The sequence below is a fragment of the Vanellus vanellus genome (assembly GCF_965231255.1).
Source record: "Vanellus vanellus genome assembly, chromosome: 4".
Classification (NCBI taxonomy): domain Eukaryota; kingdom Metazoa; phylum Chordata; class Aves; order Charadriiformes; family Charadriidae; genus Vanellus; species Vanellus vanellus.
In genome coordinates, this window is record NC_138909.1 from 18504062 (window position 1) to 18576150 (window position 72089).

Consider the following 72089-nt stretch of genomic DNA (forward strand, 5'->3'; position numbering starts at 1 on the left):
TAGACATGCGCAGGATTACCTGTATCTAAAAGTCTGTGAGGTCTAAGGTTATCTCATCAGATCTGTGAAACAGATCACTTACAGAAACCTGGGGCAAGGAGGAATCACTTTTTGATTAAAAGTCAGGCTGCTGCAAGTTTGAAACTTCATCGGCAGACAAGGGTTTACCTAGTCATTCTGCTGTGAAACTGCTGCCTGTGGGACAGGTTGCACAGACAAACACAGAGGTTTGGTCTTATTTCTATTGACTGTTTTGAATTGCATGCTATAAGACTGAGTGCAATGAATCACTGGAACTAAATGTGCATATTAATTCTTCTGGTTTGTTAGTAACTCTCCCACCCCAACATAACTCTCCTGCCTTAACTCCTAAATAATCTTTCTGTCCCTTACAGAAACAGTTGTATTTCTTTTTAATCTTTTCAGCAGAAGAACGTCCTGAATATGATAAAACCTTGGCTGAGAAGTTAGCAGAAACATACTCCAACTCTGCCTACTACCAAGAGACAAAAGCAGTATTGGAGAATATTTCTTTGGGAGATAAAAAGAAAACAAAAGCAGTTTTCCGACAAATCACATATGCCAATTCCTTCCTTCATCAGCTGAAATGGGTGTCCAAGCGCACATTTAAAAATCTGATAGGAAACCCTCAAGCTTCCATAGCTCAGGTAACGCTATTTGAATCTATCCTTTTGTGGTATACATTGAATTTGTTCCATTCCTGTATTAGAGAAGTCGTTGGGATAGTTTTGCCTCTTGATATTTTGGCTGCACTAAACATCAGAATATAGAGTGTTCAAGGTCCGGAAATATGATTCAGTAGAAGGTGTCCTGAATGCTCCCAAATGAGCAGCATGAGGGACTGTTCAGTAATTAATTCTGGACTACTGAAAGGCTTTGGGAGACAAGATCTTTTCCAGCAGGTTATTCTGCTGCTCCCAGCCAGGAGCAGATTATCTCCCAAGTAGTTCACACATTTTCTCATGAACATTCTTCAAACTCTAATTGTCCAGGTACTATGGGCTTTGGCCTCAAATCTTCTCCCCCACCAGCGGAAGTTAACAGGCTACGCTTGCATAACTTAATTAAACTTCAGCACACAAAGAAGTGCTGGCAGTTGGCTCAAATGTAAAAATATTTTCACAGTCTTGTAATGTGTGTGTTGTTTGGTCATTTGACTGTTCATAATAGTGATAATGTCTTCTGGAGAAGATGTGATGAAGACCACAATAGGGTCTAACACCTGTCACGGAAGATCAGCATGTTCTACATGACTGACCCTGTTAGTACTGCTTTTTCAGAAGAATCAACACCAAAAGTGTTGATTTCTTCAAAGCTGCACATTGCCTTCAAAAATAAAGAATGCCTGGCTGACCTCTGCAAAACGACTAATCCTCAGGAATCCCCTAATTCATGATCCAAACTCTGCAGTTCCAGCACCAGCAAAACTCCCACTGTAATTCTCAGCAATTCTAGAGGAGCCAATGGAAAAATTGGTCCTGAGCCAGGGACAGAAATTATCTTCATCATGGTTTATATAATGAGTGAACAAATGGCCAGTGTGGAGGGGAAATGAGTCCAGAATCCCTGAGGTTAAAAGGCTTTGAGTATGTGTGTGTGTCTGTATGTTGATACTATGGAGATCCTTAATAATTGCTTTGTAAAAGCTTGACCTTGTGACAAGAATTAGACTCTCAAGGATCCCATAATACCCCAAGGTTAATGGTCCTGACTTGTTTCTCACAATCTTTTCTACCTCCCCACCCTCATTAGGGATGGATTTCACAAGCATTCTTTGAGAGGTACATGGCTCATTAAGCCTTTTTTCATTAATCTGCTCCAAATTGGTCTTGATATGATCCCTGCTTTCCACTGCAATTGGCTTAGGAGCTGAATTATCCCTGACATTTGCTCCTTTTGGCAGGATCTTAGTGATAGGGTACCGTGGATCAAGTGGTTTATAGTGTTAAGACTCATGCATTGCTGGGGCTTAAAAATGACAGAACTGCCTGATACCGTCACTTTTGCTCAAATTTTTATCAGTTGTCTTTAGCATTAAAAAAGTGTGATGTATACACTTCAGTCTTTCAAATTATATCCTTCAGGGAGCTGATATCTTTGCTATTTAAATTGTGTTACAGACTGCAAATATCAGTACACCTATAGCCCAATCGTAGTATCTTGCTCATGTTAAAAACTATCCCATGAATAAGATGTGTGATAGAGCCCAGCAATTACACACTGTGGAGCAAGAAAATAAACTGTCATCCCCAACCCAGCAGTCAGAAAAGACTGCTTTCTGTTATTGGTTGCCAAGTTCAAAGTAGCATTGAGGTGGCTTCAGAGAAACCACCACAGAAGCACTGCACTGAAATGTGGGGGTGAGCCCTAGTACTGAAATTACACTTGTCACTGACAGCAGATGGGGAGTCACCGACTGTCCCAATAAGGATTAACAGTGGAGAGTATCAGTAGATGTATGAGAAAGGAGTGATGTTGCAATACATCACCAATTAACTTCATCACAGCATCCAAGAATGGTTGAAACAGTGGTGGGGGAAAGGAGCTTGTCTGAGGTGCATTTGATCATAGAATCATAGCATTGTCTAGGTTGGAGGTGACTTTAAGATCATCAAATCCAACCATTAACTGAACACTGCCAAAACCACCACTAAACCATGTCCCTCAGCACCACATCTACCCATCTTTTAAATATCTCCACGGATGGCAATTCCACCACTTCTCTGGGCAGCCTGTTCCAGTGTTTGACAACCCTTTCTGTGAAGAAATGGGGCTCCTCTGGGGAAAGGTGTTATTCCCTCCTTCTAACCTGCCCCACCAAGCCCCTGCTATTGTTCTCCTCCCATTGCTGGTGCTAGCACCCTCCCGGCACTCCAAGAGCAGTTCCCTCAGGTCATAGATCTGGCCTGGCAGGAGGTTAGGGAAAATCTGTGATACTGCTGCAGGAATGTGCCTCCTGCCAGTGCCACCACAGAAGAGTGAGCAGCAGCTGAAGCTCCTGTATCGTCCCTTCTTTCTATCTGTCCCAGTGTCTTGCCCACGTGAGGCAGCAGCAGCTGGCCTCCGCTGAGGGAGCTGCTGTGTCTCACAGACACCTCTCCAAGAACACCGGGGTGCAAGACTCAAAGTACTGCTGTGCCGCAGGTTGCTAATCCCCCATTGACTTCCCAGCTTGGATAGCTTTTCCCCTTTCTGAAAACGCTTCCTGCCAATCTACACTCACCTGCTACATATTTAAAAAAAAAACTACTGAAGATTTGAAAGCAATGAGAATAATACTTTTCCTCTTCTTTTTTACATTTAGCTGTGTGTTACGGCTTTCCTAGGATTGGTTGTAGGCGCCATTTTCTTTGGACTTCAAGAGGACTCCGCTGGACTGCAGAACAGGTTAGTCAGTTTAGGTAATGGATATCCAAAAATTTGATAAAGCTCCCTCGTTGTTGCGATAGGATAACAAACAGCTTGGAGGCTGAGAAGGAGCCCACAAGCTCTTTATGAAATATATCTACCTCCTTAAAGCAAATGCTTCCCTTCACATCAGTAGGTAAGGCCAAGCCTACGTTAGTGACTTCGAAGTGAGGATGTTGTTCTACCTCTAGGAATGTCCCTGTAGAACCAAGAAGGTGATGAAGTTCTGCCCTGCCATGCTGTAACCTGGACAAGCAGTCCAAACGGAGTAACGCTGCTTCTGTAGGATGACATTTTTCGGTGCCAGTCAGGTTGCTGAAAATGATGACAGCAGATATCATATTAAAAAGGCTTAATTCAGCATGGCAGCATTTTAACTTCTTTCCTGCAAGGATTTCTGGAAGATAAAAAGATTAAAGATTAAAACATATGGACTTGGCTACATAAACCTGGGTAACTAAAGCTTTGATCTTGCAACTGCTTCTATATAAACACTTGAATTTACAGCAGTAAGTCAGAAGGTACATCTAAAGCTAGACTTTATTCTGGTCTACGTATCATTTTGACAGCTGTATGTACATGACTTGACAAATGGGTTTGCAACTAAGAAAGCTCTGGGTTCTTAGTCTTGAAACACTTCATAGCATTTACTTAAAAACAGCCCAGTTTTAAATTGGATATGAAAGTGGGAAAGCAAAGCCTTAAATTTTAGTGGAAAAGGTGAAAACAACTTCTCACATTGCTTACTCAGTTCCTCACAGCTTGCATCAGACAAATGCCTCACAGACTGAGAATTTTTATTGTGTCAGGAAAGTACATTAAAAAAATAAATAAGGAAAATCAGTTAATTTTCTATCCTTTGGCTGCATCAGACAGCATGCTATCCTTGCACGCAAATAACAAATACTGCCTGTACCGCATCTACTTCAGGCTTACTATGGACTCAGACTTGTAGCCAAGCCTATCCGGTGGAATTCGGGATGGGAGGTCACATCCTGCCAAGCTCCAGGCACTAAAGTTGGATTTACGTACGTTGTAGTGGGAACACTACATTTACATCACATTTTTAATAACAGCTTGCTGTTTTGCTATTTGCAGAGTGGGTGCAATGTTCTTTCTGACCACCAACCAGTGTTTCAGCAGCATCTCAGCTATTGAACTCTTCATTGTGGAAAAAAAGATATTTATGTAAGTAAAACATACAAAAAGGTTATCAAGGGACTACTGTTAGAGAGTTTGTTTGTCATACTGTAGCTAACTGTCATTTAATTACACTGTCATACACTTAATTATAACTGTCACTTAATTGCATAGTTTTCAAATTCTTTCACTGGTAGTGCTCATTGCAAATGCACTCTTCTAGTCTGCTTTCAGTTGTCTGCAAATCCCCCAAACGGTACCTATGATTGCAAATGGCTCAGAGTTTAAAATTATTCACATATGTAGGAAAAAAAACCCTGAATACTCAATTTAGGTATTGATTAATGAGTTTGTGAGGACAGTAAATATTACATAACTGGATTCTTTAAAGCTATGCAGATTACACTGTACAGCAAATGAAAATTATTTAAGCTTTACCCCCTCTCTCTGTTTTGACAACACAACATGTATGTTTACTAAAAATTATGTGGACAAGTATCCATATTAATTTGCATATCAAAATGCCACTCTTACTATAGCGTATGGCTCACTGGACATTTGCATTACAGCCTAACCATGAAAGAATTCTTTTTTTACAGTTTGAGCTAGAATTCATTTGCCTCCAGGTGAAAATAATCTTACTGGGTTTTAGTGATTACATTTGTAATAAGCTGTAAATATGTCTGTGTTTCAGACATGAATATATCAGTGGGTACTACAGAACATCTGCATATTTCATCTCAAAGTTAATGGCTGATTTAATACCCATGAGGACTATTCCAAGTATCATCTTCACCTGTATAATTTACTTCATGTTGGGCAAGTATGGTCTCCTACAGCCCCATTACAACCCTCTCAATATATCAACAAGGCCCTTGCATTTTATATATGTGCATGTATGCATGTATATTTATATAGGCTAAAGGACTACATTGGCATGGAGCTTGCTTTTAGCATACCATGCTGTTTACAGAAAAGACACACTTTCAATGATTTAAGCATTCATTTTCAGAATCTGTGACGTCTTATCTCCACTGTCCCTAGGAGGAAGCGTGCCATAACCATTACTACATAGGCTTGATTTATTTGTTTTCATTTATGGCCATCTTAGTTTCCAGTGACTTTTACAAAATACTTTTTCCATCCTTGCAAGAACACCTATCAAAGAAAAAGTTTTAACAACTTAGTATTGTGTGAATAAATAGCAGCTTGTTCTTTTTGGTGAAATGCCTTCTGATTAGTGAGCAGACTTTGAAAACTGCTGGCACCAACTTTTACAACCCTAGAACACCTTCAAATGTCGACCTCAAAACATGTCCCACTGCAATCTTGGGTCTCAGAGACGTAGCCTATGCTGTCAGACAAAATGTATGCTGTAGGCAGGATACACTATGTAAGTCAGGGTACTGTTTGGGTTATGGTGAAACTTTTGGCAGGATCATACTGAAACCCTTCTTGTTCTGATCTTTAAGGTTTGAAACCAACAGTAGAAGCCTTCTTTACAATGATGTTTACCCTTATGATGGTGTCCTACACAGCCACTTCTATGGCACTAGCCATTGCAGCAGGACAGAGCGTGGTCGCTGTAGCAAACCTGCTCATGACTATCACATTTGTTTTTATGATTGTGAGTAGCATTATTCAGTTTTCTAGACTGAATTCTGAAATCCTAGCAATGCTGAAATCTAGAAATCCTACCAGCACAGAGTTCAGCTGAATTCTGCAAAAAACCTGTGGGGTTGAGCATGTTGATTATCCTGATTTCTCTGATTTGAATATTTTGATACTGTGGGGTCAAATATTCTGATTTGTCCTTTACACTAACAAGCATGGGGGGGGTTAGGGGGGCTGGCTGTGAGGGGGAGGGAGAGTGGTTCCTTTGCCCTCTTCTCTGTGGCTCCGGCAGCCAGTGTACTGCCTGAAAAGCAGAAAAGCATCCTAGGGCTACATTTCCTTCAAGCTCCTTTAGCTTTGCCTACGACAAATTTGGCTGGCTGAGGATGCGACCTGCAGCCTCCTGCTTTCCGAGACCACTACTGTAGTTACCCTCCCCAGCTGCAGAGCCAACCACCGGGCGTTTTAGAACCAGACAACACAAAACCAGCGACAGTTAGAAGACAGGCACCATAAACAATGAGGCAGCGCTGAACCAACAGCCAAAACCCACATTGCCTCAGGCTTGGGGCACACAAGCCAAACTGAGCTACACAGATCAGTAGCTACATCAGCTACACACACGCGCGAGCAACAGCAGACACTTCACGTGAACCCATGTGGGACCCACAGTCGGGAAGAATCTGGGCTTAATGCACAGGTGAAAGCATTCCCCATTATTCATTTTGGGAGAGGGACCACATAGGGTTATGGCCCAAAGTTAGGTAGCAGACATGATTCTTTCCCTCTCCTGTGTTCTTCCACTGTAAGATTTCTTCCTCTAGAAATGCCTTCCCACTTGTTTTTAATCTGAAGAAGCAGAGTCAAGAGCTAGAGAAGAATATACGGTAACAGCATGTAATTTGTAATTTGGTTTGTTGTTGTTGGGGCTTTTTTGTAATCCTTGCCTCTAGATTTTCTCTGGGTTGCTGGTCAATCTCACAAGCCTCGCGTCCTGGCTCTCCTGGCTCAAATATTTTAGCATCCCTCGATACGGAATGACAGTAAGTGCTGTATTTTCCTGTGTACAGACCTAGAAAAGATTTGCTAGAAAGGATTGTCTTTACTCATGATAAAGAAAACTCCAAACTTTATGGGCTAATGAGCCCATAAGCTAATTAAATACAGCAATCTCAGAACGTAGTGCCGTATCTTGAAACGACAAAGGCTTCTCGTCACCCAGCACCCACTGCTGTTTAGAAGAGCTCATTTCTGTAACTGGGAAACACCTTGTGAGAGAGACACTCAACAACTACATCCACTGGAATGCAGCTGGACAAAAACAATGAGTAAAGAACAATGTTATCCCTAAAAAACCAATTCTTCGCTTTTCCATCAATCAAACAAAAACTTGTCAACCTAAAACTTTTCTCCTATTTTTTGATAATTTAAGCCAAGTTTCACAGATAAATTTGGGCTTTAGTGTGCCTGTGCAGAAACAGTGTAGCCTGGGGGAAGTGTTAAAGCCCAGTGACATGTGTGGACTGCATACATTCCTCTCTTAAAAGAAAGAACTATGCTGCTTGGTTAAAAAATGGGGATTTAGCCAACATAATAAATAGTGATACCATCACATTTTTAGAATAAATTTAAATTGAATTATGTCTCTATCTTGTTAATGTATCATTTCTTTGCCAACTAATTTCTGTTGTCGTCGTTTCTTTTATTTTAAAAGGCTTTACAAATCAATGAATTGACTGGTCTGAACTTTTGCAACAATGGTAACAACACAAGTTTCAAATTTAACCAGCCGTAAGTATTTTTCTACATTAAAATGAATCCCACTACCAGTAACTTACAAAGTCCTATTGCATTAGTGTGTTTGTGAGTTACTCACAGATGACCAGCAGAATCTGTGAATTTTTATATGTAAAATGAAGTTTTGGCTGGGTTTTTTCATTCGGTCTGCAGAGAACATTCTGCTTATTGTCCTATTTATTATTTATAACACTAGAAATATCTGGCATTATGCTTCTCACTTTTTAAACTGCGTCCACTGAAACAGACACACACTCTACAATTATACAGCCTCAGAAAATCCATTTCAGCTTCCCACAGGAAACTGATTGTAGCTATAAGACAAAGAAATTTACAAATAGAAAATAAAATAGTAACACGCAGCTGGTGTTTACCTGGCCTACTATAGACATGAAATCACACTACAACTTCTACAGATCTTCCTAGGTACTCCAAACTGACTGAGTTTATAAATGTGTGTGTATTTATCCGTAGGTGGTGCACTGGCGATGAATATCTGAAAAGTCAAGGCATTGATGCGAGTAGCTGGGGTCTGTGGCAGAATCACCTGGCTCTCGCCTGCATGACAGTAATCTTCCTTACCATTGCATACCTGAAACTGCACTTCATGAAGAAGTTCTCTTAAAGCCAGAATGAAAAACGCAATTCCCACTGTTCAGTAGCTTGACAAACTGACTTGATCAGTTTCAGAATTTCTGATTCAGATCAGAATCATTTGACTTGATTCTTTTTCAAGATCTTCCTTTGTACTTTTGTTTATGATCACACAAATGAATGCCATCCTTGTATATTTAATGCTTAGTATTAATGTGCTTTGCTGAAATGTCTAGCATGCCTCAGTTCTCTTTGCCATAAAAATTATGCCACTATTCGTTTCTTCAAGAGACTATTCAGTCTTTCTGCACATTCTAGCTATGAATTTATTAAACAATGAAACTAATATTTAATGGCTTAACCTGAAAAAAATAATGGTTCCATACTTTAATTAGCACCTACATTCACTGAAAAGTAATTCAGTCCAAAGTGATGCTTATCAGGACACCAATGCGATCTCAACAGCTAATGTTGTCACAGTCCATGTGAGACAGCAACAAAAACGTCCTCTTCATCCCAGTGCATGTCTTGCACCTTTTTCTATTTGGGAATCATTATGGCTCTAGAATGCACTTGATTAATGCCATCAAGTTTTTTCTTACCAAGCTCGAGGGGTAGAAACACTAATTTTAAATAAAGATGGCTGTGTACTTACTTATTCTGCCAGTTTGCATAATCCTTGTACTGAAATTTGCATTTTCTCCATGTGACTGCAAGACATCTTCACTGTCCTGTTATTGCTGCTACCGTGAGTTCTTAGTCTTTTTATGGCGACCAAATTGAAGTGTACAGCTAATCAGGATGGTATCACATTTGTAAGAGTCTGTAGGCTGCAGCAGCCCTTTCCTGGCAGCCCAGCTTTTCCCCTGGCCATACACAGCAATGGTAGTTCGTCTCCTTCCACTTGGTTCAGATGCAGCAGCACTTCCAACAAGGACCTCTGCCCTTATCACTCCCCATTATTATTTCATGCAATAAGATTTGCTGTATTTTAAAGATCTGTTGCTTAATTTTGGCTGTGGTCTACGGACTCCTCACCAGTCATCCCTCCTCTTGAGTTTATTGAGGAGTTGCGCGTGCACTACAGTAACATTATGTGGGAACACTTGCCTAGCTGTACTGGTGTACCTGCCACCTTCCATGAAAAATCCACACGCACAGCTTATCCTCTATCTTGTAGCTGACCCGGTTTTCTCCTATGCAGCCGGTGCGTTCCAGTAAAACTACATCAGTGGTCCCAAGCTGAGGTTTTGACATATGAGAGGAGGGGGAATGGGTGGCCACTGGCAAGCCCTGCAGAGCCGGATGGGCAAACTCTCGACGTGCTCTCCAAACACGGGTACTGGGTGTAGTGGCTTCCTGTCTGACATATTTTCAGTTGTCATCTGACATAAAATTAAACTATTTGAAAACAGAATGATTGCGATGCAAAGGATTTTACCGGCAGAATTATGCATAATGTAAATGCTGACCCAATCACTAATTATTGTATTGCCTTGATTGGCAATACGTAGTGCTGCTGGGGAAAATGAAAGCTTCAGAGTACAAAAATTGTCAGAAAGTGTTCTGTACCTTTAGTTTACTTACACATTTTTCCTTTTTAATCAGAAGCAGTGAGGAGACTTAAAACTGTAGAAATCTACAGCTCGGGTAGTTGTAGCTGCTCCTTAACATTTCAACATTTAAAGAGTTATAAATGTGATCACAGAGACTGTGTTCTGATCTGAAAATAATATAAATTTCAATACAAAACAGTGGCTTCTGAGAAAGGAAATAATCAACTTAAGGTAAACTACTCACATTTTGAACAGGCTTTGACACAGTATTGCACATATTTACCAAGAAACTCCTAAATTTTCTTGCTTTTTACTACTCATTTTAGCAGTTGGCCATCTATAAGAATGTATTTACATGAAACCGTAAATTTACTTCCTGCACTGTCCAACGGTTAAGTGTATTTCACTCTGCAGAGAATTTAACATACTGCCTGTATGATTTCATCGCCATTGAAGCAGCCCATGTGACCAGAGCAAATCCCAGAAATGCTGCTCAGGAAGAATTCCCTCCTCAATGAAAGGACAGACTCTGCTACTCTTAAGTGCATCACTTTTTAGCTTAATTGGTCCCAGTGATGTTGATGAGAATGCCCACACACTAATGAACTGACAGCAGCACAATCTAGCCATCAAACTGCTAGCTGAGCTCTGCAACTCCGTAATGAGGTTTATAAAATTCTATACCTTAGTTGCACGAGTAGAAATTACAGTAGTAGTCATGTCAGACTTCACTATCACAGTATAGGCTTTAAATTAAGATTATATTTTTCTCTTTTTATCCAGCATTCTACTTTCCGTTATTACGTATCTGGATCAGAAGAAGATAGGACTAGTAAATTGCTTGAAGTTGATCACTCATGGCAGATTATTTTCTTGTACTTTGGAAAAATTCAAATTGGCAGTGGGTGCAAAGCCAACCTATACCCATTCAAGATTAAAGTTAGAACAGCAGGGTCACTACGGCAGAGAGATGAGAATTTTCCATTCTTTCTTCGTTCCAACAGAGAGGCACACAAATCAAGCTGAGAGAAAGGCAGAAGTGAAATAATAAATAAAACCTTGGTTCTCCCCTTTTGACTGGGGACTGACTACACAATTAGATCGCTTGCACAAGCCAGGAGATACATCATCTGTATAGGTACTGTAGCATGTACCTTTATGAACAAGGAAAGCAGGAAAAAAAAAAAAAAAAGTGATTAGTAGGACAAGGGAAATGAGTCCAGAATCCCTGAGGTTAAAAGGCTTTGAGTATGTGTGTGTGTCTGTATGTTGATACTATGGAGATCCTTAATAATTGCTTTGTAAAAGCTTGACCTTGTGACAAGAATTAGACTCTCAAGGATCCCATAATACCCCAAGGTTAATGGTCCTGACTTGTTTCTCACAATCTTTTCTACCTCCCCCACCCTCATTAGGGATGGATTTCACAAGCATTCTTTGAGAGGTACATGGCTCATTAAGCCTTTTTTCATTAATCTGCTCCAAATTGGTCTTGATATGATCCCTGCTTTCCACTGCAATTGGCTTAGGAGCTGAATTATCCCTGACATTTGCTCCTTTTGGCAGGATCTTAGTGATAGGGTACCGTGGATCAAGTGGTTTATAGTGTTAAGACTCATGCATTGCTGGGGCTTAAAAATGACGGAACTGCCTGATACCGTCACTTTTGCTCAAATTTTTGTCAGTTGAACTTAGTCTTTAATTGTGATGTACAGAATTTAATAATTCTGATTACATCATTAACTTGACTGAAAATGTGGTTTTGTGTATGTGGTTCTTGTTTTGGTTTGCTTACATTTAGACAGTAAGTGATTTAATGTGGACTCTAGGAAACTTTGAAAGACTTATGTTTTGGTTTTATGTGAAATTATTCAATCTGTAGATTTTTTCTTTTAAACCCTTCATGTGAACTACTTTAAAATAATTAAAAATAAATCACAAGCTGAAGGTTCTTAATTTTTAAAGAGGTACTATAATTCATTTGAATTGATTAGTTTGGAGGAAGCTTTATGTAACAATAATCTTATAAGCTACTGCTTGAAATTTTATTGTTTTCAGCACAGAATGTAAGATTTTTATATTTTCAGTACCAATAACTGAAAGTAATTTCTTGTTCCTTGTAATGGCTAGATGAGGTGACAGCGAGGTGGATTGAGAGTTGGCTGCGGGACAGAATTCAGAGGGTTGTGATCAGTGGCACAAAGTCTAGTTGGAGGCCTGTAACCAGCGGTCCCCCCCAGGGGTCAATACTTGGTCCAATTTTGTTCAATATATTCATTAATGACCTGGATAAGGGGACAGAGTGTATCCTCAGCAAGTTTGCTGATGATACCAAACTGGGTGGGGTGGCTGACACCCCAGAGGGCCATGCTGCCATCCAGCGTGACCTGGACAGGCTGGAGAGCTGGGCAGAGAAGAACCTAATGAGGTTCAACAAAAGCAAGTGCAAGGTCCTGCACCTGGGGAGGAAGAATGCTAGGCACCAGTATAGGTTAGGGGCGGACCTGCTGGGAAGTACCTCAGAGGAGAAGGATCTGGGGGTTGTGGTAGACAGTAAATTATCCATGGCCCAGCAATGTGCCCTTGTTGCCAAAAAGGCCAATGGAGTCCTGGGCTGCATAGGGAAGAGTGTGGCCAGTAGGTCGAAGGAGGTCATTCTCCCCCTCTACTCTGCACTGGTGAGGCCACAACTGGAATACTGTGTCCAGTTTTGGGCTCCCCAGTTCAAGAGGGACAGGGAACTGCTGGAGCGAGTCCAGCGAAGGGCAACTAAGATGATTAAGGGATTGGAGCATCTCCCTTATGAGGAAAGGCTGAGAGAGCTGGGACTCTTTAGCCTGGAGAAGAGAAGGCTGAGGGGAGACCTTATTATGGCGTACAAGTATCTAAAGGGTGGGTTGAAGGAAGATGGAGCCAGGCTCTTTTCAATGGTTCCCAGTGACAGGACGAGGGGAAATGGGCACAAGTGAGAACACAGGAAGTTCCGTTCAAATACACGGAAAAACTTCTTTACGGTGAGGGTGACAGAGCACCGGAACAGGCTGCCCAGGGAGGCTGTGGAGTCCCCTTCTCTGGAGATTTTCAAGACCCTCCTGGATGCAGTCCTGAGTAATGTACTCTAGGCAATCCTGCTTTAGCAGGGGAGTTGGACTAGATGATCTCTAGAGGCCCCTTCCAACTCTGAAAACTCCATGATTCTGTGACTCCGTAATGAATGCTCCATTTGCTGTAATTAATAGCATAGCATTGCTAAATAGCAAGGCTTTTATGGTTTTACTAACCATTGCTGGTCCTCAGCAAACCAGGGATCTAGTGGAAGTTGTTTTTCCTCCCAAATACCTGCATGTCACATGAAGTACTCATTTCTGACTTGCTTGGTATAAGTATTCTTTTCATTCATTGCCTAAATCACAGGTTTTCCATCTGTTTCATCAACTGTTACAATCTCCCAGCCATAAACTCTGTTACTAGCAAGCCCCTAATATGATTGCTACGTAACAGGCAAGAACAGATATTAAACTGGCTAGATACAGCTACTGCTTCCAAGCATGCTGCCCAGTGCTGCCTGGGAAGCAACTTCCTCCTCTTTGAATTATTTTACAACAAGCAATTGACTGAAGTCTGGTTTTCAAAGTAATAAATAATTATAGGAAAGACGTCCAATTCCAATCAGGATTTTTTTTTTTAATTGAAAACTGCATCTTTTCAAGTGAATTTGAAGTACTATTTGACAAATGTATTAGATTATCAAGAAAGGTGGGTTCAAGATACTAAGAGTCCTATTAGAGCTCTCACTTCTATCGCAGGCCTTGTTGTCGTTAAAGAATAGGTGCAATTACAGCACCTACTAAATAGATTACAAGTGACAGATTTGATACACAGTTCTCAACATAATTATCATTTGATTCCATAGGAATCTAGTCTTGCCACTCACACATCAGAAGGTGCAAACGGCCTTAATAATCCTTAAGACCCTTTACAGAAGAAATTTACTGTGAATCTACTTTTACAGTATCCCAAAAATGGAACTGTTAGTCAAGTGTTAGCATACATTATCCAATTAAAGTGTTCATGTTTTAGGAAGAATCTTTAAAACTTACGCAGTTTCCGAGTGCCTTACTGTGGAGAAACCTGAAAAAGCTCTGCGTTTATTTATTAAGAAGAGGAAAAAAGTAAAAGGTGGCCTAAGTGCTAGCAGCAGCCTAAGGAGAAAACTTGTATTAATTGACAGCTTTTAATATGCAAAAGGCCACTGACAAAACTGAAATAATTGGTATCCAATTTGGAAACAAATACAGTTTAAAAAAAATCTTAGAAAAAAAGAAAACCAACTACAATAACTGTACAAGTAACTAAATATCTGGTGGATTTCCCATTGCCCTGAAATTTACACATCATGTTTGGGTATGTTTCTGAAACAATTACATTTTATTTATAACACATTAGCAGGCTTTGTTAAGAATTTACCATGTTGTAGCCTATGGTTAATGCTGTGTAGAAGTTCAGACTGGTTATCACACTTTTAGTTCTTAAAACTTAGGAAACACATGACACTTCAAAATATTACCAATACAGAAAACAAAGTGCCTAACAAGGCTTATTGTGTACCTTTTTTTTGTTACAAAGGGAGGAGGCTTACTGCTTTGAAAGCACTTTGTCCTAATTACAAATAATGAGAGAAAAAAAGCCTTCACTGACTATGCAAATCATCTGTGTCTGTAAGACTCATTGAAGAGTGACTTACCTTAAGACTCCACTGTTATGCTACTAATTAACCTCCAAGGTTGAAAAAATTTGGATTTTTATTGTTTGTTAGTTTATATTTGTATTTATATTTATATTTGTCTTATATTGTGGTTATTATAGCTTTCAACAAGATATTCCCTTTAACAGAGGACATTTCTTACTTTTTTAGCTACTTCTCTGTAGCTAGAAAATATTTAATAATCAATAATATCAATTGTTGGAGCAATTTTGCTGGAATAAAGAATTATTCCACTGGAATTTGAAACAGGTTAGTAAGCCTGGCAGTAGAACGATTTGAATGGCTTTTGATGAAGCAAGGAGAAGGCTGGATGCTATAGAAAGCAAATTTCATTTTCAGAATTGCTGCCTGGTTTTCAAAACTGACGTTAGCATGTGAGTTATTTAATTGATTCTCTAAAATATTTACATGTAGTTGGACAACTTCATGATATACGCTATTGACTTTTTAAATGACAAGTCTAAAAGGCCCATGAGTTACACTGACTCAGGAATTGGACCTCTTATTTTTCCACAGTGTACATAGGCTTTATAAATTCTATTGGTTCAAGCAAAGATTTAACAAGTACCTAAGGGACTCGGTAGCTCTTGCTACAGACTTACGTGTTTTGCTGATGAAATCACTACTACTGGCTGGCTGCTTAAGAAGTGTCATCTTCTTTCTTGACTTCTGTGCTGGTAGATACAACAAAAGCCTTGTAAGCCATATATTCACTACCTGTGAGAAAGGACATTTGTTTAATTTAGGGTTTCTGGGAAGCATGGACAGAATAGTACCTGTAGAGTAGCATCCTACTGAGGCAGAGAATGACAACCCATTCTGCAAGGAATTTGGAGTACGAGGAAGCGTGCAAGCCACTGAAACCGAATCTGAACACAAGGTACAGAGCTAGTCAGCTGGCTCCTGCCCAGTTTCAGGATAGACACACACCTTTACCACAAGACTAAAAGACTTCTTTTGTTATTATCAGTACAGTTAACTCTTGTATTTCATTCTGCACAACTAATTTGTGACTTTTGTTATTTCTTTGGAATGAGTGCTTTATACTTTCTTCCTACCAGTGAGTGTATGCTTATCCAAAAAAATAAAACAATAGATTCGCAATTCAGGAGGCTGCTCCAGCACAGAGAAAGGATTAAAAAAAAAAAAATCATATCATAAAAGCCACAAAGAATTTATGTCAGGTAGACGCTCAATGTTGACATCCAATAAATTTAATTAATATATCCACTAGAGAATAAAGAAAGAACAGACTGAGGGAAGGCCTCAGGGGTCCAGCACCAGGACAAGAAGTTCTCGGGATCGCAGCCATCAAGGGAGAGAGAGCACTTCTCAGCAAACTTCCTAATTTATATTGAATGTGATGTTCATGGTACGAAATAATCCTGTTGGCCAGTTTGGGTCAAGTGCCCCCGGTCTTGCTCCTCCTCATCCCTGCACCTGGTGACCTCAAAAAACACTGAGACCTCAAAACCCACATACCATAACTGGCTTCAAAGTAAATATTTTCACAAATTCAGACACTAGAGTCTTCTAAAGTGCAGCTTTCCTGGGCATTAGAAGAGAAATTAGTCCTGTGTTACTCAAACCAGGATACCCATACAGCTCATAGACCCAATTTCTATCAGTTCTTGCCCCTGTTTTTGACTACATTCCTGCTGCAGAAATCAAAACATCACTAATGCCTAACCTAACCTGTTAAAATAAATAAATAAGTAAATTGTGCTTCTCCAGTCTCATGTATTTCCTTCATATTTGGAGAGAAATAATCTTTGTCCCCTAGGGTTTTGAGTCATGCTGCCTAAGCAGACCATTTCATACTCAAGAAAGCTGCCTTGCCAATATTCCAGGCACCCTTCTTCTTCTTCAAAGAATGCAACACTGCAATTATTCCCTCACTCTCCGGTATTAGGAAATAGCCTCTGGTAAGGCATTGATTATATTTCCATTGACCTACTGGGCACAGAGTCAAGTGCTTCTGATGCAATGCCCTGCTCTGTGTGACTGCAGACAGGCACCTCAGGTAACGTGATGAAAATTGTTTCTGGACATGTGCTGGCATAAGCCCAAGGTGAGTCAAACCTCTTCAAACAATCCCTCTTACGGATCTGTAGTTACATATTTGCAGTTTGCAGATTTTCTCTGGGATGCTGATAGATATTACAAGTATTCAAATTTTTCTTTCCCGAATTAAAATTTCAATATTCCTTGCTACAGCCTAATAGTGCTAGGTTTTATGCAGATTTTACTCATATAATCTTCCAAAAGAGACCATCATTTAATTTGGGGGGGCGGGGGGGGAAGGGCAATGGTTTTCTAATATTAACTGGTAAATGCTATTTTCATAAACAACAACTTGCTGCGCTTTACTGAGTGTTCAAGAGACAATCACTTTGTGTTCAGCTGTGTATTTTTACACAACAGGTATAGCACAGGACAAGAGAGTACAATCTGATAATGTAAATAGCAGCAATGCCGACAAACACTCCTGGAGTTGCTCCCCTGGATCTTCCATGTGACACACTTCTATTTTCTAAATAATCCGTGTCTGTGTGATTGCAGTTCTTATAGATGGAAAAAACTTTCACTCTAAGTATTTTCCTCCTTTTTTTAATGAGCTCCCCTTCTGTCAGATAGAGCTTACTTACGCTCATCTCGCTGCTAAGGAAAAGCCTTCTGAAAATAACATAAACGCTTTTTCTCTCCCAGTCTCCCTCCTATTGCTTGCTGGGCATGAATTAACAGTCAGGTAGACAGTTAAAACCCTTGTCAAACCTGTTTCTTCACTTAATTGTTTTAAATCACTAAGCCAGGAAACTCAACTGGCCTTACTACACAGCCCCAACATTGTAAGAACATTGAAAGAAATGGACATTTCTTACCAGGAGACTACTTACCATGAACGACTCATGCAAGTATTCCTTCCCTGCTCTCTGGAGTCACAATGACAAAGCAATTGTTTTTCTGAAATGGAAGTTGGAGGTTCTTACAAGCGGACTTGCTGCCTGTTTAGAAAAAGGGGAAGAAGTGTCACAAATTTTAGGCAAGCTGTGCTCACGTTTCTAAAGCCACACCACAGAAAATCCACCTCAGTCCTTGATAAGTATTACCCTGATGAAATGAGTCATATTGGGAAAGGAATTCCTGCTAAAGGAATCGCCTTCTTTTGACGTTTACCTGGCTTAGCAGGACAAATTGGCCAAGCAAGGCTAGTATCTTTGTGGTAACAGTATTCAAGGCTCAGTAACATATAACAGTTTTAAAGCCGCAACAGCTGCATGCATCTTCTATGTGATAAATATGAAAACCTACTTCAGCCGAGAGCTTTTCAGACCTGGGGCGGTCTCCTCCTGCGTCAGGAGATGGCAGGGAGGGAGCGAAGAGGCTGAGTGCTGCCCACTGGTGAAGGAGACTGCCCAGAAGCCCCGGTCACGGCACTTACTGGAGTCAGTTGCTCCTCCAGATCTGCAGCGGTGGCTCCTGGCAGCTCACAGCTAAATGCTGAGCAGCCTCCAACGCTCGCCAGGTTTGCCTTCCCGCAGCTGAAGGTTTCTCACGACTGCATCTCTCAGCGTACAGCTATCTGTAACCAGGGAGTCATGGAACTCAGTCCTGCAGTGTCCATCTCAGCTGCAGGAAAAGCTGATAGCGGTACAAAAGCATGCTTACCTCAGACGTTGGAATGAACTGGTAATCGCAAGTTTAGCCTGAAAGGAGTGTTTTTCTTTTTTTGTTTTGAGTGTTTCTTGGAGTTTTCATCATACCACTCTCCATGCAACAGTAAAAAGCAGCAGCCTGTGCAGGTACACACAGGCATTTCTGGCAGTCAAGGCACTGCTAGAAGAGTATTTCAAAAATACCTTAAATGTGACTTACCTGAAAACAAAGCTCAACTCTTCTCAGTGGAAACATTTTTTTCAAAAGTAGAAGTCTCAAAATCTGAACAGCAGTTAAACAGATTCTTGCTCTGTAATAGTTTAACATTGCTGATTTGTTTTACGTGAATTGTCTTTCAATAAGCATTTAGTCCCTGTGGATATCTGCTAACCTATTTTTACTCATTTCAAGGCTTTGCAAACGAATGAATTTACCAGTCTAAACTTTTGTCAAAACTTCACCAGCAAAACTGTGGCTGATGCAAATTGTCACCATCAGTCCTTTAGCAATCTAAGTATTGCATTTACTACTAATAACTTCTTGAGAGCCGCACAAACCCAATACACTCCTTGAGTCTCAAAAACCTTCTTGCTCTCTTCCTAGCATCCCACTGCTGGTAGGCCTGCTCCAACATACCTGAACACCCGGCTGCAGGAAAGCTGCTCTCACACCAAGTCCAAATTCAGGTCTGTTACCAAAGGCACAGGTTTGCTGTCTTCAGGCCTGCTCTTCGCTTCCTGGGACACAGTTTCAGTCTCCCTGAGTATTTTTTAAAAGTAGAAGTAAAGCAGAAGAGATGCCAGAAATCTCCAGTCCAAGGAAAACTTGCTTGTGATCCCACTGCTGTTGTAGCATTACTGACACTTAAGCACCAACATGTTTATAACAGTCCTTTGAACCAAGCTGGGACCAGCTGAATTTGTGCGTTAATGCATTAGGGTGAGGCGACACATATAAAAGAGAAACAACTTTTTTGAATGTCAGTCTACCACCCGAACCATTAAGCTGTCTCTCTGGCTTTCTGTACCTATTTTCCATGATTGGTGCTTAAAACCTGGAAGGATCATTATGGCACAGGAAGTACACAGACTTACCACAAAATCAGAAATCTTCTAATATCTCCTATGTTCCTGAAAATGAGTCAGAACCAGAGCTGCTGTTTTTGTTAAGATTCCACAAAGGGGGAAAAAGTTTGACAGCTCTTTTTTATTTCTGCACTGTAGAAGACTGGTTTGGTTTGCAAGCTACTTATTTTCTTTTGAAATATCTTTTCCGGAAGACCCAGAGCATGAACTAAACTCTTACTGAAAGGGTATATAGCAGTAATGTTTTCTTCTCTTTAGCATGCTTTAGTAAATAATACTTCATTGTTTGTCTGCTAGCAATTGAGAGACGATTTTTCTTCCAGCCATCCACAGCGTCTTTCAGGTAAAAACAGGGCATAACCTGAGTTACTACTAAAAAACTTTCTTAGCAAAACAGAAGACAATTGTGCTTCTGAATTAATTCTGTTTGTGTGCAGGAAGAGAAGAATGGTTTGCGAGCATTAGAATTTCAGCGATTCAGTTCAGAGAAGAGACTGACACAACTTCAGCGTCTCTGAAATATTAGGCTCTGCCTTCCCTTTTGAAAGCAGTGCTGCTTATGTATCTTCCCACCACCGATAACCTGTGCTTCCTGGGGGTTCATCGCTGCCCCGGGGACTCCGGCAGGACCAGAGATGCTGTATGGGGAGGGGCCAGGGACACAAACAGCATAAACCTTCTACTGAAGGCTGCTTGTGGAACAGAGTTGGGAGAAGGACTCCTCCACCTTCAATTGCCATCCTCTTTTTCACACTTCATGGTCTATGTAAGCAGGGAACCTACAAAGCCCCATTGGTGACTAAATATACAAGTAACAATTGCTTGCAGACTTTTTATGATAACGTTAACTTTCTTCCCTTTTTCTAAGTTTCTTTTCTTGTTTAGATGTACTGGAGAAGAATAGTTGCATACACAAGGTATTCAAGTGATACCCATGGGATATGGAAGAATTATGTGGCTCTTATTCCAAACCTGCATCCCAAACTGAACTTCCTGAGGAAATTTTCAAAAGTCAGCAACACTACAGCATATGTACGGTATTAAATAAATAAAACATTCCTGGTTCCCAGTTCCCACACACTATGACTATTACAGCACACTGGCTAAAGGCTTAATATACTTAATAAACTCAGTATGTATGTATTTCATGAAAGACTAAGATGGATTTACATTAAGCATTCAATTTTCATTAATATGCTATACTGCTGACCTGGTGAGATAGCTGCCCAGACAGAACTATGGGGCTTATATGCAAGCCTGGGATTTCCAAGGATCATTCAACCCTCCAAATGCTGGAAGATGCCCTGAATGGTTGGACTAGATGATCTCCAGAGGTCCCTTCCAACCCTGACTGTTCTGTGATTCTGTGAAACAACAGGAAAAAATAAAGGGGAATACAGAAAGAGAATAGACAAGTTAACTTATGCAGCAACTGTGAAGTAATAAAGGGACATAGTGTTACTAGCAGTCAGAGCTGCTACCTGAAATAGCAGAAAATAGACTTATGCATCTGCACAAACACAAACGTGAAATAAAGTGTTAAAAAAGTACTGTTTGGGTAATGACGCAGTAGGATCAGCCCAGTCCTCTCTGTTCATTTACACCCTGGACTCCCTTTTTACATTATTAGGTAACCTGAGAATACAGTATGAGAGAGAAGTAACACACATGAAAAAAAATGTAGGATTCTTAACGTTCCATTATAAACAAACCAAGTGCATGGCGCAATGTTTGCTTTATAGATTATATAAAATGTTTATTAGGAAGTAAAGTGCTCGGTTTTACAGATCAATAAATTCTTGATCATTGTAGACTTGCATAATTAACAGCTTCCTAATAAGACCAAACACTGTACATTATTATGCAAAAACTTTATCTTTGTAATAAGTGACAAATGATATTATAATCTAAAGTTGAAAAATGAAATAATAAAATGTTTGTAACATTTGTCAAGTGGCTATGCACTTACTGCAAGGCCCATTGTCAACACACATGGGTACCCCATGAAAACTTACTGCACTTCAAGATGAAGTTTGTTATTAAGTAACGACACGTTACAGAAATACACCTCAACAAATACAGCTATGAATGCAAACATTTTCATAATAATCATATACTACAAATAAAAGATGAACCGTGTGATTGAATTTACATTTTGAAAGATACCTTTTTACAGGAAATCTATTTAAAACCCATAGTGATAGGTTTAGTTTTGCTTTCGTTCCCTTCAGGAAGGCCCTGCCTCACCAACAGATGACCACTAGATCACTTCTGCACAGTCCCCAGTCCCTGCTGCCATAAGCCTCAGAGTGCCACATGCTTTCCAGGCCACAGGCACAAACCTTAACACAAGGTATTCTCAGAAAGGTTCCAGCTGCTGGCTGGATAAATCAAGTTGGGTCATTTGGCAAGAGTCATTGATTGTAAGCACATGATCATTTAAATACTGTCTTAGGATTTAGGTAGTCCTTGACCCTAGAGACCCAACATCAATTACATGTTACACAAGTAATTAGTTAGCATGCCTCAAAGTTGAAGTTGTAAATCACGTCACATACCAACACACTACACATTTTGGATAGAAAGGCAAGGCTATGTATATTTAAACTGCTTCATACTGTATTTTCTATTTTCCTTGCACACCAGCTGGCCATGTGTACAGCTCCTATTTTTTTGGTCTGTTTGTTTAAAGTCAGAAATGCCAATTAAACACAGAAAAGCCTTCCTCAGGAAGGTTTCTAAGGTCCAAAAACTTTAAATCAAGGCTTTTAAAAATCATATTTTCCCATAGAAAACAGAAAACTTGCAGCCTTTCATTTAAGTGTTTTAGCCACAGCACATTATTTTGTCTGAAGCTTGCTGCCCTCATGAAAGCATTCCCCATAATACATGTATGGAACCAAAATTCTGTCCAGGTAGATTTTGTCACACCTGGTTTCCATTCTGTTTCCTGCATTTTTGTTTCCAAGGCTGACAGTCTCACTGTTGGTAACTTGAACGTGGCACATAGCTTACGTAGGTCTGAAAATGCCTTATGAAGAGCATATTTGCTTTTGCCCACCAGTGAAAATTGTCCTTAGCAGTCTGATCAGGATGATCACCTCATGATGGGAAACAGTGGAGTAGTGTATTTGCTGGCTTAATACTGCCCTGAAATATTTAGGATCACCTACAAAGTTAATCCTACATATGGACGTTATTCCCCCCATTTCCTCCTCCCCCATCGATACCATCTGACTGGGAGGAAGATGGCCGAGAGTTCCTTGAACGAGGTTGGCCATTCAGTCCAAGGGGTGTTCCCAACCGATGGCTCATTTGGGATGCTGTATCATCCGATTCCCATCGCTCCAACTCCTCTCGCACAAGTCGCTCCATTTGTTCCCTGTGGATTTCATTGTCACGACCCAGTCTTTCATCCTAAACAGATTAAAAGACACAAGCTGGAAGCACAGCTTTCCAACTGCAGTCTAAGCAAAAACCCTATACAAACATGGGAAATTATTACACCATTCAAGTATTTCCATAGGCTAGTGGAGAAACACACCTACTGCAGTAAGTTCTCCTCTTTCCAGTGAGGTAATGCCCAGGTTGTCACCTTCACTTATGAAAGAAAAATTTGTGCTACAGTTTCTAATATTTAAATCCATGTCCAGAAATGTAAAATATACTGAGAGCACACCCACAAGGAAGCTTCATCTCAAGAATCAAGCATTATTGGCTATAACAACAGTAACAGCCAGGAACACCATATCTGTGACAGGGTAGCTGCAAGCCTGACCTACATAACCCACCAACGCAGTCCATCTTGCCCACCCCTTAACAGCCCTGTTCTAGCTCCATCAGGAAGCTGACAGGTTTTAGCATCCACAGAAATAACACATTTGTCCCGCTGGCCACTTCCAAAGGGCCCTCAAGAAAGAGAAGGTGGGAGGGGAGGTGACAGGAGCTAGATAACCCTGGTGACAGAAGTGACCCGCTTCCACCCACCACACGCAGCCCCAGAAGCAATATGGGAGAAGAGCAGGCTGCACAGGCCTGCTGGGCTGGATCCCCCAGATTTTAACAGACTAGTCCATAAAAAGCTTTGTATTAATCCCAATGGACTCCAAGGGATAAACGAGATGCTTCAGCTGCTTCAACTACCGAACACCACTGCTGTCCAGTTCAGGGGTTTTGCTTTGTTGCCTCAGCATGACACAAGCCTGCCATAAAGATGGCTTGTCATATCTGAAACTTGCATCAGGTCACTAACTTTTCCTGTTTTGAATTTCATGTTTTCCTAACACAAAACTGAAATCACTTGGCCACTGCCAAAGCACCCACCTTATCTTTACCACCACTCCTTCAACCTTCCCCAAGCCAAGCAGTGGGAAGAAGTGCCAACAGTAAGCAAGCCATGCAGGTTGTCACTAGACAGGAGAAGGTGGGTTTCTTACCTCTGTCACTCCATCTAACAGTCTTCCCAACACATCTCTTCTTTTTAGTTTGGCTCTCTCCATCGCTTCGAGCTTCACAATAACCGCATCAATCTTGGAAACAATACTGCCGATAGAATGCTCCATGCGATCAACCCGCCTCATGAGTCTGAGGGCAACAAGTGTGAGCTTCAGTGACTGACATTTCTGAGTCAGTATCATTCTAGCATGTCAACACACAAAGCAGATAAGGATGAGACAACATTTTAATTCAAGCACGCATCTGACTTTCCACAAATGACTCCTGCTGTCCAGGAAGGGACAAGGTACACAAGACCAAGAAGGGGTAAAGCAGATGGGAAACAAAGTACACAATCCACTCTCTTTTCCCTGTTTTCAGGGCATCCTCATCAAAATTTGTTGGTTCTAGTTACTCAAATTCTTTGTTCAGCTACTGTTCTTATAGTTAATTAATATGGAGATTCTGTGATTCTGTGAGATCTATAATTTTAGACAAAATACACACTCACAAGTAACAATCATACTAAAACCAACCGCTGAAGTTCTCACTGAACCTAAAACAACCTCAAAATTTTACTACTAAAAAAAAAAAAACAACAGAAAAGTCTTCTTTTATTATTGTAGCATGAGTATTTTCTCTGTCTTTTCAATGATGAGATTTTAAGGATAGGGATTTTTTTTTATTTTTTGTTTTCTAACTGATTCCCATGAGCCTCTCTAAAGTACTTCCAGTTCAGATATTACTTGAAAGCTACTAAAAGGAGTGACTGAAGCACCTTAACAACATAACACTTACTTTTATGAATAATTTGATTAATATTCAGAGTTATAGGAGAGACATAACAGAACGAAGAAAACCCACAAGAAAAAAAAAAAAAAAAAAAAAAAAAAAAAAAGACTCCACCACACAGACTCATCCCCCTCAGAAGGATAAACTTACACTTGGAACTCTTCATAGGAAACCCCACTGGAGCTGCTGCCCCTCCTCCTGGAGCTGTGTCCACTGTCTTCATCCTCATCCTCCTCGGAGTCATCCAAGCTCCTAGGGAAGCTGCGGCTGCTCAGAGGTCGTGGCAGAGAGCTCCTATCCAGGTCCAGATCCTCCTTTGTGAAAACACAAGCCACAGAAGATGTAAAGAATTTCACCTGTACATGAGGGATTGGGGTGTCAAGGTCTAAGATCTCTTGCCCTCCATCTGCTCCCCTTTGCCTTTTTACAGTTCTGCTCAGACAGCCAGGGATGAAAGCAAATGTGAAGGGAAACAAGAGGATTCTTGTGGGGCAGCAAACCAGCACAGGGAGAAGACTGGCAGATGATCCTGGTGGCATGTCACTCCTAACGCTGAGCTCACCCTCTCTTTCTCCAGGTCATCTCTCATCTGCTGATGTTCGTGCTCTGTCAATTCCTGGTCTCCATCCTGGTCGTATTTGGTAAATATTGCTTCAATCTCTGCATCTGTGTGCCCCTTCCTGAAAAGGGCAGTAAAAACAGTTCCCTTACTTTCCATTTTTCAGATGCTGAACAAACTTCAAGTATTAAAAAAAACATGTCACTCTGAACAGACTTTAATCCCCAAGCCAAAGACACAACTGAATCCAGTGCTGCTTATAAATTCACAACACTGGTAACAAAAAGCTCAGCCCTCACCTTTCATTAGTTAATAGCACAAATCTCCCCTAGACTGCACCCTGCTCCTTCACACACAACCCTTTTGCATCTCCTTGATTTGTTCCCTTTCCTTGGGCTCCTGCCTGTTCAAACACTCCTGCAGCGGCTCCGATAGACACATTGCTGTTTCCTCAAAGGCCTTAGATCTCTGCTTCCTCAGACCCTTCCTCCCCCACAACACAGCAACTCAAGGAGGCTGGGCCCCAGAGCACCAAATTCTTGCTCTGATGTGGGATGCCAGCTCACTGCAGCAACACCAGCCATAGTGCAGACTCCAGGGGCCAGAGCTCAGCAGACCTCCTCAGTTTAAGACTTCTCTTCCACCTCAAACTGACCGTTCTTTTCCCACTCTTGCCTCTTCATCCACAGTCCCATGTTACAAGCTTGAATTTTCCTTTGTGCAATGCCCACAGACCTATATGCAAAGACTGTTTACCTGTACACATCTGTTTCCATGAACAGCCCACCAGACAGAGGAAAAGGACATGCTTTGTTATCCAGTAACCAAAAGAAAAGTACTCTACTGTGTTATCTTTATTCATATTAGCATACTCTTGCTACATCACAGAAGTGAGAGGAACTTGCATCAAAGACTTAACATCACTTGTCTCTGGGGATACTATTCAAGATAAGAAGTAACTGCTTCCTTACCCTTTTAGATCTTGCCGGAGTTCATCAAAATTTAGTTTTCCCCCACCTTGTCTCAGACTTTCTGAAATGTCATCAACAGTAGTTTTCTTCAATTTAAGTTTAATCATGGCTTTGTTGTAGCCCTAAAGGAAAAAGTGGAATTTCAAGTTTTACTTGTCATGAAATATTAACACTTGATTTCCAATAACTTTTTTGATTACAAAAATCAGCTAGCATACGCTATCATTCAGTGTGTTTCAAAAGCCCTGCAAGAATCTCTTTTCCTCCAGTTTACCAATTTTTTATTTCAGCGTTTAAATGGGCAACACACAAATACCTTCGCAGTTAGAGGTAAGGCTTTCATCATTTAATTTGCACTGCAGGTCAGTAGGAATGGAGTATTTTGTCCCAGTAAGACACCTTTTGCAGTTACTGACAGCTAAGTTACAGTTTTAAATAATGCTGACAAAACAGGTACAACTTTCTGGCTCCTACCGTGTTATCCAAGGCTTGCCTCATCTTATTGCCTGAAATGAGGTAATTCTGAATTCTGTGACCAAACCAAATCACAGTTTAGCTTCATCAGTTCAATATTTCTGTATGTACCTAGACAGACGTCGTATTCAGCAGGCTGATCATTCAATACAAAGTCTCAGATTACTAAAATACTTTTTCACTTATTTAATTTACACTCAGCTCAGATCCATTTATTTTAATTGAGATGTGTATTTTCATGAGGTGCTGTCAGCTTTACTTTGTATGGTTTATATAGCATTTTATGTTCAGATGTGAGCAATGAGGTGTCAAACAAATAAAACGTTACTTTTACCTTTCTGATAAGGTCAGACAGTTCCATTTCTGCCTTCTGTTGTGCCATATCCGATTTGACTTCGGAGTACGTATCATTGATAATGGCCAAAAACATGTTCTGTTCATGAGAGAGATGAAAAAGCCCACTTGAAAATTTCAACAAGTCCGAGCCCTACTAGTCTTATGACCTTCATGTGCAGACCTATACATGATGTTTTTAAAAAAGGGCCAGGAGAAAATAGTGGGCTGTTTAATAAGCACTAACATCAAGAGCTTGAGATACTGAAATACGATGCACTGCAGTATAGCAACTTTTAATCAAGACTACTGGTTACTAACACGACTGGAGAACTACTTTCCAGAGAGGGTTCATGCCTACACACAGCAGTGCAAATAAACCATGTCTGTTTAACATTTTATGTTTAAGTTTGGCCTTCTACCTGTAGGGCCAAACGTACAGAGATAACAACTGTGAATTAATCTAGGCAACAGAGCTGGCAACAAAAATGCCTGAGGAATCAAGTTAACTATTCATCCTGTAATAATCAGCACAAGCATGAAATTCTTATATAGTTACAGCTCTGCTTGCATTTCAGACTAAAGATAAAACCAAAAAAGCTTAAAAATCAGACACTCGGCATGTAGGGTTCAGTCACTTGTTCAGACAAAAGAGAAGAAATTAGTCTCACTAACCCTGTGCCAAGCATATAATTTACTTGAGCCATGCTGTCATTGCTGAAAGGGTCCTGCTGAACATGGAGTAAACATGACTAAATTGCAAGCTGGACTTTAAGTTCAAAAAGAATTACTCAATTTACTGGCACGTTCAATGTGTCACTCATGCAGAAAGGCAGTGTTAACTTCTATTTCCTCATGGACTTAAAAAAAATGCTTTAGGAGAACAATCTTCCAATGCTTTACCTTTACGTATTCTTGCCCAACATCAGAGAAATAAGAGGTAACTTGACTACTGTCTATTTTGCTTTCAGCTGCCCAACACTAAGAGTTGGTGCTTTCTGCCCATTTCCCTAACTTAGTTTCCAGGTCTCAGACTGATCTTAAGGAACTTACAGCAACATTTCATTCTAGCCAAATGACAGGATACGCAGACATTAATAAGCACACAAATCATAGCGAGTATTCTGGATAACCTACTCTGCCCTCACACTCCAGTGCTTTTCTGCTACCCCTTCGAAAAAAATATTTCTTTCCCTTGCTGGACACCAGCCTGTGCACATCTGGATTTTGTGAGGTGCTACAAAACAAATATGAAACCCGCATCATGTGCTGCTTTGGCCAGAGTGACCCATATGTTATTTTCCAATTGACTATAGGTCCATCTCACTGAATTCTCCACTTTCTTACTAGTGAATAGCTAAGATGAAGTCTTCTCTCACAAATAATATCTGAATGCCATTTCTCCTCATGTCAAAGAATAATAAAAAGCTTCATTAAGTACAAGGGTCATTAAATAACTCTAGAAGTTATGATTATACAGGACTGCTGTACTGTTTTAAGGTTAGTAAAATCCTGCTTTAATGCTTGCCCCCTTTATCAAATCACAAAAAACCACACAGTTTGGGGAATAATCGGACAGGGAACTGCTGGAGCGAGTCCAGCAAAGAGCAACTAAGATGATTAAGGGATTGGAGCATCTCCCTTATGAGGAAAGGCTGAGAGAGCTGGGACTCTTTAGCCTGGAGAAGAGAAGGCTGAGGGGAGACCTTATTATGGCGTACAAGTATCTAAAGGGTGGGTTGAAGGAGGATGGAGCCAGGCTCTTTTCAATGGTTCCCAGTGACAGGACGAGGGGAAATGGGCACAAGTGAGAACACAGGAAGTTTCGTTCAAATACACGGAAAAACTTCTTTAGAGTGAGGGTGACAGAGCACTGGAACAGGCTGCCCAGGGAGGTTGTGGAGTCCCCTTCTCTGGAGATTTTCAAGACCCTCCTGGATGCAGTCCTGAGTAATGTGCTCTAGGCAATCCTGCTTTAGCAGGGGAGTTGGACTAGATGATCTCTAGAGGCCCCTTCCAACTCTGAAAATTCCGTGATTCCGTGATTTCTTGCTCACATAACAGCTTCTGTCTGGTGATATCATCAGAAACAGAATTACTATAATGTTGGTACCAAACTAACTGAAAACTACATCCAGGTAGAAGATACCAGGGTGCATAAAAATTAATTTACTTTTTCTCCTACTTTTAGAAAAGAGAAGTCTCCTCCCTCCACTGTGTTATATAAATTATTAGTAAGACTGCAATATGAATTCAATAGTAGTATTAACAGAGAATACACAAAAGATAAGTACTCCTTCACAGTATAGTCACTGTTTGAATTTATTTTTGAGATAATCACGTCTACGTACTGCCCCTCAGATAAGCTAAGCTTTTTATAATACTATTTGTCAAAAAGCGTACAGGTAATTTGCACTGGGAAGGTGAGAAAGACAGGGCTCAACTCTGCCCTGAAGAAGGAAGATGATAGAAAAGAGGCCTTTGCAGACAAACCTGCAAAAGCTGCTGCACTGCTGATGAATTAGGCTCTTCTAGCAGACAAGCTGTGTGTTGCATGCATCAACTAGGCTGTTATAAACACAGCCAGTCACACATTAGAACACTTTATAAACCAGGAGCCTGTATGGAACAGTACAGCTACTTTTCACCAAGAAGATAAGGGGCTTGCTGTGTATGCTAACCAGGCACTATTCAGATTTTAGAAATAAAAAATTCTTTATAATAATAAAACAATATAAATTAAAAAAAAAACACAATGTGGAGCACTATATGGAAATGACAGCAAATATACAAAGCAAACCTATTTTAAATGAAGAAAAAAATGAGCATAGTGCCAGTCATATAACAGTCAGGCTCCTACACGGACTGCACGCTCACTATTATAAAAAAAAAAGCCCCAAGTAACAGTAGAAATCAAAGAACAAGAGATGCAAAACCAGCCACCTACCCACCCCACATAAACAAAGGCGTACATACCAAAAGAATGAAGAACATAAAGAACACAAATGTAGTGAAATAAACTGGTCCCAAAATTCGATTAGCTTCTTCAACCTCTGTGAAGTTGAAGTCTCCCAAAATGATGCGGAACTGAGTATATCTTAAAAAACAAAACACATCCAGGAGTTGAAAAACACCACTTTTGGAGCTGTGCAAGAATTCTCAATCTATTATACCCTAACAGTTTAACTGATGGGCAGCAGAGTGCTCTGCACTCCCATAATACTTTATCAAGCACTGCAATAGCCAATTCCTCAAGCCCATCTCCAGGGATAACCAAACCTGCAGTCAGATGCCACACACACAGAACAAAACTAGGGTGGTTACTTCTGGCTTACGGTCAGAACTGATAATGGGGGCAACAAGAAGCAGAGCAAACCAATGATTAACATTGTGAAGGTTTAAGACCCACTCCCATCCCTCTCCTATCCCTTCTGCCTCTCACATACGTACTACCCCAGCCCCTCTCCCTCTAAAGCTGCCTGTGAAGTGCCAAGACTGCAAGAGACTTGGCACTACACAGCACCATCAGCATGCTTCAAGTTCCTCCACTTCTCTACAAGAAACTTTTTGCAACACTGCCCCACTGTAAGCGGCCAGGGGAAAATCGATAATTGAACAACTTCACAATTACCTCAGTTAGAATCGGGTTATGTTGTATCAAATCAATACAAGAAAAACTGATTAACAACCTTAAGTCCTATCTCTCTCCTGCATTCCACCAGATACTTACAAATTTACTAGTTGGCTAAAATACATACCATTTGTGAGTCAACCAACTACACATATTATCAGGAACACAGCATTATTATGCATACAATATGTCAGTAAGCATCACAAACATAAGTAAGCACACAATCATTCAGCTGCTGAAGAGAAAGTTACTGCTTTGTCTAGGAACGTGACCAATTGTTATAAACCCCATGTCACTTCCACCAATCAAAACCTGACATTTTTAGCTCACTGATCTAACTATAGTATATTTTTAATCTCACAGCAAAGACTACTTTTGAACTAAAAACGTTATCAAAAAAAAGCATATGCTACTGAGCTACATCAACAGCGATATGTCTGCAGCTTATCTGTTTAGATGGATGTCATAGGACTTGTTTGGTCTCTGACGAAGCAACCAAATCCATTTACCAGTGTACTGAAAAATTCTCTGCATTTTTTATTCTTGTACTTACATGCAGTCCTGGAAAGTGCTGAAGTCATCAATTTGAGTGCCAAAGACCAGATAGGCCAACTGAGCATATGCTAAGAAAATAATAAAAAACATAATAGCAAAGCCAACGACATCTTTGACACAGCGAGACATGGTAGTGGATAACTGACTCATTGTTCTGTTGAAGTTAACAAATTTGAAAAGCTGTTAAAAGAAAAAAAACAACTGTAAAGATAAGGAAAACAAAAATTCCTTAACACAATCGCTCTACAAACTTTTACAAATGACATGTCTTACTGAATTTGACTGGAGACAAAGTCAGTTAATTTACATTTAGAAATACATCACTTCCTAAAAACACTAAGGCTTGAAACATGAAGAAAATTCTGTGAGAATGCCAACTTCTTGTTTGGGTGTGGGGTTGTACATTTGTTTGGTTTTTTCACTCTTCTATTTGGCACCCTGGCTTCAGAGCAGTGTTATGGAAATGCTTCCAAAAGCCTATTTATTTATCTTTCTCTTTAAAGAAGATACTAACTACGAAGTCGCAACGTTGTCTTATAAACCAGTAAGAGATTAGTTAACTTGCTTGATACACCTAAGTATCAGTTTGGAGTATCAGAGTGGAAATTCACTTATCGTTGATCTTACATTTTTCCCCCCATTAGACAGTTTATTAACTAAATGTTCCTCTACAACTATACATACAGAGGACAGGAAAATGAGTATGGACATGAAAAGAACTATCAGTAGAAAGGAGGCAGTAAAAGAAAGAAGTTAACTGAAGTAATATATCTTGTTTTCAAATGAATTGGACTAGCTTCACCAACCCTTCTAACAATGCAGAAGTTTTGAATGGATAAAATGGGCACAGTTAAACCAGGCTAGGAAAAAGCAGTACCCACTAAGAATTACTGACTTATCAATTCAGGAATAATAAAAACATTTTTTTATGTGTCTGCTGTGACAAGGCACTAGTACTGCCTCCATCTTCTAGACTTAAACAAGGGCTGACTAAACCAGTGGCAAGTTACAATCTTGCTTTTAATCTGCAAGAAGTTACCCCTGTGCTCTGACTTTCTTGTGTGATCAGTTTTAGCAGAAACATAACTAAACATCAAAACTCAGAATACTGCTTACATTCTAGTGTTAGAACAAGGATGTGTGTCTTGGAATTACCTTAATCCAGACAAAAAACACAGTGACTGCAGCAATGTTGTTGAACTGTATTTGCCAATATGCCAAAGGTTCAAAATTGGGGAATGAGTTCTGATCTTCTAGCAGCTTCTTCAGGAGCATATCAACAGTTGATGTCCTATAGATGCTAATTCCTATAGCTACTACAGAGAGCTGAGTACAAAAGAAAGATACAAATTTACAAAAGGTGATTAGGGTTTTAAAACAACTTGTTTTAGCCACATACGTCAGATAAAGTTAAGATACGAGGAACTTCACGTTATTTATGGTGCTACCACAGAGTGATCCTTAAGTAAAAGCAAATATATTATTTTCAAGGTGTCCTGACTACAAAGCTGAAGTTTCAAACAGGAAAGTAACAGCTAGGGATTGCACAGAGCCACTGGGGGGGTGGGTTTAAAAAAAAAAAAAAAAAAAAAAAAAAAAAAAAATCACTGATACAAGCTTCTCACAATCCTTCAGGGTAAACCCCGCTGGTCACTGATTCCCACTAGTGATTAGGACCACGCAGTTGCAGGAGCTGGAGGGGGCCAGGTTTCACCACCTTTCACTCTAGAGTACTCTAACAGCCTGGTGGCTGCTATTTGAGATAGGATCGAAACTAGAATTTCTGGATGTCTAAGAAAATGCATTTCACAACAAAACCAGACTACAGACAAATAGCCTGGGAATAAGAAGATTTAACAATCTCTTCCTTGCCACAGCTGAAGAACAAGATGACAGTGAAGCGAAGCGGGTTCAGAAAAATGAAGCTGTCAGAGAAGGAAATATAAGGAAAGAAAGATGACAACTCAAAAAGACAAAGGTGAAAAAGATTAAAGATAAGGAGAGCAGAAAGACAGCAGTAGCCAAAGAGGTACTAGAGTTTCTCTGCAATACAGACTGACCAGTATTGCCCAGAACAAGCAACAGTAGAAAAGCTGTAGTTTTACCATACAGGTAAGGTTCTTGCTTCAATCTCTGCAAACGTACTTTTTATAAGTGAATATTTCATCATGTATACAGAGTCATAAAGTACAAACCTCTAAATTTAAACAATGTCCCTCAGACTAGGTATAAACATAGAATTTTGACCCATTGTGTGAACTGAATTTTACACAAATTTTACATTAAAACATTTCACTGACTGTAACAGCAAAGTACCTTATTCCCGCCCTTGCCGTTAAGTATAACAAACGGCACACAGTTCATGTAAAAATCCTCCTAAATGGTCCTTCATTTCCAAAGCACTGTGACGCAAGTATGATTTCTCTAGATCACAGACACTAACTTCAAGACTCAAACCTTTGATTCGTCCAAGCCTGAAGATACAAAACGAGTGTGGGACTGGAACTGTTTCAGCATTGCTGGCTTTGTATACTTTTGGTAAGCACAGCTTGTTATAAGTCAAGGGAGAATTATATTATGTAGCTGTAAATTCAAAGCTCAGATTTTCTGCTACACCAAGATTACTCATGTGCAACACTGTCCACTTAAAGAAAGCAGCCCTGACAGCTGCTAGCACTCTACAATTCTGAGACACTTTTTCAAACTTGGCATTAGCTGGTGAGTATTTTAATACCACATTAAGTGTCTGTGGTTCTTTGCAGACATATTCAAATCCCAGTCCCACTCCTCCAAATGCAAATCACTGCCTTAAAGCAGACAATTTTCTTACTTGAAAGCTGCTGCAACAGTCTGTATCAGATATGTAGAAGAGAAATGAAGGTGAGTTTGTTACCTCACATAATGGCCATGCCGTTATAGACAAAAAAAAAAAAAAAAAAAAGCATACTGGACAAGTACTCTAACTTTTCACCAGGACATGAAGGCTGAAACCACCAAAGACAGAGCTAGCGAATTTGCAAAACACACCAACATTACAACACAGACTAAAATTGTCTTATTCAGACTGAATAGCCCAATAGTCTTTAAGTATCCTTCCTAATGATGGCCCTATCCCTTAAAACCACACTACTACTGTTAATGACTACTGAGTCATTAACATCTCCCACAAAGCGCATTTCAGAAAGCAATTTTAGCCTTGTTATAAAGATTACTTACCACAATGATAAGGATATCAAGGCAATTCCAGAGACTTCTGAAGTAATGCAGTCTATGAATGTGAATTTCTAAGATCTCTTCCACCATATAATAAAGAACAAAAAGACAAAATGCCATTTCACAGGCTGCCAGGAAAAAATCAAAAGTGGAGATGTAGTGAATCAGCCTCACTGGCTGAAACTGCCAAGATGTAACAAGGCCTCCAGTCGCTGGAAACTCCACTAACAACCTGCATTTAAAAAAAGGCAAAGAAAAAAAATTTCATTTACACAGCGATGATGAAAAGCACTACCAAAAGATACATGGGTTTATTTACATAATTATTTAAATAATGGAAACATGCAAAAGCCCACATATGATTCAGAGAAGACACTACACAGAACAGAAAGCATAAACCTGGACACTCTGAATTTTGACTAAAACCCAAAGCGCTTCACGAACAGTGAGAAAACAGAAAGACCTGTCTTCATCTGCATCTGTTTCATGCTGTCTAAACTGAAGACTGATGTTGTATATGCATGTATTCACTTTAATAAGCCAACTCTCTAGAGAAGTCACCTGCAAACTGCACCTGCAAACTGTATTATGGCATCAGGAATGTCAGAACTGCCTCCAGATGGTGAATGCAGCTGCCATGTGGAGTCCCACTTCTTTGACAGGGAAGCATGCCACTTCGGCTGCCTGTCTCCTTTATATAAAACATACGCTTACCCATGTCCTCAAAACAAAGCAATCACAAGAAAACCGCAAGTCTACAACCTACACTGTGCAATTTGAACACTGTCATAGTTCTGTTCATACCTGACCACACAGAATAGGTTGATGTTTGCATTGTATACGGAGAAATCAATGAAAGCTGCTCTGGTCCCTCTGTCCAGCCACAAGTTCTTCTTAAGGCTAGCGATCTGCACAGCTGTTACTTCTCTGGTCCTTGAGAGGTCTTGGTAATAACCAGCCCCACTGTATGTGGCAATCAAGCCCCAGTGGCTGCTCCCATTCAAATCCTTCTCATTGGTGTACGTCCAACTAGTTCAGAAGTGAAACACAGCACATTAGTCTTTCCACTTTCAACTAACAATTAACAAAACAGACACCAACAAAACCTGACCAAAACCACCCTATCAGTTACTTAAAGCTGCTTTAATTTAAGAGGTACTTGTAGAAAGTTTTAATGTACCCTGGAGAAAAATCTTACAAAGTTCCTTTGACTAACACAACAAAATCAAGATAGAAAGATGGGTCACAAGTATATTAATTGTGAAAAGAGAACACATCAATCCACTCACACAGAATTTCTATCCTCAGGGAAAGAAACAAAATTGGCAATTACATAGTTATGTTCCATCTCCAAAACCTTTTACAGTTCACCTCACACATCGTCCTCCAAGAGAGGCAGTGCTATTCCTATTTTTAGCCAGGGAAGACAACTTGGTGAAACCCACTGAAGTAATACAATCTGGAATTACAGAACAGGCGCTCATGAGTTGCAGTTCTGCACTCAGACTACAGTGTGTCTCCCAAGCAAACAGCTACCAAAGGCACAATGACAGCACCTAAACTCCCGTGGAGTAAGAGCACAGTCCTCTCCAAGTTCGGTAAGGTTTCTCCATGAGCAGAACTGGCAGCTGCTCTGGATTTACCTGGCCTTACAGACAGAACACACAGCAAATGCAGAGTTGTCTTGGCCAACTGACTTATTGTATAATTCAGCATAACCAAGGTCAGGGCCAGGGGGGCAAAGCGTCTACAGGAATACTACATACGCTGTTCCATTCCGTAGTCCAAAAGGAGCAGTATCTTCATTAGCTACAGAATAGACATCATAGCAGTCTTTGATTTCATCCTTTAAATCCTCAGGTATAGAGCATGAACCATTTCTCACTTTCAGCTGCCGAATGCGAGGCACCCCTAGGAGCAGGTTCTCATAATAAATGAAGCTTTTGTTTTCTGCCATGGTTTTGTTGTTGTACCACATCTCCCAGTAAAGACCATCTAGCAAAGGGCCTTCTGTGAACTGAGGAAGAAGACAGAATTTTAGCTTGCATGTTGCCAGTGCTGGTTTTATAGGTCTTCATTCCATGGATGTGTTAAAATTGCAGTTGATAATTTTTCTGACACAAGGCCTTACTGTTACCTATCCTCCAAAGACATTCTGCAACCTTGCCCTACCCTGCCCCACTAGCATAACCTGGGTTCTAAACTTGCACATATTAAAGGCCTACTTTGTTCCATAGCTTTGACATTGTCCACACAGATCTTCATGCACAACCCCTACCGCATTAGAAAAAAGATCCTGCAGGTTAAATTTACAGGCTGTGACAGGACACAAGCGAATCACTGCAACAGAGAGACAGAAAATTGTTTTTAGATTACCTTCCAGAAGTCATCCATAGTGGACAAAGTTTTGAAATCAGTTTTTTCCATTTTTGATACAGGTGTTTCCAGAAAGAGCTGCGACATAACCCTTGTGTAATAGTACATACTGGAACTCACTGTCCCATAAGTCACTGCAAAAGATTTGGCAAGTAGTGAGAGGTAAAGGGGTTGGGGAAAGAAAAACAAGGAGAAGAAAAAAAACAAAAGAAAAAGAGAAAGAGTATTTTGCATGTTTTGGTTTGAATACATCAGGTTGTATTTGTATAGATTTTGCACTGAAAAGTTTAAGCTTCAGAACAAAACAAAATCTATACAAAGCAGCATTTGCCTGTCAACTGTGATTAAAATACGAAAAGCAGTGATCAATCAGTTTAAAATACTCAGTTCTCTTTCCAACACCTCATTCTATTATTCGTGCTTCTACAAAAGCTAACTTCAAGAAAAACAAAGACACAATTCAGCAGGCTGAAGAGAGGCAGCTGATGCCTTTTCAGGTGACTTGTGCTATCCAAGGTATCCATAGAAGGCAGGCACGAATGGCACAAAACCTCAGGAGAAATATGCCCTGCTTGAGCAGATAATGATGGTCAACCAGAATATTGCAGGGCACTGTGAATGACATTAGCCACCCACAGTTAGACAACAAAACTCCACCCAAGACATGCAGTGCTTCTAAGAGAATCTCCCCACAGAAAATACATGACTTTGTGTTACTTCTTTTCCTCACACTGGGCCAAGCATTTGACTGAGGACCACAGAGCATAAATTATAAAATTATGTACAAATCCAAGATGGCTTGGGAGAACAGTCTCTGGCACTGATGCTGTTACTGCCTATAAATACTTAAAATCGTTTTATAGCTAAGACTCAGAGAAGCCTGAAAGATTAAGTCTACACTGAACAATCTCCATCAGTTTTGACAAATTTATAAAAATATTTTATCACAGGGAAGAAAATGTAGTTTTCTTTAGCAACTGGAGAACTACTTTTAATAGACTTCCGCTATGGCGCATGGAATCATAGAACGGTTTAGGTTGGAAAGAACCTTGAAGATCATCGAGTTCCAACCCCCCTGCCATAGGCAGGGACACCTCCCACTAGACCAGGTTGTATCACAGGACTATGCAATAGCTGGATTCTCTCTAAATCTGTACTCTCAAAAATACAAGAGTACAAGAAACGCCCATAGCATTTAGCCTGCTTCTAGGAAAGCTCTCTCCTAGGGCTTGCCAAGCCATAGACCAGTCTGTCCCATAGTTTTTGCTTACATGTTGAAATTAAACAGGATAGTACTTAAAAAAAAAAAATACTATTGAGTTAGCAATATCTGTAGATATTTAACACACTACACTTTTCATTTATTCTATTAACAATTTTTTTTTCCTTATAGAAAAACATATTGTTAACAGCCCGTAGTCAAATTTTTCCTGCTGAAACCAATTTCACTTTATTTTAGTTTCACGTCCCTCACCGGTGACGTCTCCTGGTGGTACGTCATACCAGCCACAAGCAGTCTTACACTACTTTTTCCATAAACTTGCAGTAAGCATTCTTAAAGAACTCAGGAAGGAAAAAAACATTATATTTAGTATATAACCATGCTTGCAGAACACCACCAAACCGGTTGTGTCAATGGTATAAAGTTTGAGGTTTTTTTTTTTGTTTTTTTTTTTGTTTTTTTTTTTTAAGTAATTCTACTCCAGACAAGCAGGGCAGACTTGCTCTCACAGAGCCAATCTACCAATGTAGTTTTGCATTTTCTTTTCCACTCTAGGATTCTCTCTCACAAATAATAAAAACATCACCTTGTTCTGTTACAACTGATCATAAAGGGCAACTTAAGTGTCACTGACATTTCAGGCATTTAGAACAGAACTGCCCACACTATAAATTTGAGGCTTGAAATGCATCAGCTTTCCAAAGATTAACTTAATGCATAGTTTCTGTTGTTATTCTCCCTAGTAACCAAATAAAACATCTATTTCACAAATCCATAGTAAGTTGTATTTTGCATTATCTTGCTAATTTTTATGCAAATACATGAACATGCCTTGTTTTGACTATTAACTTAAAAAACCCTAGAAATAGAACTGTATAAGGGCTTCAAGTTCCCAAGGCCAGAAAAGACAACCGCTCTCAGAACCGATACGTTATACTGGTCACTACTGTTCATGCTGCTGTGTGGGGCCTGTGATAAATATCCTGTACTATCAATGCTCCACCACTAAGGTCCTTCACCCTGAGAAAAGAACCACAAATTCAGTTCAGACTGCTTTCTTAAACTCCGTTTGGGTCCAATAATATTGTTGTGTATGAGGTTGGAGATCCATCAAGCTCCTCACTTCTGTTCTAAGCCTGTATTTAGTAGAATCTGCTAATATCATCTTCAGTGTTGATTCTAGAGCACCTACCTTAAAGCAGTCACCTACTTAAAAGCCAAATAAAATAAAATAATAATTTTTTTAAAAAGTAGGTTGACTGTTACTCTTTTCTGTGTTTTATAGTGTTATGATACTTCATATATCATACACAACAAAACAAATGACCCACTTAAATCATGCAAGTCTCCAGCTGTGATCCATATACACTTGAGTATATATAGGCTGCAAATGTGTTTAAAACATCCAGAATCATGCAAACACAGATTATCAGATAATTAAGCCACGCAGCTAGCATTATCTCTGCCTTTCTAACCACTATCAAGAACTTTTATTCTTAGAATGCTCTGTACATAAACTTGGTGATAAATTGGAAACTCAGTGATTTAATTTATTTTTTTTTTACTAGATGAGTAACTCCTACTCTTCACATTTAACAGTTCTGTTCAGTGATTTAAAAATGCACAGGAGAAACATTACACTGCAATGTGATACTACATTAAAAAAATGCTCCCTAAAAACAAAGAATAAATATATTATCACCCTGCTTAAGTGTTCAACACTTGTTAAGTCACAGAAAGTTGCAGTATTTTCAATCTCAAGCAACAATCCATGCGCAGAAACAAGAGAAAGATTTAATTCCAAGTATTTGTCTACATGCCTGCCCATTAATATTTCTGCCACATCACTGAAACAACTTTCATTCTGGAATCACAGACAGCCAATAGATACTATAGAACTATGCATTAAAAGCTGCACAGTACTTACAGACACACAAGACCACAAGGAAAATCATGTACGTAACCAATTCCCGTAAAACACTTTTCAGATATCGCTCTCTGCTGGTGTTGTTTTCTTCCATGAGTCTTGTCCCCCATAGACCTTAAAAGGAAAACATACATAACGATGTACACACGTCTGATACTAGATACACACATGACATAATACGTTAAGTGGCTTTTTAACCTATGTTGTGTCTGCTACAGGTTCTTCTATGGATTTTAAACTGATCTAAGTGCAAGTAAGAACAACTTATTCTTCACAGAATTGTCAGGGTTGGAAGGGACCTCTGGAGATCATCTAGTCCAACCCCCCTGACAGAGAAGGGTCACCTACAGCAGGTTGCATAGGATGGCATCCAGGTGGGTTTTGAATGTCTCCAGTGTGGGAGGCTCCACAACCTCCCTGGGCAGCCTGTTCCAGTGCTCTGCCACCCTCAAAGTAAAGAAGTTCCTCCTCGCGTTTAGATGGAACTTCCTATGTTCAAGCTTGTGCCCGTTACCTCTTGTCCTATCACTGGGCACCACTGAAAAAAGACTGTTCCCATCCTACTGGCACTCTCCCTTTAAGTATTTATAAGCATTGATAAGATCCCCCCTCAGTCTTCTCTTCTCCAGACTAAAAAGACCCAAGTCCCTCAGCCTTTCCTCATAAGAGAGATGTTCCAATCCCCTAATCATCTTTGAAGCCCTTTGCTGGACCCTCTCCAGCAGTTCCCTGTCCTTCTTGAACCAGGGAACCCAGAACTAAACACAATGGACTCACCAGGGCAGAGCAGAGGGGGAGGATAACCTCCCTCGACCTGCTGGCCACACGCTTCTTGATGCCCCCCAGGACGCCATTGGCCTTCTTGGCCACCAGGGCACATTGCTGGCTCATGGTCATCCTGTTGTCCAGCACTCTTCCATAGGCTGAACGGGGCCTAAGTTAGTATTAGCTATTCATGAGATACCATAATAATTTAGTAACAGCTCAGCAGAACTCTAACAGAATCTGCTGAAGATTTGCCAGAAGTGCTGTCACTTAAAACCACATGGTATGAAAACAGATACAACAATACAAAGACATGCAGAGATAGCCCTCATTCAAGAAATGCAGTGTTTTGGGCTTTTTAAAATATGAAAAGCATTGAGATGAATGAAAATGTATATCCAGTACCAAACCTTTATTAGTAGTCTTAACTAACTTTCAACCTGAAAGGAGGATATGTCAGTCAAACATATTTTTAAAGAAATCAAATCACAACTTTCCTCTCCTAAATAGGCAAGGCATGTCCAACAGAGACACAGCAGGGATCTTGGTGAGTATTTCTACATGATTTCTTTCCCTACACAACATAGTTATCATTGCAACATTAGCAGCAGCCTAAATGAGCAACCGCCGCCTAGCTGTCAAACCGTGCAAGTGCACTAGGTGAACTACTGCCGCCTGTTACTAGCTTCGTATTATACTTGACGTTCTCAAGAAGACAGAATAAGAGAAGTTATTGAACTTTGGTGATCCGTTCCAAAAGGGTAACAGGAAAGCAAAAGGATCTTGTAAATGGACTCTCTAAAAGAAACAACTACCTGAGAACAGAAAGCAGTTAGTAATGACCATACTTATTTCCTGTGCCTAATACAGACCAGAAAAAAGCTGGGAACAGCTGCTGATCTCAGACCAGAACTGCTACCTTCAAGAAACTTCTCTTCATTTAAGCCTAAACCAAGCTAGGCGATTTGACCTTAGTTTGTGGTGGGAGAGAAAGCATATAAAAATAAAAATTCACTCTTAGAGAAGCGCACCAAATTTCCACCCTTTTCCTTTTCAGGTATTTTAAATGGCCAACCTTTTAAAACATCCTTTAAGTTCTTGGTAGATGGAAATGAAGTAGCATCAAATTCCCTAGGAAAAAAAATAATCTTTGAACCATCAAACACACCACAGTACTTTGAAGTCAAATGGAACAGCAACAAGGAATAGCCAAAACACATTATAAAGCTGACAACAAAACAAGAGTTCAGTTGCTTTGCAAGGACTGCTGTCAGAATAAGACATACAAAGGGCTAACTTGCCTGCTGTAGAACTTCATTTGCTAACAAAGAGATGGGAATAAGGAAGCTCTTCCCTCTACCTGTAAATAGGAGCTGTATTCAGAAAAAAACAAACAAACAACAAAACAACAACAAAAAAACACAAACAAACAAAAAAACAAAAACCCAAAAAACAAAAACCACACCCCCAAAAAAAGGGTCAGATTTTTTTAGAAGCCCTTCAGCTACCACATTTTTAAGTCGTGACCTAACCACAAAGTCAACCAGGAAGCTTCTCTTGCATAGGCACAGAATGCAGTAATAGTCTTAGCATTAATCTCTGTTCACATGCCTTAATTAGTAACTTACAACCTTCACTAGTGTCAGTCCCCAAAATAAGAGAGCTTTTTCAAAGCGGTTCTTTAAGGCAGAGTCTGAAAATTTACAGATAAAGACTGCAACTTTACTACACAGAATGCCAAATCCTCACCATTAGGTCATTCTTGAAGACAGAAACACAAAACCAAGAACATTTACAGACTCACTAATAATAAAGAACTCAACAAATTGAGCTTCTAACACAGAACTATGTTGCACTAGCAACCCTCATAATAAGGCAGGAAAACATTACGGAAGAGAGGAAGAAAAGGCTGAAAAAGCCAGTGAGCTAAGCTGGCAAGAGACGAGTCCTGGCTCTCAGCACATTACTCACCAATAAGAAATGTGGTGAGCAGCTAGCTTGCAAGCTCGAATTCTGTCATATTAGACTTGTTAGGAGTCAATCAGCAAGGAACAGAAAGTTAGATGTGAAGTAAACACAAACAAACAAAACCACCAAACCCAGCACCAGAGATCATATAATGATCTTTGTGTTAAAAGAACTTTGGATTTGCCCGTCAGCTAGCTTGAAACTTTCGTTACTTGCTACTTTTTTAGAAGATATGTACTCCCCTTTTTGTCTTACCAGAATATTGGTTTAGATTCATCATGATTAGTGGTGGTAAGCAGTGCTGGATTTGACATCTACTGCGAGCACCAAAACCATTTCGTTTCCAGCTTTGATTAATCATTTTCCATTCGTTCCTTATATAAATTTTTATTCATCAACTTTTTGACATAACCTAGGTACTCTTTCATTTATCAAACAAATCTGCAAATAACAATTCTCTCATACACATTCTGTAGCACAAACGGCTTACCCAAAGAGTATACGAACTCAGAAGAGTTGTCAAAAAACGATGATCAAATGCAAATAAAAAACCCCAGATCTTACAATAAGAAGTCTAGCCTGTTAGGTAACATAACAATTTAAAATCTTTCTCTTTACACATACATAAAATGTTATATACATATATACACACATAGTATATGTAAGAACAAATACATTATATATACACCTACATAATCATAAAGCCAAGTTTATAAGGTAGAGAATGCTGATAAAGTCATTGAGATTTATGCAAAAGTCTTAAGTTCTGAAAGTGCTGAAGTCAAGATACATATCACTAACAGTTCTGCCCCCACAGAAATTCAGATGCTGGGCAAAGAATGGGGCTGGAGGAAGGAGAGAAAAGTGACCCGCAGGCAAAGATGCTTTGTCCCAGAAGAATGACAAAACACAGTCTCAAAATCCTTAGTTTACATTTGTTGGTAAGGTACAATCGGAGCCTGCACTAGTTCAACTCAGTAAAAGTATAATGCATTCTTTGTGAACATTAACAATTAATGAGTGACTGGAAATGAGATTTGATACTTCCGTTTAACAATAACTAAGAAAATCTTTCACAAAAGATCCCACGTACACTCCTGAGTATTGATGCACATGAGTGACCAGGTGACAGCTCTAAGGGGCAGATTAAGTTTCCAGCCTGGCTCTGGAAACAGACTTTGCTCTTAACTGTCAAAACTTTTGATGACTTTCTTCTTAACAGAGCTGAATATTCATTCCCTCCTCTCCCATCAGCATCTGGGATGTTTGCTGAAGAGATCTACAAAACTAGAGGGCCTAAAGCTACTTCACAGAGACTCACACTAGAATCTGAAAAGAATCCACAAAGAGAAGAACCTAAAATACAGATAGCCTGAAGTAACTGACTTTGTATTCACTTAGTAACTGCAGTTACAGTCTCCCCAATAGTTGCAATTACCAAAATCCGTTACCTTAAATACTCTGCATTTTTATTTCACAACTGACAGCAAGAAAAGTGTAAGCTGTCATTCAATATCCCTCAGTGGATGAATGGCAACTTATTTAGCCATGGTAACACTACCACTTTTGATATCCAAAGGATTAATCCCTCCTGTTGAGTACTGTCTAGAGAAATGGCATTTTGTTAAGTAAATCTATGCCAACTTTCCTCTAGTCATATTGAAATAAAACTGAGTACTGAGCATGCCATTTTCTAGTCTTAAAAGATCCTCATGGTTATCCATCTAGTCAAAAGAACTACTGAGTGCTCTTTCCAGTATTAAAACCTCAGCAATCCTTCTAGTGCCCTATATTAACTTCAGGCTTGAAATCAGCCCTTTTGCTGTGTAGCCTGCAGCAATCGCATTCTTCAGAGAACATTAGTTACCTATGCAGCAGACAAGTACAGCACCCTGCAGTACCTCCACAGCACAAAATTCACACCTAGCCATTTACTGTGCCTATGAATTAATGGCAAAATTCTCATGAAAGAGCCAGAAAAAAGGATCCGCCTATTACAGTAAGTTTAGCTCTGCTTGCCTATAAACACTAAATGTAAGCAGGTCAGAAATCAACAGAAACTGTGAATAGTAACCACAGGGATAAATCCACTCTGAACATTCCTAGAACATGAACCCAAGTCTTTTCATTTTACAGTTAAAAATAGAATACTACCAGTGTACACTGACTGTCTTGAACAGCAAGAGGCAGCTTGGTCCACAGCCATTATTGAAAATATTTCTTTTTGTTTTCTTGCACCACAAGAACATGTAACTTTGCATCATTCTCCACACAGCGCACACTTAATAGACTCACACGCAGTAGTGTAGAGAGAACCACACCAGTCGAAAGGATGCATAATGTTACCATGTCAAAAGTGGTCCTGATCTTTAAGCCTGAAAGCTGAAATTAAAAGTTCAAGCTATGGATGCGCATCAGCTCCTAAACTGGTTATTCTAGCCCACCATACACTGCTTTTAGGCAGCAAGACAAGCAAGGGATCCATCTATCGAAGCAGGGCCAGAACATCTTCTCTGGCAACATCTGCCTGATGCTGATGCCACTAAAGGCTCTGCTGCACTCATTCTGCCCAACACAGCATGCAGCTTCACCAAGAGCCAATTCCTCTTGGTTCAGCTCCTTGCTCAGCTGAATGAGGTGAAAATATATATATAGGCTTAAAAGCAAAAAAAAAAAAGCTAGAAAAAAGCATAATATTAAGCAACCTTCCTCCACCCAAAATCAACCCTAAAAAAAAAAAAAAAACAACCCCCAAAAGTGTCTGATGGACCTTCTTTCCATCTGCGAATACTATGACCTTACACAAATAACATGTTATTAAGCTCTGCCTTCAGGTTCAAAATGGATCAGAAACCAGCACCAAAATCAGTCCCAGTGTGGATAATCCATTTTGAGTATTACTGCAGAAACCATGATGGAGATAAAACAGTAGCAAGTTACGCCATGTCACGACAACACCACTCTCACACTCACCTCACATTCAAACACCAATATTTTTCACCACAGTTAAAAGTGTATGCAGGAGGTTCTTTCTCTGCAAGAACTATTATGAAGGGAGCATCTGAACAGTTTATTAGATAAGAATTTTTATAAAAGGAAAGGACTTAACCTTCTCCATGTGAAGCAGCTCCTTTCCTAGGAATTTACATCTCAGCAGCAGTCAACTAAACACACCACTGAGGGCTCAAAACAGAGCAGTGCCAGCTCACGCATAACACGTAACTATCATTGATATTTTTTCCTGGCCATTCTGGCCTCTTGTTATGAAGTGACTTATTTCATTGAACACTCTCCCAATAAAATCTGCTGAAAAGAAAACATGCTTTATTCCGTAATCTCTGCAAGTCTGACTTGCATCCAAGTAAAACACTGTAATGATCAAGAGGGATTTATTTTGGTGCAAGACAGCTGAAGATAGTGAAATCATTTTAGCAAGTGATTTTTGAATGCACATGAAAATCAGAGTGAAGACATACAGGACATACAATAGCCTAGTTTACAAGTACCTGCTTAAAATCAAGTTCGTTTTGACACCTCTGCTGACCCTGTGCCAGCCAGTAACAGTACTATCTATCACTTCAGAAAATTCACATTTTAGAAGAAACATTATTTTCTAAACATGGTTTACTTTTCCTGCAGCTTTATAACGATAAAGATTTTGTCTGACACTTAAACAAATCCCGCGTTTAATATCTTCACAATTTGATGCTACATTTTAAGCTTCTCTGAAAAGGAAGTGGGGTTTCTCACATGTGCTCCCACAACCTTGAATCCAAAGAAGTCCCCATCCACCATTTTCTCTGTTGTGTCAAATCAACCCCATACAGGGCCAGCTCAGCACAGATTTAACACAGTAAGCTTAGAACAACGGTCCAAATGCTCATCTGATGTGCTCCCACTTATGCTTCAACCTATGTCCCTGGTCACCAGTTGTGCACAACAGACAGCTCTCAGCAATCAAGGGCAGCTCCAAGGCACTGTACAATATCGTAGAAAAGCAAAATCGAATAAAACACCCTCTCAACAACCCCACTCTAAGCACGAATGCCATCCTAACCGCTTCTTCTATAGGACAGAGAATGCTGAAAAAAAGAGAAAGACAAGTGTTCTGCTCCAACTCTCCAAAGACCTGATCAGAAAAGTCACAAGTATCCAAAAACTACTCAGGAGAGTCTCCTGCACTGAAAGCAGCCAGGACTAAGACCTGGGGGGCAGAGAGCTCTATGGTCCAGAAGGAAGGAAGGCAAGAGATACACGTGCATTTGTGTGTGCTGGGGGGCATAACCAGGACAAATATCAGAATAAGGATGTACATTAAGAGGAGGGGACACAGACAGGAGCAAGCACGGATAGGCAGATGGGAAATAGGAAAAGAACATGGGCAGGAAAAAAAAGAGGGCAGGCAGCAGAGGTGCGAGTGGAAGAAAAGGCAAAAGGACTACAAACAACTCATAAAAGTTCCTCTCGACAACAGACTGGAGGAAAAGGCAGCCGAGCTAGGAGCCCAGCGACTGGAAGCCCCGCTCCGGCAGGAGAGCCCCGGCCAGGGAAGTTGAGGGGAGGGGGGCAGAGGCTCTCACCTCGCAGCCGCCGCGCCAGCCGCTTGGCCCAGGCCGCTCGGTGGGGTGCGGCGCCGTCGGCCGGCACTTGGTGGCGGCTCATCCCCTCTGCCCCGCCGCGCCCTGCAGGGAGCCGCCGCTGCTGCCGCCGCCCGCCGCCGCCCTGACCCGCCGCGCCGCTGCCCAACGACGACGAAGCGCCGGCCGCGGGGCTGCCCCACTCCACGTCCATCTCCAGCACCGGCCCCGCCGCCGCCGCCGCCGCCGTCGCCGTCGCCGTCGCCGTCGCCCCCTCCTCCTCGGGTTCGAAGCCCGGGTTGTCCCGGCTCCAGGCCTGCCGCGAGCAGGCGGAGAGCGGCGGCGACGGCGGGCAGGAGCCGGCCCGCGCCGCCTCGCCCAGCCGCTCCAGCTCCAGCTGCTCCCTCCCGCGCCGGCAGCCCCCGCGGCCCGCCATCAGCCCGCCGCCGCCGCCACCGCCCGGGGCGGGGCGCTGCCGCCTCCGCCCCTTCCCCGCCCTCCGGCGCCAGCCCGGAAAGCCCAGGGTACGGAGGGAGATGTAGTTGCTTCCGAGCAGGAGCAGCGGCGGCCGGGGCCTCCCCCTACCTCCCCGTCCCTTCAGAGAGGGGGGCGGCGGTTGGGGCGGCCGTTAAGGGCCGCGCGCCCGTCGGGTGCCGCCTCCCCAGGGCTTGACGCCCCGAGCTGAGCCGTGAGGCGGGGAGCCCTGGGGCGCCTCTGTGGTAGCGGTGCGCCTGGTTATTTCGGGCCAGCTCGTTGCTCACCCTTGATAAAAGCAGAAAGACGCCCTGCGGAGGGGTTTTAGCCACTTAATAAATCGCGGGGGAACAGCTATTTCGCATAATTTTAAGAAGGAGAGGTATTAAAGCTCCTCGTGCAGACAGAAAACTCACCCCCCACCCCCGCCCCAATCCAGCAAACAGTACTGCAGCCCGCAGGTACAGGGTTTTGTGTTTTTATTTAAATCCAGTTACAGCAAAATACAGGCTGGCAGTACAGAGAGCAGCGTGCCAGAGAGGTATCGCGGATGCCAGAGAGGTAACGCGGATGCCGGAGAGGTAACGCGGATGCCGGAGAGGTAACGATGGTGTTCACCTCGCTTCCCCCCGCCTCTGCCACCTGCACCCCGCGAGGCCGGCAGGACGAGCACTGCAGAGGACTGGCACTGCTGGTGGCCGAGGGGAGGCCACTGGGTAAAGAAGCTGCCCCAAACCCAAAAAGTCACCACACGCTCTACATTTACAAACAGTTACCCATAATGAAGCTACTCCCCCCTCCCCTTAGGCAGGAATTGAAAAAGAAGGGAAACATTACATTTGTCTCCCTTTAAAGGGTGACTTCATTATTTTCGATGCTGTGATGATCTTGAGCATCCTCAGCACTCTCCAATGTTTGGTTGCTGTTATCGTCAGGGATCTCAGCTGAAACGCGGACCTGGCTCTCTCTGCTTTCCATGCTCTGGTGGCTGTCCCCTCTGACACCAGCCTTGCTGTCATCTTCTGTCTCATGGCTATCAAATTTTTGCCGGCTGTCGTTTTCCATGCTCCGGTCATGCTGCTTGCTGTCCAGCTCGCTGCTGTCCTGCCCATGGCTCTTGTCAGCCCATTCCCCACTGATGGCGTGCTTCCCCAGGGAGCGGCGGGCAGCAGAATCCTCCTGGGAGAGCCCTGCTTGCTGGCTGTCTGCATCCAGGGCACTGTCATCATCCTCGTTGGCATCATACACAATAAGCTGTGTTAGAGAGCAAAAGAAAGAGCCACTGTCACTCCAGAGGAACTGATCTGTCAACAGATGCTGCCGTGCTTCACTAAAGTAAGCTGTGTAGGCTGCAGGGACACTCAAAGCCTGCACGATACATCTCTGCCTGGAGACACTGTGGTCTTTTATGGAGTTACACGAACCTTTCACATTACGAGAAACTCAAGTTTGATTCTGGCCTCAGATTTCATGTGTGCAAGTACATCATGCTAGTGCAAATTGCAGTATTGCATAGCTCGCAACAGCAGGCTACACTCCTGCCTTGGGACATTGACAGCCTTCTGGCCATTGATAGCCCCTCATTTGGGTTTCTCTTTCCAGAGAAAGGAAATACATTCCTTCACTTGTGCCTACTTTCCCCCGCCAATCCTTTTCAAAACCGAGTCCCATAAAATAACATCTCCATTTTCAAGTTCACTACCCTTTTCCAAAAACCTGGGTACCACTGCTCAGCGCTATTTACCTTTTTTGCAGCTTTGCGGAGTTTGCTAGGCTTCACCACTGTGGCTTTTGCCCTCACCCTGTAGGCCACGCTGTCGCCTCTGCCGATGTTGTCTCCCCGGGTAAAGGGGAAAGGAGGGAAGGGTACAGTTACTGGAATGTCTGTGGGAAAATTCGTGACAACCTCATCGGATTCATCTGTGTCATTGGAATCATTATCATCATCATCATCATCATCCACATCTTCATGGCTCTTGCTTGACACATCAGGGAAGTGCTGGAAAACATTTATTACGCATCAGGCAAGTGAACATATATATGAGATGTGCAGACTCATATCTGTCCTGCTCACCCAGGACTTATGCAGTGTTGAGGAGCTACATGCACGAATTGCTCTGAATTTGCCTCACCCTGCCTGAAGCTTTGTTTTATTTAGGGAGAGATGTTATCACAAGAACTGCATGTGATTGAGGAAAATGAGTGCTACTACACACTGGCTGCCCTGCAGCATTCAACTGAAATTTTGCTGTTCAAAACACTTACCGGTTGTACTGGAACATCCACGCTTTCTTCTGAAGAGTAGAGAGTCTGAAAACAACATAAAACTCACTATTAGCACACAAAGGCATATACAGTAGAGCTGATCAGCATGTTGACTATTGTTTAAGCACTTAATCCTAACTTAATCCTAATCTTGGCATTGAAAGATATTCTGCTTTCTCTTCCAGTTAGTTCCTCATACCTGCTGAGGTGATGCCAGGTCATTCTGTGGGTCCTTCAGACTCTCCCAAGACTGAGAATTCACATGGTGGCGGTGGTGATGATATCTGTGTGAGTGATGGCCCCTGGGGTCCTTCGAGATAAAAAAAAAATGGGGGAGGGGGAGCGGTTAATCCACAAAGGAGTGTGCAGGAGCAGGCAAAGCTGCCTGCATCACAACCTCTGTTTTCAAGCAGATGTGGCATCTACAATACATACTCCTGTACAGGATGTGTCCTCAGCAATTCATTGCAGCAGGAAGAGAACTCAGAACAAGCCATGATCCCAGATGAACACTATACCCAAACAATATAATACAGAAGATGTGCCTCTCCCACTGGCAGAGCCTGGGGAATTTCAGATCAGTTTCTCCAGCTTGTTTTTATCGAGTGAAATTTGGAGTTTTTGAAAATTTGGAAATTTTTGACCATTGTTTCAGCTCATTCTCAGATCCTTTTCCCAAGAGTGGTTTATCTCCCACATCATCAAGACTCAAACTAAATGCAGTAGCTGATTCTCAGAGCAAAGAATTGATTTTACATGAGTAGTGGATGGCTATGGAGTATAAATAAAATAGTTATGTACAAGACTAATACTGTTCACTCACGCCACTCCAAAAAATCATGGAAATTGGATTAAAGTGCTCTTCCAACACCAAATATTGTCATCTGATCCAAAGTAATGAATGTGGGTTATAGTAGTTGTGCCATGCTACAGTCCATTTATCTTTTTAACTGACAGCTTACACATGTTTCATTAAGAAAAAAAGTTTCCAGTGCTGGTCCAGAGATACAACTAACAAAAAGTTAGGATGCTGAACATGGCAAAAGTCTACTGACATCAGCAGCTCTCTGCTTTGGCTACCTGAGAAACTGGCTTATAACAGCCAGGTGAGGACATGTTCTGCAAGCAGCTACAACCATAAACCAGGTATCAGACAATGCGTATTAGAGAGAAAAAAAAAAAAAGCAAAAAGGATTTATTAAAGAAAATTTATAGAAAGACAAAAGGAGCTTACATATTTTTCTTCAGAGCTGGCAGAAATGGCATGCTGCTTGGATTTACTCACCTTGAAGGGAGAAAAGAGAAAAAGCATTCATCAGTATTAATTTCTTGCTAATATGCAAAGAAAATTAGCAGCAAAGAAAATTGAAGATATGCATTTGTGATTTACTCACAGGCCATGCAGCGGTGATGCTGATAAGACATAAACACAGAACTGCCACCTTCATTGTGAAGTTTTACCTAGAAAATATTTTGGAACAGTGAGTCAACAAGGTAAAATACCACAAAAATACCATAGGCTTTTTCTTTCTCCTGGGTACTTCCCTGTGCTGAGACCAGCTCTCTGCTAAGGATTCAGCCTACCCATGCCAATCCTTTTCCTCTGTTCTCTATTGCCACCCCACACCCAGCTGGTTTTGTAATGTCTTAGCAACTCAAAAGGTATAAGAATTTTAAAACCAGGTACTGAGAAGTGCTGAGCAGGGGTGAGAGTAGCCACACTGACAAGGCAAGCAGACTCCTGTCATCTACTGACTTGTGCTAGCAAAGGAAAAGCTTTGCGAAAAACAAAGTGCTATGAAGATCAGTTTTGGTTTATCTTCGTTCATTTAACATCTTTTTGTCAGAAGTGACAGGACAAGACAAACTCAGCTTGGATTGTCTTTTCAGTTATTTTAGAACTAGTTTCCAGGGTTATTAACTGGAGTCACTGTGAGTAAACTCACTTTATATGAACATAAACTGCTTTTATGGATAGATCTTTATTTCCCTCTCCAGAAGTTTGAACAGAATAACCTGTGTTTCCAAGTGAGAGATGAAATGAAATATTTGCTCACATTGCAGTTTTAACAATTTAAGAAATGAGTGATTCCTGCTGAAATTAGGAGTGTGTTGAGCTACAGTAAATTTTGGTGCTGACAGACCAATTCCCAGGGTAGGGAACATTCCTGAGAAATTAAACTGATTTATTGATGAACAAGAAGCATTTAAAACTTTAGTAAATCATAGCAAGAAAGAAAGGCTACTAAGAGCACATTTAAAATACAGCTGGCCATGAGACAGGAGACTCTCTTAGAGATATTGCAATTTCAAGAATTACACAGAGAAGGGTGCGTGTCCCATCCATTCAGTAGTGTGCAGCACAAACTGCAAGCCTGCCAGGAGAAACAAGGCCTCTGCCAGGCAGTGGTTACACGAGGGAGGAAGCTTTCTGTGTTCAAGTACCAGCTATGAGTTTCCAGCACTTGATTCAGTGGCAGGGTTTACAGTAACCTACTGCTGACATCTATCAGCACAAAGGTTTAAAATTGTAATTATGTGTAATACCTTGCATCACTAAAGCAACCCTGCTCCTATAAAGGCGCATCTTTTTCCACAGAGAAACATCAAATGTCCCTGTCCAGTGAAGCAGTTTTCAAAGATCTCCTGCCCAACACTTCCTTGACTAAAGTTGCAGACAGAATGGCACAAGTCAGGTAAAAAAGCAAAAAATTACCTTTTCTGATGCTGGAGGAGTCAGCTGTGACAAGAGTGCTCTCAGTGATCCCAGCAGCAGCTCCAGCCAGTTGGCTCCCAGCAGCTCTGGCTTTCTCCCCTTGTCCCCTGACTGCCTGACATCTCCGACCTCAGGGAATTTAAACCCTGTCCCAGGCACAGCCACCAATCCCCATGTGGCGGAAAAAGATGAGGTCATGAGGCTCTTGGCCACCATCCTGCCCACGTTCTCCTACACTTCCTCTTTGGCTTTGTGGCTTTTGAAGCAAACAAAAGCTACTCTATGGTTAAAACATTACTTATGGGCAAGATCATTAACCAGCAGGTCTGTTGAATGTACAGCATTTGGTATCGTGTAGGAGGGCTTCAGGGCACATCTGTCCTCCTTTTGTGAAAAGGCAGAGCCCAGTTTCCCAGAAACCTTTCATGCCCTGTTCTGCAGGGGGTAAGAATATCTAATGTTCAGAGGAAGAAAGAGATCTGAACATGAAACTCCCTAAAAAAGGTGTTAATGCTTCCACAAAGTTGTAGGTTTGCTCTCCAGGGTATACATGTTGCAACAAGAATTACAAAGACAGGGTGCAGAATATGGCCTTTTGCCTTTCTGGTCTGAACTGGGTCAAAAAAAAATTCTAATATTAGTGTGTCTCAGTATGCATTCTGCATCCAGAAACTTGTTTGAAAAGGCATACAAGAGCCATTGATAGTCTATTTAAAAACGGTTTGTGCACCATCATCAGAAATTCTCATTCCTTTTCTATTCATTTGTATCCCTTCTGGGTCCTTTGTTTTGTTCACGCTCTCAGGTGGTTTGGTTGAGTTACCTGCTACAGCTGTCTGCTGCACCAAATCTGCTCCAGAACCATTTTCAGGGACCAGATGCCAGGTATTTTTCAAGCTAAAAAAAGAAAAAGGAAAAAAAAAAAAAGCGGCTATAGCTCTACTATGAGGAGTGCCATGACTAGCATTGGTAAGCAAGGGACATCATGGGATGAAATTCCATGTCTGCTGTGGAGCAGTGCATTGGCCCTGCTGATGGGCGACAGATCTATTCTGGCAGCACCTCACTTGGACAGCCATAGCTTTGGATAGAATCTGCCTCATCTGTGATGCACTCGAAGACTCTCAGACCCTCTTCCATCCTGTGTTTCTTTAAAATGACAACGAGGTGTCATTCAAAACAGGAAAACTTTCCAAACAGCCCTTTTAGAAGGCAGAATGTTTATAACTGTTTCAAAGTGGTTATCTTTCTCCTCGTTTCTGATGCCCAGCTAATGTTTGATGTGACCTTAGTCAAGCAGCAACAAAATAGAGACTTTGTTATCCCAGTCCATGTTACCAATTATCCTGTGCTTACTAACACTTCTGTGGCATGTTTAGAAACACCGTGAGAAACATACCTAAGCTAGCTCAGCAACTGCCCCTCACATCATCACATCTAACTAATTATATTTTTGAGCTGAAAGCAGCAACAGCTATAACTTAATAGAGTATTCTAATATCCTAGGAGGAGAACTGGATAAAAAGATAGTCATGAATAGTTCTGCATGTCCATAAACCCATGTATGCATCCATCTGAATGAAGACTATCCCAACTTTTATTTTTGGAGCTATGTGACCATTATTATTTACTAACTCAAGTAAGACTTTTCAAGCAAAAATCCTTCAGTAACTAGGTTTTCAGCAGTGCGATCTTCTGCAGATTTAGGTAGCTTATACCACCTTCCATCATATCTGCAGCTCAGTGCTTCTGGAAACCAGACAGTTTACTGAAGCCCTTGAATGCAGATGTAGTACTCAAGCTCTAAGTGGGTGCTATTTAGAAGTTTCATCTTGAGCATTATGCAATAGCTGATACACCCAGATTATAATATATCACTATTACTTATTAAGTAGGACTGCTTCAAAAGGCCACTGTTGTTCACTTCAGGGAACGGCAAACCAGACTTTTAGGTAGCTGAATACCTTTGATCCCAAACACCGATACAAATGAACAGTACATCTTGCAACTTCCCTGACTGGTAAAAAAACCCTACATCCATATGACAGAGCAAGAAACTGAGAGAAGTTTGGTGGCTCACACCACTGAATGCAAGACTGGATATGCTGAATCCTGCTCTCCTGTCCACATACACTGGATCAAATTTTAAACCTGCAAGAAACTACATTATCTACAAACCATTCATCAAGAGACACAGAACTGAAAAACATTATACTGTAAAATCCCCTAAAGCTGTTGTCTGGCCAAAACAAGAACCTTCCAGCACCTGCAATCTGCATAATGGCATATTACTGTCTATCAGACTTTCAGGAAAATACATATTATGTTAGGACTCGTAAACAACCTGTTTCACCAAATTCAGCAGCAGTTATCAGTTATGCCATTAGAAACACAGTCTTCCTGCAGTTTGTTAAAGACCTTCCTGTACAGGTCAATTATCACTGTGGCTTTTCAAGGCAAATGTTTTCCAAATACCTGGAACACTTGTCTCCTAGCAGAGACACTATGTGACCCCTGGGGAACTGTTTCTGGCAAACAACTCCAGTGTGCTGGGAGATGGCAGCGTTTCTGAGTACTGTTGCCAAAGCTATATGGTTGATTTTGTATGAACAAAGGAACAACAGTGATGTTTTGCAGTAATCCAGAAGCAGGGCATGAAGCAAGTATTATTACTAAATGGCTTCATTTTATGCAAGATCAGCCAGTACAGAGCTGTAGTAAATTTAGCACTTGTCTCATACCCGTCATTATGTGGTTATTCATCCTGTAAATCATTTCGTCTAGCTGAGAAATCCTTTGCCTTGGTAGGAGGTAGTACTTCTCGTCTTCTCAGAGATAAAGAACAAGCAGGGCAGAAAGGGGTGAACTTTCACCATTTTCACTTCCCCCATTAAAATGCCTAATTCTGGAGAGAGCACTTGGCTGCTGGTGGCACAGGAGAAGCAACTTGCTCGCGTTTGTACAAGTGGGAGAGTACATGATTTTAGCTTTCAAGAGCTGTCAGGGTCTGTGCGGAGCACGACTGAGACAGGCTGTAATTTGTTGCATATAAGTGAAATTTTCTACTTGGCTATCCTGTCAAACAAAGCTTTTCACCACGATTTCTTCTGTCTTAGGCTATGTTAGGAACATGTGGTTACGCTGCTGTTTCATGTCACCGAGAAGCATTATCAGTGTCTGCCTGTGCAACCTCCAACATATACCTAAGATATTGAGTTGAGACATCAGCGCAATGCTCGGCAATATCTCTGGCTGGCGCGGTTAATCCCAGCTTGCCTGCAGTGAGCTCTAATGCCCAGTCTTTCAGGACAGCTGGCTTTTGTTTAGATTTGTTCACCAAAAAACAAGTCTTGGGAGAGACCAGAGCAGCATCTTCTAGGTGGCAAACACTAAGACTGGGAGAGATTGATTTCTTCAGCAGTGTTGAGAATGCCATCAAGTAAAAGCCCCAAGAGACCCCAGCTTGGCAGAGTTCTTAGAAACAACTGGTTTGCAACTAGAATGTCCCAAAGAAAAGCAGACTTAGGAAACAGTGGTTTCTGTGAAAAACAGATGAAAACCCAAACTTTCTTGCATTGCTACCGTAAAATACTCCTGAAAAGTACCTTGGAAACAGTATGTCAGCCAATATAATATATCTGCAAAAGCCCTTAAATTTTCCCCATTAAAGGTTCAAAAGTGGGGAAACTTAAATTCAGCGGTTGGTAGGCTTCAAAAAACCTTCTGCTTTTTAAATAGATTACACAGACCACCACGGCATTTGTGTCCAGGCCTAGGAGAGTACCCGGTACGCAAAAGGGATACAGGTGTCAGATTTGTTTGATAAAGAAATTATAAGAGATTTGCTCCTTACATATGTGAGCAGGGCACCCCAATAACACATGCTGTACAGCACGGCTGTATATCTCTTGCTTTACACCACTTAGAGCTTTTCCAAAACAGAGCAGCAATCAAACAAGCAGCAGCAAGTTTCTCCCAAGAAAGATCTCTTGTGGAGTGACAGGGCAGTTCAGAACAATGGGGGGTCCATGACCTTCCAGTCTGCCACTTCTTATCTGCAATGCAACTCAGATGACAAGTTGGCAAGGCAAGCTCTATTTAACCCTAATTCAGGCAATTAAGGGCGTTATGGTACCTTGCTTTCCTAGAGTTGGCCCTAGCTGTTCCTGGGTGGGTTGCAGAACTAGGCACAACACTGACCTGTAGCTCCAGTAGGTGATTAATCATGACAGAACAGAGACTTTCTGGAGAACATCCCCACCGTAAGTGGCCAGCATATTAGAAGGTGCCCATGTTTGATAGATAGCACAGTCTTCTGGTCTGTCCTTATCTTCCTCTGCATAAGGAGCCCACTTGCTTGTCTCCTCTGACTTCTGAGACTAGTTGCTACCTATTCCCATTTTCAAATGCCTTTTTAGGAATAGCTTTGGAAACTGAAGAAAAAAGTAAATATTTGAGAAACTGCCATACAGCTGTGGCCCACAAATCCTGGAGGCTGAATAGCGTCAGTCAGATCCCAGCTTGCACAGAGCCGAGTGGCTGCTCCTACTACAGCATAAATGCAGTCCAGCTGTCTGTAGCTTCCTAAAATAGAGCCCTACTGACGTTTCCTTGCTTGACTTTTACAGCCATCTCGAAAAAAACAATTTTTTTTTTCCTGTTGAAATTCATGTATTTTAATACTGAAGTCCATGGAGCAGCAGCAGTGGGAATTAAACCAGCACAGAAACATTATATTATTTTCAGGTCATCGTAGTTACCGGTGTGAAGAGTAAAACCAGATATTCCAGTGCTGGTTTTGTGGCTTTGTTTCAGCTCTGAATTGACAGCAAAAGAATTGCATTTGTTTCAGTTGAGAAATTTAATAAACACAGTAATAGTCTGAACTACTATTAGAAACAAAAGCAACCAAATAATGAACGTATATATGGTGTACATAATGTTTTAATGACTGTGCCATTTTGTGATGTATGTAACCCTCAAAACGCAATTGTTTGAGAATGGGAGAATGAGACTTTCAGCATGTCAATGGGAGCTGAGCTCAATCCGCTCTCTTAAGATGCTGGCTCTGAAGCCTGACCACTGCTGCAGAGATAATGCTCCAGGATGAAGGAAAGCATGCAAGTGTGCTGAAATCCTCTATGTGCTCATAAGAAAGTAACCCTCAGTTTGCCAGCTCAGGGCTTACAGTCTGAGTACTGAGTGGAATTTGATGGTAGGAAATAGCTTCACCAAAGATTGCTTTGTGGACAAACATTGCAAAACCTTTGTGACAAGTTGTTTCCCTTTCTCTCCTCCCTGCTATCTCAGTTCCCTGTTTCCTGTCCTACAGAAAAAAATTCTCCTCCCAGTGAGAAAGGACACCAATGGAAATATCTGAATATGCAGAATGGGTATGGAAAGAACATCATCTTCTTGCTCTGCATTGTGAAACTGTTGGAAAGTCACAAGATGCCTGTTCCACCTAGTGCAGGGACTTTTGGCAGGGCACTACAGGAATGATTCTGCACACCCAGCACCCCTCTGCTTACGTCTTCACTAAGCTCCACTGGCAAAGCATGAAAAGCCACCCCCTCACTGCAAGAAACAGAACAGATTACAGCACAGCATGACAGAAAAGAGGTGGACAGGGAAGATGATGGGCCAACTCCTTCTCAGTCACCCACGCACTGCTTCTGTGCATAACTGAGATGAGCACTGCAGCCCTATACTGCATGACAGAGGGAGAGTCTTAATTGCCCTGGCAGTCTTTATCACACAACAGCCTTGATTTTGCATTCTACATACACTGCATTGAGCTCACATTATGTTTGCACATGCAACTACACAAGGCTCACAGCACAAGGAGCAGAGAGTCCAAAAAAGGTTGCTACCAATCCCAGAGGCAAACCTTTTACAAGGCACACTTTCTGAGTGCCTCCTGGAAGGGGCCAGTGCAAAACAGATAATTTGGAGAGGTGCCGGGCATTACGCAACACAGGACCGCAGCCTGCATATCTGTGGTTATCTGCACACAAGGCATCTTTTCTGCAGCCTGTCCTGACTTTTCTACCTCCAGAAGGTCTGGGGAAGGTGAAGCATGTGCTGCACAAGCAGTGCAGGACTGCCAGGACGGGTTGTGAGTCAGTAAACCTGACCTCGGACCCAGGCTGGGCTCCATACCAGAAACCCTTCAGATTTCACGTGGCTTCAGGTTTTGTTGTGAGCAGTTTTCTTAACTCTCGGTCTAGGGCTGCTGTGGTCTGAGGTGGGACGGATGCAGAACTGAGTCAGTGTGAAAGCAAATATCTCCCGGGCACTGTGTGCCAGGGCGTGGAGCCCCTGCCGGTGGAGTGGGAGGAAAAACCCATCTGTGGGCCTGATGAAGGGAAATTAAAGAGTTGGGGACTGGATTTAGAGAGGAAGTTGTTTGGCCAAGAAGCTGATTTGATTTTGTGGGGGAACCAAAAACCAGCAGGCTAGGGTCAAGGCCTCTGCTGTCCTGACTGAGTCACAGAGAGGTTCCCCACAGCTTGCTCAAACTCGGAGGCGATGAGACTGTTTTCCCTCGAAGCACATCCAGGCAGGAGCTCTGCAGGAACCAGGCTTCACTACAGCAATGGATCATTTTAGTTCTGGCTTGGAAAGCCAGGACATCTCCTGCATGTCAAGATACTTAATCTTAATTGGTATTGGGGTAGCCACCTCTTGTACAACAAGCAGTCAGTGTGCCAACAGAGAACATCACTCAGATCCAGCAATTTCTCCTTGTGTTTTGCATATTAAAATTGTATTAATCCTTTCAGTTTTTAATTTTTTTTTTTTTTTTTTTTTTATGGAATGGGAAGTAGTAACTCACACCTGACAGGTATTACCATCAACAAGGAAATGTTAATTTTCCTAATTGTATAATTTTTCAAGTAAATAGGATAAATTGATATACTGAATAGTTCAGATAATGGGTAATACAAGTGTCTAGGAAAAAAGTAAAAAGGTTTCTTTTCATTAGAAAAGTACCTTCCCCTGCCCCCACTCCTCTCTTGTTCAGTAAATTTTCTTTTCCTTCCTGCCTCCCTTTTTTAGCTGGACTGGAATGCAAAAACATTTTGATTTGGAAAGTACCTGTGTACTATCTGCTGAACTGGCAGCTCATGTCCGTAAGGTTCCCTTACTCCCCAGATTTGTCACCTCCTGGACCAGCCAGTCCCTGACCCTGCCCAGCACCAAGGACCAGGAGCCCAGCAGCTTGCTATACAAGGGAGCTGCACAGAGGCACACCAATTTTGGCTCGCCAGGAGGACAGACAGCTAGGTACAGGAGCACAGCAGCACAAATACTTTTGGCAAGCCCCTTGCTTACCAGCTCTCTTTGGAAGGGAGGTGGTTTTATGGAAATACACAGTTGAGAGATAATCACATCCAGATTTAGGAAATAACATTTTGCACATAATTCATACTGGCTACCTAGACAGATTATTGGTTGAGCATACAGCTATAAATTTGGCAGAATAAATGGCAAACTGTGGTTGGCATATGGATTCAAAGCAGGAAGCAAACTGCAGCTATACATTAACTAGAGGAAAGGAAAGCCTAAGAAACTGGGTTAATCAGCAGGCTCTAAAGCAAACAATAAGAAGGGGCAGCTGACAGGGCAACTAACTCTTGAGGAGCGTATGCAGCATCAGGGCTCTTTGCATTAGGAGGAACATTACCAGTCAATAAATAACAAGCCAGAACTGCTGTTTTGCTCACTGAGTCTTGTTTATCACAAAGAAGTCAAATGACTTCTCCTCACCCATGGAAAATGTGAACACAGAGGATGACAAGCAATTTTGGGAAGCAACATCCGTTCTGTATGGAGAAACTTGATCTGCTATACCCAAAATAACTGATGTTGAAACACAGACTAAGTGTCATCTAAGCAATTGATTAGACAAAATGAGGAAGCACAACTGCCTGTTGGAGCAGTGTTGGTCTCACCTCAGGCAGCAGGGCAGTAACAGGGCAGAGAGGTATGGGTTAAGATAGATGGGAAATCATAGAAATCGCAGATCTAAGGAGGTGGGTTGTCAATAGATAACTCTGTGCCCTCAGCAGGCTGCTGAAAAGCATTTATTATGGCACCCGGTCTCTGAAGGAAGCACTTTAGAAACTCTGGCACTTGCACCTTTATTGGCACCAACGAAGTCGCAGCCCATGGGAATCTGTTTGTCTGAGCCCTTCAGGACCACGCTGCTGTCTGCATCCCTGACACTTCCTCCTCCTGCACTACCCTAATAGTACAGGCAACTGTGTATTGACTCAGCTATGCTATCTGGGCTACCTGGGTGTGCTAAACAGAGGAAAAGAAATAGTGTGGCAGCTACGGCAAAAATCAGAACTGGCTGCAGGTCAGCATTCAGCTAGCAAAGCTCCTTAGATAAATGACTTCTGCAGAATGGCTTCTTCTATATTCACCTTTTGCAAAAAGAAGATAACTTTCCCTGGGATAGAGGGGGTACAGAGAGACACCCCAGTGTTGGCCTCTATGCACTAAGTGGCTAGAATTTTACTGATTGAAAATTGGAGGCATAATTACATCCCAGGCTGACAGTCTGATCAGAGCAAACTTCCTGCAGAGCTGCTTTGCTTTGGCTCAGCCATGGCAATACACACACACAGAGATGCATATAAATACTAACGTACATATGCATATAAAGCTAATATTTTAAATTCCACTTTCTGGACTCAATGAAATTCTGGAATTCTGGAAGTAACTCAAAAAAACCCCAAAAAACAACAGCAAAAGAGAGCACTGGATCATGGCAAGTCCCAGTGAAACTAATCCAAACCCCCTGTTTCAGGCTTGAGTAAAGACAGAAAGAGAAGAGCTTAATTTCAACAAATATTCACAGCCACGGGTGTCTCCTTTGCCTCAGGCAAAGAAGCCAGGCTGATGCAGTGGGCATTTTTAGGTATACCTTCCAATCTTTCAGATCAGTTGATTCATTCATCCTACCTCTTTGCTAGGTGGCTGCTATCATGAGAGGGAGCAGTGTAACACAGTGGCAGTACCATTTAACACAGATTCCTACAAGAGGAAAGGCAGGACCAAGTCTCCAAGCGAGGGCAAGAGGGGGTGGGCTGTCCAGGGAACACTCACCATGGCTTTTTTTGGCCAGTGCCATGGGTGTCATTGCTGGGATATAACACTGCTGCTTTTACAGGCAAGTTACAAGGCATGCTTGGTGGTTTGTCTGGGGTCTTACAATGATAGGAATAATGTAGATTTTCCAATTATCAGTAAAAAAACAGTAGCATCAAAATATTAAGAAATCCAAACTACCATGGCAATGTTTTTTTGAAGTAGCCTTTCCTTTAACTTCATGTCTACCATACCTGCCCTTCACATGCTGATGTTATAGCATGTGACAAATAATTTTCAGCAAAAATAATGATTATGGCTCTGATCTTGCAAAGCTACTGTATGGGCACAAGCCTTCTCTTATTGATCATACAGTTATTGGGTCCAGCTAGTGGGTAAAGTCTATTAAATATATTTTTAAAAAGGGGGCAACTATAAGACTTGATGCAATAATAATTTGCCCATTTTGTTTATCAGCTCCTGGCTTGACATTGCCAATACATCAGACAAAGCATAGATGCCCGAGAGATACCAAAAATCTCACTCTGAACTCACAATTATGTTAGCATTTTTAACACATTGTTTTCCCATCATTACTGTCATGTAAAGCAAGGAACAATACAAAGGCAAAATAGAAAAAAAAATAAATAACCTAGGCAAGTGATTTCATTCTCTGGCTGTAGGTTTTAAATATCTTTTTTTAACAGGAAGTCTTCCCCATAGAATTCAGTGGAAAACAGCTATGTTTGCACATGCACAGGTTGCACATTGGAGGCAGGGAAAGATGGTGTTTTTTTATTATATGGGCTACACAGACACTGCAAATTGAAGCTTGAGACAGCAGGGCTGCTCCTGTTTCACCACGATATGGCCTGCTGACAATTAGCCTGTCTGCTTGGGCTGCTCTTCTTCCCTATCCCATCCCTGCATAGCAATTAACGGGGGTGAAAGCAAGCCTGTGCGCTCCCTTGTTACATAGGATCATAGAATCGCTGAGGTTGGAAGGGACCTTTAAGATCATAAAGTCCAACCATTAACCTACCCTGACAAAAACCACTTCTAAACCATGTCCCTAAGTACCACATCTACCCTTTTTTTAAACACCTCCAGGGATGGTGAATCCATGTTGGAGCAGCTGCTTGGGCTATCCAGGGGGTTCAGTTGAATACCCAGAAGATCTTTCCTGGAAAGCCGACAACTCTTCCAGGCCTGAATTTATAATACGGACAGACTAAAAGAGTCAATTACCACAGTGTACAGATGATACATAGCAGAGGATGAAGATTTGTGGATTCTTAAAGCTGAACCAGACCATCTTCTACTTTGACCCCCTGCACAAATCAGACTGAAGGAACAACTCCAGATACTGAGTATTCTGAGCTAGAATACAGGGATGGGGAGCAGAATGAAGCCCCTGTAATCCAAAGGGAAATGGTGAGGGACCTGCTTCAGCACCTGGAGGTGCACAAATCTATGGGGCCGGATGGGATCCATCCAAGGGTGCTGAAGGAGCTGGCGGAAGTGCTCACCGGCCCACTGTGCATCATTTCTGAACAGTCCTGGATAACCGGGGAGGTCCCAGCTGACTGGAGGTTGGCAAATGTGACACCCATCCATAAGAAGGGCCGGAAGGAGGATCCAGGGAACTACAGGCCAGTCAGTCTGACATCGGTGCCTGGGAAGGTCATGGAGCAGATCATCCTCAGTGCCATCACACGGCACATGCAAGAGAACAGGGTGATCAGGCCCAATCAGCATGGGTTTGTGAAAGGCAGGTCATGCCTGTTAAACCTGATCTCCTTCTATGACAAGGTGACCCACTTGGTGGACGAGGGAAAAGCTGTGGATGTTATCTACCTGGATTTTTGCAAGGCTTTTGACACCGTTTCCCATAGCATTCTCCTGGAGAAACTGGCTGCTCATGGCCTGGACAGGTATACTCTTCGCTGGGTAAAAAACTGGCTGGATGGCCGTGTCCAGAGAGTGGTGGTAAATGGAGTTAAATCCAGTTGGTGTCCAGTCACGAGTGGTGTCCCCCAGGGATTGGTGCTGGGGCCCGTTCTCTTTAATATCTTTATCAATGATCTGGATGAGGGGATCAAATGCACCCTCAGTAAATTCGCAGACGACACTAAGCTAGGGGGGCGTGTTGATCTGCTTGAGGGTAGATTGGCTCTGCAGAGGGATCTGGACAGGCTGGACAGATGGGCTGAGGCCAATGGTATGAGGTTCAACAAGGCCAAGTGTCGGGTCCTGCACTTGGGTCACAACAACCCCATGCAGCGCTACAGACTGGGGGCGGAGTGGCTCGAAAGCTGCCTGGCAGAAAAGGACCTGGGGGTGTTGGTGGACAGCCGGCTGAGCATGAGCCAGCAGTGTGCCCAGGCAGCCAAGAAGGCCAACACCATCCTGGCCTGCATCAGGAATAGTGTGGTGAGCCGGACTAGGGAAGTAATCATCCCCCTGTACTCGGCACTGGTAAGACCTCACCTCGAGTACTGTGTTCAGTTTTGGGCCCCTCACTACAAGAAGGACATTGAGGTGTTGGAGCGTGTCCAGAGAAGGGCTACAAAGCTGGTGAAGGGTCTGGAGGACAAACCTTATGAGGAACGACTGAGGGATCTGGGGTTGTTTAGCCTGGAGAAGAGGAGGCTGAGGGGAGACCTTATCACCCTCTACAACTACCTGAAAGGAGGTTTTAGAGAGATGGGAGCTGACCTCTTCTCCCTGGCGACAAGTGATAGGACAAGAGGAAACGGGTTCAAGTTATGTCAGGGCAGGTTTAGATTGGATATTAGGAAGCATTTTTTCACTGAAAGGGTTATTAAACATTGGAATAAGCTGCCCAGAGAGGTGGTGGATTCACCATCCCTGGAGGTGTTTAAGAAAAGGGTAGATGAGGTGCTTAGGGACATGGTTTAGAAGTGGTGGTGTTTTTATCAGGGTAGGTTAATGGTTGGACTTGATGATCTTAAAGGTCCCTTCCAACCTCACTGATTCTATGATTCTATGATTCTACTACTGAGCCTAACAGCTTGCATTTGGCTAAATGCAATTATTCCTCCTGAATCGGAATTTTCCATAAAGTCACATTGATGAGCTCTAACTACACTGCCCATCTGTAACTCTAACAATTAAATTATGCACAGGCTTTCCCATTGTTTTTTGTGGGTGAGAGATTATTCATGCCATTTACACAATTCAGCCGTGTAAAAACACATCAGCCTGGCTTACAATTACCAGTTGTATTGCAGCCCCTCCGGTACTGGTATTGACAAGTTATATTCTGGTTTTAGCAGAGATAAGCCTGATAGCAATGCTGGTGAGGTTTTTCTAGCACCCTTCTGCTCACAGTTGAGTAAGCCTCCTCAGAGCACTGGCTTCTTGCCCTGCTCCAGTTTCAGACTTTTCTGCCCAAGAATACTTTGTTTTACTGTACGGCAAACAGGTCTGTGCCCTCTAGGGAAACAGGAGCTCCCCCAACTCCATTAGGCTGCATGCACATCTCCTGACTTTCTGGAAATAAGGTTTCTTCTCCCAGTGATCAACTCTGAAAGGACAGTATGATGGTCAAAGTAGCTGAGCCACTGATGGAAAAGGGATTAGAAACACACAGGTATTAAAACCCCCTAGAAATTAGTTCTGGAAGTGACCAGTGACAGTATGTCTCCATTCTTCTCTCAATGCAATATAAACTCCCTTTTGTCCACTGTCTTTTTATCCCACTGCAAGTTTTTGTCATAGAAATCCAGAGGAATAACTTTTCTGGATTCGATGGAATTAAAGCAGAAGTATGGGGGAAATCCCCAAGTGGATGATCCTTCCTACCCAACCCTGGTTCAGCATCTCTGTACTTAGGAAGCAATGTCACAGTTTTTCAGGTTACTCAGCGTGGTGTAACCTAACTGCTCTGTGCAAGGTGCCCAACTCTGTGGGGTCTCATCCATACACATGCCGCCTCTCAGTGAGTGCCTGGTATGGTCAGCATCTGTGATGCTGGGTCTACCAATGCCTCTGTATGTTGTCATCATGCAGGGACTGTGCCCAGCAGGAGCAATTCTTTGTGCAGGTTATTCAGCTATTACTCTCCAGGAAATCTCTTCATCAGCATAGGCCCTACTCTAATGAGCAGCAAGGCGGAAATTAGGCTCTCCAGTGAAAACAGCTATTGGTTTATTTGTTTGTTTTTTTATTTCAACATAGTAATCTCCCTACAGAATGTTCTAGGAAAGCACAAGAGAAATGTTTCTTCTGTGAAATGTAATTAACATAGTTTTCTTCCTGTTGCAAAGTAGAATCGCAAATATAAACCGAAACACAAGAATGGTGTTATTTTGGGCGGTGGTTTGTGCATTTCAAAATACTGTGAAGAGTTTTGTTTGTCAAACTGAAGACAGGGCAGACGTCTGTCCCCCTTCCTGTTTAAGCCAGTGGTCTGGGAAGGGCTGCCGTAACCTATAATGACGGTTAGCTTGTTGAAAGCAACTTGTTTCCCCTGGTCTATAAATGCAGTTTTCCAAAGATTGAACATATGCCACAACATGCACATGCTTTGTGATCCTGTTTGACATGGCAAATCCTGTTCTGATGTCCCGTAATATTAAAACTTACATAGAAATACTCAGTTCTGACAAACCTGATACATATACTTTCTCATACACAGCTCATATGAAGATGCGGAATGCTCCTTCAAAGTCAAAGAAATGAGTCAAACTTTCCTTTGCAAAAGTATTTCCTAATCGTGGAAGAACTTGACCAAACATGGGACCATTTTCATGTCTCACTGTGTATTTGCAATTGCTCTTGAGGTGGCACAGCATTTAAACTTGCATACAGCTGAGCCCCAGGATCTGTTGAGAGAAGCAGAGTGTAGCACAACGTGGCCCAGCGGTCGCAGCCTAGGAAAGCAGTGGTAAGGCACCTCGTGGCCAGAGGTCATTTTAACCAGATGGGTAACTCCCTGCAATGTGTCCCCACATGCAAAACGTATAATCCAAGACGGAAACAGAGGACTGAAATAACAAATGGTTTCCTTGGCCCTGCTCTCCAAACAAGGTTGATCATTAAAATTACATTCTGTCAGTGAAAGGCCTCACTAGTATAAGTGGATATACACTTACTGAACTTGTTTGTGTCTGGGCTCAATAGTCATTACTATAAATCTTTCTGAGCGAGATTACCTTAAAAAAATATCAGCTGCTTCCTATCTTATTTTCTTAAGTCACTGCAGGAATTTAAAAGTAAATATCCTGGCCTTCATCCATGGTCTGGCAAGGCCCACATGGGAACAATACCCTTTTGCCTGAGAGCTGTTGCCCTCTTCTCCCTCAGTCTGGACATCCCTCTGTACTGTCAGGGCCTGGGGGCTCCAGGCAGACTTGCACATCTTGGTGAGAAATGTGCTGAACCTTCAGCGGCAGCATCACCACCACTGCCCAGGGAGTTGGCAAAGCAACATGGAGGGGAGCTTCTCCTAACAGTCAAGGCATGTGTGAGAAGGCTATAGGAGTGCACGTGACTAAGAAGAAGCTGTATATGGACATAGCATATATTTTTAAAACTAATTTTCTGGATATCAGAAGATATCTAGCTATCTATGAGAAGGTATCCCCATCCTACCTGGAAAGTGTTTATTAAGATCTAAACCACATTTTCCAAGACAAGAGGAGCAACACAGGAGAAAGAAGGGAAGGTGGAAAGAAGTCTAAATATTATGATTTCCAGGTAATTGCACAAAGGCCACTGGACAAAACCTGAAATGCTTCTTGAATCAAATTCCTATTGAAAGTCGGGAACCTGAAATGTGTCCCCTCACACGTGTTTTACAATGTTTTAGCCCATTCGGTCTGGTTACTTACTCTATCACAACACATCAATGGCTATGGCTCAACAAGGGTTTTCCCAGAGACCTGACACTTCCGGCAAGTATTTAGTACCAGACTACTCTTCTAGCTCTGTTTGTGGAGCCTGTGAGAGATCCAGCCTTGCAGCAGGAGCAGATGCCAAGGAGAGAGATGCTGAGACAGCCAATGCACACCCCTACCCTCCCAAAACTCCATCAGGGTGCTGTTGCGAGCAGCTGCCCTCCTGCCCACCCCAATTCTAGCCATCTACAGCTGGGCAAGTGCCAGGGCGTGCAGCCTGAAGCATCACATGCATTTCATTCTTGCCTGCCAGCACAAACCTGCAAGGAAAATCCAGTCACAAGCACATAAGTCACTTCTTTCCCTGGCAACATGCACGAGGCACCAAATCCTAAACCAGCTCCATTACTTGGCAAGGCTTTGAGGTCCTGCTGTGTTTTTCACTGATTCAAGCAGGGTGCTGACAGCAGAGGATGCGTCCATTACACCCAGGGCCATGATGGCCCGCATGGTCCTTGTCTGGCCAAGGGGATAACACAGGCAAGCAGGTCTGAGGAGGGTAGGGGTGCCGGGCAAGCATGGATTTAGCATTCATCTGACACTGACAGTGATCACTGGGATTGCTGCAGGGTAACAATCACAAGCACGTCTCCCCGTGGCCTGTCAAGGTGTACAAAAAGGCTTGGAGGTTTCTTAAGGAAAAACAAGCAGGGAAAGGCACAGAAAATTTGTCAAGCAAATCACGGAATCAGCCATCTCATGGGGAAGTGTTTTAAGCCAATCATTGCATGCATTTGTTTGCTTTTTATGTCCGTTGCAGGTACACCTCACTCAGACCAGACACCTGGTACACCTGCAGGCTTTAGAGAAACAACCCGACCATCAGGAGGAGCTGAGGTGCAAATTAGCCCTTTATATATTGAACACAAAGAAATACAAATCAATTCTGAGCAACTCTAGTGGTGAGACGGTCTGCTTTGTTTCAGTAACATGTAAAGCTTTTAAACCGGGATTTTCTGGCAGCCTTCTAGTGCCAGGCTGGTGGCTTATGAATCATGTTTTGTCTGTCACATCAGCAAGCCAAGTGTATCAATTCCTGCAGCAAAGGCAATTAAAACTCTCTGTTGCTCAGCCTAATGAGAGCAGGCTCCAGGCTGAGCAGTGCTTTACTCTCTTTATGAGGAAGATGCTCACATCAGCCACAGAACATCTCTCCAATACGGAGACCCTTCCTGGGAGGTCTTTAATGACAGCACACCATTACAAGTTAAGAACAACGTAAAATAAAAGTCTCTCTCAAGCACACAAACACCGAATATTCAACAGCGTTAGGAAAACACAAGTAGCTATCAGTAGCTACTTGTATGTGAACTGAATTGAATTATACCAGCACTTTGCTACCTACACTGCAAACATTCCTTTATTGTTTCTGCAAGAAGAGGAGGCAAAAAGAGCATGCCGTGACACATACCTGGAGCAAAACCTTCCCCTTGTGCCTGGCATGCTGACTGGCCACCAGCCCTTGGTGAGGGTCAGAGCCTGTGGCAGGCTCTGGAAATACAGATCCCACATACAGAAGGGGTAAGAAACGTGCAACATTACCATTCCCCTTCTAATACAAATCACACTGAGGGACTGGTTAGCGACAGTGGAGGATCAAAGACGAAGAAAACAAGTAAAATAGCTTTTTTCTTCAGCTGTTTCTCATCTCCTGGAAAAACACATCACAGTAGCTTCTCTAGGTACTTGGGTTGTCACCTGCACACAGACCCAGCTGTACCCACGCTGAGCTGTTTACAGCCTCAGGGCTTTATCTCCCTTTGAAGAGGCTAGCTTTTGACCTGTACCCTTGCACCTCCTACATCTCTGAGCACTTAAAAACCTTTTCCATGGTCTTCATGGTTATTGGAAATCTTCTGCAAACACAGAGAAGCAGAACAGCTGTTTTGAAAACAGGCTGACAGAGAAAGTCCATGCCAGAGCCCTGCGCAGCTCTGCCTCCTGAGCCCAGCATCCCTGGGAAAGGGCCCCCTTGCTTTCCCCTTTACTGGATAAGGCCCTGACATGAAGTTGTGTACTAGTCGCTTTGTCCCTGACAGTGTCCTCTTTGAACAGAAGAGAAACTGAGGCTAACATCAGCTACTGGTGAGGCTTTCGTACCATGAGGCAGAAGTATTTTATTGCTGTCATTAAAACCCCAGAGATGGAATCTCACTGGTGTCCTAATGCATACCTTGTTAACTTAATCTCATTTTCTAGTTAGTCATGAACTCTCAGACTGCATTCATGCCTTTAAATGAATAGGACTTTCAGGCATGAAGTGTGGTGCATAGCTTGCTGCTGCCAAACCCAGCTAGTACCTTCCCCTCCTTTTAGGTGTGCCAGATCAGGCTGCACAACCAGCCAGCACAACCCAGGACAGTGCCTGGCCACAGAGCTCAGTCCCTGAGGCATTGGCACCTCGGTTTTGCCACCCGAGAAACGGATGCAGTGGCATAGGTTGTGGCAGAGATGATGAAAACTTCTCCCTTCCCACAAAACTCTGCCGGATGCACAGGCGCCCCCCAGTTCCCCTCCACATCCCTCAGGGGAGAAATACAAGCCCCCATCCCAACAAACGCCTCCACCTACCAACTCAGGGAATGTTTCTCTAGCTCTGAAACTCCAGGCCTGGGCAGTGTTTGAGCCGCATGGAGAAAGGGCCCGGTTTTGTTTTTCCAGTGACTGTAGCGATGCTCTGCTCTTTTCTGGGGTCTGGCCTTTTGTTTTAAGTGGCCCAGAGCCAGGCAGCACTAGTTAAGCAATAGCAAAACAGTTCTGGTCTAGCACAGTCTCTGTTAAAATTTTACTCCTGGTTCAGTGACCAGGAAGCTAAAAATTAACTACCTTCCTCAAGCACACCTCCACAAAAGCCCCTTTTGTAGGCAGGACAACATGAGGGCAGGGGGGGAAGTATCCAGGGCTTACAGAGAGGAGCAGTGCAGGGTGGAAACAGGGAGCAGACACCCTCCTGAGCGGGGAGCTGGGAGAGGGTGAGAACATGATCACAGCAGCTCCCCTTAAACACATTTGGTACCTGCCACAGCCATAGCTGGTGACAAGGGAGAGGGCACTCAGAGGGGACGGATGTCATTTTTTCCCCAGGAGAAAGGCAGAGTTTCCTGCCACCCGTTTCCAGGATGACTTACTCATTGCTGGGAAGTGCTGAGAGCAGCAGCTGTTCCCTCCCCAGTTCTTGCACAGCAAATCCCATCTTGCCCCCAGGCGTGTGTCAGAGCTGGTTTCCAGTGGCCAAAGGAGGCTCAAGAAAGCTGGGAGGCAGCAGGGCAGTCACTGGGTCCAAATGAGGTGACAAAATCATCAGCTGCTTGTGACACATGCCAAGCAACTTTGCTTTGGGCAATTAGCTTGGAGACAAACATACCTGCCTCTTAGTGATTTACATTCACAATACCTTAACCTCCATGCATGGGAGCTGTCTGTGAAACCCAGGGAGCCCATCCGTGGAAACCCATCCTGAGAAGTCTCTCGTGATCTGCAGCACAAGCTTCCTCCTGCTAAGTGGAGATGGGACCTGTGCAAACTACCCTACTGGTCTTCAACATTCGACTTCTCTCATCACCTGTATAACACTTAATTCCTCTTTTACAGGTGACCATTTCACAGCAAGAACCATTCCTTTGCACTAATGATCTTGATTCAGATGCATTAATAGCAAACAGGAATAAAGGCAAAGATTTTTCAGGCAGCAAATGAGACTCTGAGGTCTGCCAGGCCACAGCAGTGCTGGGTCTCTTGAGAGTCCCCCACAGCCTTCCCCATGTCATCTTCCCTTCACTCCTGTTTAGTCTCATTTCAAAAAGCAGAAAATGAAGCTTGGAAGCATAGAAGAACCAGATACACTGAATAAGCAGGATGCTATTCCACAAAACTGATATCTAACGAATTTCATTAAGGAATGCCTTGACTTCTGTTTGGCTGGGAATTTTGGATAGTCAGAGCAAGAAGCCAGCACCAGTTTACTCAGGATGGAGCAGAGGAGGCGAGCACTGACAGAGGGCAGAGCAGGGAGAAATGAAACACCAGGGTGGAAATACAGAGTGGAAAAGGCCAGGCTGGAGAAACAGGAGTGGAAAAAAATCCAAAGGGGAAAAATGCAAATAGAAAAGTCAGAAGGCTGGCAGGGGAGAAGGCTTGAAGCACAGGTAGCTCAGGAAACTGAGCTGGAAAGGGA

At 42.1% G+C, this 72089-nt stretch overlaps 3 protein-coding genes across 3 annotated transcripts in view; 1 reads left to right on the forward strand and 2 right to left on the reverse strand.

Annotated features, from left to right (window-relative positions):
- The window catches only part of ABCG2 (ATP binding cassette subfamily G member 2 (JR blood group)), a gene marked incomplete at its 5' end in the record, with an annotated part of 16434 nt that extends 7148 nt beyond the window's left edge, over positions 1-9286 (forward strand). The window contains 8 exons of the mRNA XM_082482962.1: positions 427-668; positions 3326-3408; positions 4528-4617; positions 5264-5388; positions 6042-6196; positions 7137-7226; positions 7898-7974; positions 8455-9286. Coding sequence (XP_082339088.1) covers positions 427-668; positions 3326-3408; positions 4528-4617; positions 5264-5388; positions 6042-6196; positions 7137-7226; positions 7898-7974; positions 8455-8605 — 1013 coding nt within the window. The 3' untranslated portion in view covers positions 8606-9286. The remainder of the gene's footprint in view (positions 1-426; positions 669-3325; positions 3409-4527; positions 4618-5263; positions 5389-6041; positions 6197-7136; positions 7227-7897; positions 7975-8454) is intronic.
- A 12087-nt stretch (positions 9287-21373) lies between these two features.
- PKD2 (polycystin 2, transient receptor potential cation channel) lies at positions 21374-47870 on the reverse strand (the record flags this gene model as incomplete). Its single annotated transcript, XM_082482459.1, has 15 exons — positions 21374-23054; positions 24074-24221; positions 25014-25177; positions 25426-25543; positions 26394-26515; positions 27202-27300; positions 30177-30297; positions 31385-31566; positions 32542-32712; positions 34603-34831; positions 35404-35628; positions 36366-36616; positions 36976-37109; positions 40125-40238; positions 47438-47870. The coding sequence occupies 15 exons, from the start codon at positions 47868-47870 to the stop codon at positions 22821-22823; spliced, it is 2745 nt and encodes a 914-aa protein (XP_082338585.1). The 3' UTR covers positions 21374-22820.
- A 501-nt stretch (positions 47871-48371) lies between these two features.
- On the reverse strand, positions 48372-53105 carry SPP1 (secreted phosphoprotein 1; the record flags this gene model as incomplete). The annotated part of the gene is made up of 6 exons (XM_082482460.1): positions 48372-49162; positions 49653-49907; positions 50174-50218; positions 50373-50483; positions 51408-51458; positions 52890-53105. The coding sequence occupies 6 exons, from the start codon at positions 53103-53105 to the stop codon at positions 48758-48760; spliced, it is 1083 nt and encodes a 360-aa protein (XP_082338586.1). The 3' UTR covers positions 48372-48757.
- Between the last annotated feature and the right edge of the window lie 18984 nt (positions 53106-72089).